Raw genomic sequence first — 69,849 nt, forward strand, 5'->3', positions numbered from 1 at the left:
TCAAAAGCAGACAAGGACACTACAGAAAAAGGAAATTACAGGCCAATATCCCTGATGAACGCAGATGTGAAATCCTCAACAAAATATTAGCAAACCAAATTCAACAGTACATCATACACCATGATGAAGTGGATTTTATTACAAGGATGCAAGGATGGTCTAACATCCACAAATCAGTCAATGTGGTATATACCACATTAACAAAACAAAGGATAAAACCATATGATCATAACAATAGTTGCAGAAAAAGCATTTGATAAAATTCAATATCCATTCATGATAAAAACTCTCAACAAAGTGGGTATAGAGGGAATGTATCCCAACATAATAAAGGACACATATGACAAACACACAGCTAGCATCATACTCAATGGTGAAAAGCTGAAAGCTTTTCTTCTAAGATCAAGAACAAAACAAGGGTGCCCACACTTGCTACTTTTATTCATCATAGTACTGGAAGTCCTAACCAGAGCAATTAGGCAAGAAAAAAAAAAGGCATCCAAATCAGAAAGGAAGAAATAAAATTATCTACTTGCAGATGACATATTATATATAGAAAGAGTTCACCAAAAAACTGTTAGAACTAATAAATGAATTCAATAAGTTGCAGGATCAAAACCAATGTACAAAAATCAGTTGCATTTCTATACACTAATTACAAACTATCAGAAAGAGAAATTAAGAAAACAATCCCATCTACAACTGTATCAAAAATTAAATACACTGAATGCTATAAAATACTGGTGAAGTAAATTGAAGAAGACACAAATAAATGAAAAGATAGTCCATGCTCACATATTGGAACAATTGATAAATTAATATTGTTTAAATGTCCATACTACCCAAAGTTATCTAAAAATTCAACGGAATCCCTATCAAAATTCCAATGATATTTTTCACAAAAATAGGACTAAACAATCTAAAAGTCATATGGAACCACAAAAGATCCTGAATAGCCAATGCAATCTTAAGAAAGAACAAAGATGGAAGCATTACACTTCTTGATTTCGAGCTATATTACTAATTTATAGTAATCTAAACACTATGGTATTGGCATAAAAATAGATCAGTGGAAAAGAATAGCAAGCCCAGAAATAAACCCATGCATATATGGTCGATTAATTTACAACAAACAAACCAAAACTATTCAAACTACGTACCAGACAGTCACATGCAAAAAAATCAGTGTTGAGCATGAAAATCTGCTCAACATCACTAATCATCAGGGAAATTTTAATCAAAACCACAATGAGATACTGCCTCACAACTGTCAGAATGGCTATTATGAAAAAGACCAGAGTTAAGATTTGTCAAGGATATGGAGAAAAGGGAACTCTTTTACCCCAATGTAAATTGGTACAGCCATTCTGGAAAACAGTATGGAGATTCCTCAAGAAATTAAAAATAGAACTACCATATGACGGAGCAATCTGACTTCTGGGTACTTTCTAAGGAAATGAAAACACTAACTTGAAAAGATATCTTCACCCCCATGTTCAATTGCAGCATTACTTATAACAGCCAAGACATGGAAACAAGCTAAATGTTCATCAGTGGATGAGTGGTTAAAGAAGATGTGGTACACACACAGAGACACACACACATACACACACACACAGGAATATTATTGAGCTAGGAGGAAGGAGGAAACCCTGCCACTTTGACAACACGGATGGAACTTGAGGGGATTATGCTAAATGAATAAGCCAGACTAGAAAGACAAATACAGTATGGTATCATTTATTTGTGGAATCTTAAAATAAAGGTCAAACTCATAGAAACAAAGAGTAGGAAAGTGGTTTCCAGAGGCTGGGGGATGGAGGAAACAGGGTGAGGTTGGTAAAAGGGTACAAACTTTCAGCTATAAGATATATAAGGATCTAAACTATAACATGGTGACCAAAGCGGCTAACTCTGTATCATATAACTGAAATTTGCTGAGAGAGTAGAACTTAAATGTTCTCACCCTCTCTAAAAAAAAAACAAAACATATATATATGTGTGTGTGTGTGTGTGCGTGTGTGTGTGTGTGTGTGTGTGTGTGTGTGTATAGAAGTAAATAAGGTGACAGATGTGCTGATTAACTAGTTGGGAGGATTCCTTTCACAATGTATTAGGTCATCACTATGTACACTTTAAATATCTTACAATTTTATTTGTGAATTATACCTCAATAGAGCTAAAAGTAATAAAGCATAATGATAAAAATCATAGACTAGGTGGCTTATAAACAACAGAAATCTATTTCTCTCAGTTCGGGAGACTGGGGAGACCAAGTTGGAGGCACCAACAGATCCGGTGTCTGGTGAGAGTCAGCTTCCTGGTCCACAGACTGCAGTCTTTACCTACAAGTACCATCACCTTGGGGATTAGGTTTCAGTATGTGAATTTGAGGAGGGGGACACAAACATTCAGTCTATGACAGATACATGTGGAAGTGATTTTATAAAAGTCAGGATAGTGGTTACTTGTGGGAGGAGGGGGAGAGAGATAAGGATGGGCACATGAAGGGGATCTCTGGGGAGACAAAAGTTCTATTTCTTTCCCTGATGGTTGTTACAAGGATGTTTGCCTTAGAACAATTCACAAAGCTATATGTTTGTTTTGTGTGGTCTTCTATATCCATGTTTTATTTTACAGTAAAAATACTATTTTTAAAAAGCATCATAAGTACAATTAAAAGGAACTCTGGGAAAGGTATATGTGACAGCAAAAGATTAATATTCTTATTTTAAACTTTTTTAAAGAATAAGGGAAAAAATTAACATCCCAATTAAAAAGCAAGCAAAGGTAATTCATAGGAGACCAACAATGTTCAGTAAACATATTTTTAAAAGGTCAAACTTTCTAATTATAATAAATTCAAAATTCAAGCAAAAATAAGAATGTGATTGATCAAATTGGAAAAGATTAATAAAATGACAAAACCTAATGTTGGGGGTGGAGAGAATTAGCATTCTCCTGCAATGCTTCTGGGAATCTGATATGTCAAAATGTTTCTGGAGAGTAATTGGACACATTTAACTTTTAAAAAAAAACTTTAAAATGCATTCATTTTATTTAAATACCTCCATCTTTCAGAATATATCCAAATGAAACTATCATGTACATCTGAAAATGTATATTTACAAAGACGTTTAGCAAACTATTATTTATATTTAAAAATCTAGAAACAACTAAACATCCAATTATAATGAACCTAATTCATGGAATACTATACAGCAATAAAAAGTAGAAGACTTAATGGCATTGAAAACATTAAGATACTGTTTTGTAAAAAGCAAATTTCAAAGCAATGTCTAGTGCAATACTTTTGTTTCCTTTTAAGAATTTTTATTGTTCAATATAACATAAGAAAGAGTGTACAAAAGAAACAGGTAGATCTGACTTATCACAAAGTGAGTATCTTGTAAGCACCACTGGGTCCAGAAATAGAATGATTCAAGCATCTCAGTGTCCTCCTGCCACCTGCCAGTCTTCACCCCTCCCTTCTCCCCAAATGAACCACATGAGTGTAATTATTCCCTTATTTTTCTTTATAGTTTTACCACTTGTGTGGTAAAACTATAAAGAAAACACTGTAAACACTTTGGCTTACTTTTGTTCGTTTTCAAACTTTACGTAAATGCAATTACATGGTGTGGGCACTTTAGGTCTGGCCTCTGCCACTCCCCGACGTTGTACAGAGTAGCCGTTTTTCATTGTTGTGTACCAGATGGAGAAAGCCTTTCTAAGTCCTTGCGTGAACAGACCATGATGTATTTATTCATTCTGCTCTTGAAGGACATTTGTGGCTGTTATGGATAATGCTCCTATGAACATGCTTCTGTATGCCTTTTATTACATAGGAACACACATTCTGTTGAGTAAATATTTAGGGGTGGGATTGCTAAGACAATGATATGTGAATCTTCAGCTTTATCAGATAATGTCAGTTTTCCTAATTTCCTGCAACAAGTTGACACTCTCACCAGTGGTGCAAGAGTTTCCGTTGTTCCACATCCTTAATAATACTGGGTATTGTTAGCCTTTCTTAATGTTAATAGTTGTATGGTTATAGAGTAGTATCTTGTGATTGTAATTTGTATTTTCCTTATTTCTAATGGATCTATTAGCCACTTACACATTGCCTTATATAATGGGTCTGTTTTAATCTCTTGCCCATTTTTTTCTATTGGATTGTTTATCTTTTTCTTTAAAAGAATAAAATATAAATGGAAAAAATTTGTAATGACTGCATAGATCGTGGTAATATCAGTTATTTCTGAATGATGGAATTACGAGTGATTTATATTTTCTTCCTTGTGCTTTTCTGCACTTTTCTAATTTCTATAGTAATTCTATACTATTTTTAGAACTTTTAGTGTTTCACAATTCTAATGAATAAAAACGATGGATTTTACAAAAGATACTATCTAGGGAATAAATTTTTAATGCTTGACTGTTAAATTTGTGGGATATTTGGATGATTGATGGTAGTGATTCTCAAACTACTCCAAGGTGTTCTACAGTGAAAATTGAATAATAATACCCTCTTCCAATTTGCAATGGTTTCATTTATTTTGTTTAATGCCTACAACCAAATTTAATATATCAAGCTATCAAGCTATATACACATCAATGAATTATTAATATGCCAAATAGGATCCAGTAGAAACAAAAGTTATGAACAAAGTTTGAGCCAAAATTAGGAAATCACACTCCTCTATCAAGAAGAATATCTGCTTTCACTCCCATCAGAACTCCTATTAATATAGGAGCTTCTAAAATAAAAGTATTTGCATCCTGACAAATCACACATTAACAGACCTTAGATTTCTCATGCTCTGAAAAATTAATTATAAAATAGTAATTGAATAAAACTGTTCCCAATAGTGTGTAACATTAAAAAGAATGAAAACATAATGCTTGACCTCAAAGAGATTGCCATCTAATTGGAGAAACAAAGCAAGCCCTTATGAAAATAACAAAATGCATGATGATGTATAAATGATGTAGGGAGTCCAAGGAAAACATTTAAAAGTAGGATGAAGCCTTAAGAGAATGCCTAATACAAGAGGAACACGACTGTGGGTAAGGAGTCTCTCCTCACTGGGACTCTGCCTGAGACCTGCAAAAGATGTTATCGCACAGCAACGTAAGATTTTTCTTTTAATAGATCTTTACTGGAGTATAATTGCTTCACAATACTGTGTTAATTTCTGTTGCACAACAAAGTGAATCAGCCATATGCATACACATGTCCCTATATCCTCTCCCTCTTGAGCCTCCCTCCCATCCTCCCTATCTCACACCTCTAGGTCATTGCAAAGGACCAAGCTGATCTCCCTGTGCTATGCTGCTGCTTCCCACCAGCCAACTATTTTACATTCCATAGTGTATATATGTCAATGCTACTCTCACTTCGCCCCAGCTTCCCCCTCCCACCCCATGTCCTCAGGTCCATTCTCTATGTCTACCTCTTTATTCCTGCCCTGCAGCTAGGTTCATCAGTACCATTTTCTTTTTTATTAGATTCCATATATATGCATTAGCATACAGTATTTGTTTTTCTCTTTCTGACTTACTTCACTCTGTATGACTGACTCTAGGTCCATCCACCTCACCACAAATAATTCAATCTCGTTTCTTTTTATGGCTGAGTAATATTCCATTGTATATATGTGCCACATCTTCTTTATCCATTCATCTGTCGATGGACACTTAGGTTGCTTCCATGACCTGACTACTGTAAACAGTGCTGCAATGAACATTGGGGTACATGCCTCTTTTTGAATTGTGGTTTTCTCAGGGTATATGTCCAGTAGTGGGATTGCTGGGTCATATGGTAGTTCTATTTTTAGTTTTTTGAGGAACCTCCATACTGTTTTCCATAGTGGTTTTATCAATTTACATTCCCACCAACAGTGCAGGAGGGTTCCCTTTTCACCACACCCCTTCCAGCATTTATTGTTTCTAGATTTTTTGATAATGGCCATTCTGACGGGTGTGAGGTGATACCTCATTGTAGTTTTGAGTTGCATTTCTCTAATAATTAGTGATGTTGAGTATCTTTTCACGTGCCTCTTGGTCATCTGTATGTCTTCCTTGGTGAAATGTCTATTTGGGTCTTCCGCCCATTTTTTACCTGGATCGTTTGGGTTTTTTGATACTGAGCTGTTTGTATATTTTGGAGATTAATCCTTTGTTGTTTAGTGTGTAACATTAAAAAGAATGAAAACATAATGCTTGTTTGTATACTTTGGAGATTAATCCTTTGTTGTTTCATTTGCAAATATTTTCTCCCATTCTGAGGGTTGTCTTTTTGTCTTGTTTATGGTTTCCATTGCTGTGCAAAGGCTTTTTGTTTCATTAAGTCCCATTTTTTAATTTCTATTTTTATTTCTGTTACTCTAGGAGGTGGGCCAAAAAAGATCTTGCTGTGGTTTAGGTCAAAGAGTGTTTTTCCTATGTTTTCCTCTAAGAGTTTTATAGTGTCTGGTCTTACATTTAAGCCTTTAACCCATTTGGAGTTTATTTTTGTGTATGGTGTTAAGGAGTGTTCTAATTTCATTCTTTTATATGTAACTGTTCAGTTTTCCCAGCACCACTTATTGAAGAGGCTGTCTTTTCTCCATTGTATGTTCTTGCCTCCTTTGTTGTAAATTAGGTGCCCATAGGTGCGTGGGTTTATCTCTGGGCATTCTACCCTGTACCATTGATCTATATTTTTGTTTTTGTGCCAGTACCATACTATCTTGAGTACTGTAGCTTTGTAGTATAGTTTGAAGTCAGGGAGCCTGATTCCTCCGGCTCCATTTTTCTTTCTCAAGATTGCTTTGGCTATTCAGGGTCTTTTGTGTTTCCATACGAATTGTAAAATTTTTTGTTCTAGTTCTGTGAAGAATGCCATTAGTAGTTTGATAGGGATTACATTGAATCTGTAGATTGCTTTGGGTAGTAAGATTTTTTTTTTTTGCTGTACACGGGCCTCTCACTGTTGTGGCCTCTCCTGTTGCGGAGCACAGGCTCCGGACACACAGGCTCAGCGGCCATGGCTCACAAGCCTAGCCGCTCCGCGGCACGTGGGATCTTCCTGGACCAGGGCACGAACCCGTGTCCCCTGCATCGGCAGGCGGACTCTCAACCACTGTGCCACAAGGGAAGCCCGGTAGTAAGATTTTTGATCTAAATTTATGCCACCTTCTTACTGTTATTACAGTGGCCAAGCAGATGGTTTTAAGATTGTCTCTAAGCTACAATTCCCCAGGATCCCAATCCTTTCTCTACTGCTTTGCTATGCTCTACATATTATTCATACACACAAACGTGCTTTCTTTTGGCCAAGGTACCAAGCATCCTTTGCATAATCTGGAGTATATCTTGAAGAAGGCCTTAAAATGTGTGTATAAATTAATTTAAGCTACCACTCTCAATAATTTTAAATTCCACATAGCAACTTGAAGTCAGTTTTTAAAATTGTTAAATTAGAGAATTGACATGAGAATTTAAAATGCACTGTACCAGAATGTAAGACTAAATAAGCCTGGGATGGCAGGGAAGATGGCAGTGTAGGAAGTGCTAAGAATTTGTCTCTCCACCTGGACAACATGGTATTGGCCAAATCTGTCTTCCATAATTATTTTAAAATTTCTGAGTCTATTCAAAGGCTTGCAGCTTCCAGGCAAGAACAAGGCTGGTAAGTTGCGCTTACTTTTGGTCAATTTCAGCCTAGTGCAGCTATGCATCCTCCCACGCCCCAACCCACAGCAGCCAGCTGTATGAGTGTTCTTAGAGGGGCTTGCAGGATCCAGAGTGGCAATAAGGACTTTGTCCTTCAAATATCAGGGATCTGGGCTCTGATCACCAACAGCTGCCTCTGGTAATGGAGGGGCAGACACAGAGGGGGGCAGTCAGCAGCATTTCTCACCACCATTGTTTCATGCTCCTCCACCTCAAGCACCTTTCAGGGGACTTAAAGAGACAATGGATCTTTTATTCCCTTCATTTTTCCCTTTTGCCCCTTTTGGGAGCAAGATACTTAAAGATTAGTTATACATACAAGGAAATTTAGAAAGGTAACACTCATGTCCAAGATGCAGGCTTTTCTTAGACCTGAGAAGACCTTAAGTGTACACATTTCAGGCTGATCTCTGACACAGACACCTACACACACAAAAAGAAAAGTTTTTAAAGAACAATAAATCCTAAAATTTGCTTGGAACCACAAAAAGACTTTGAATAGCCAAAGCAATCTTGAGAAAGAGAAACAAAGTTGGAGACATCACACTTACTGATTTCAAACTATATTACGAAGTTATAATAATCAAAATACTATGATATTGACATAGAAACAGACACAGAGATCAATGGAACAGAATAGTGAGCTCAGAAATAAACCCATGAGTATATGGTCAAATCAGTGAGGAAAGGACAGTTGCTCCAATAAATGGTGCTGGGGAAAGAGGACAACCACATGCAGAGGAATAAAACTGGACCACCATTTTACACCAAACAGTTACACAAAACTGACGCAAAATGGATTTAAAACTTTACCATAAGATCTGAAACTATAAAACTCCTAGAAGTAAACATAGGCAGTAAGCTCCTTGACATTGGTCTTGGGGATGATTTTTTGGACTTGACACCAAAACAAAGGCAACAAAAGCAAAACTAAACAAGTGGGACTACATCAAACTAAAAAGTTTCCGCACGGCAAAGGAAATCATCAACAAAATGAAAAGGCAACATACTGAATAGGAGAAAATATTTGCAAACATACCTGATAAGGAGTTAATATCCAAAATATATAAGAAACTCAAACAACTCAATCTGATTAAAAATGGGCACAGGAAGTGTATAGATATTTCTCCAAAGAAGACATACAGGTGGCCAATAGGTACATGAAAAGATGCTCAACATCACTAATCATCAGGGAAATACAAATCAAAACCACAATAAGATATCACCTCACACCTGTTAGAATGGCTATTATCAAAAAGACAAGGGATAACAAGTGCTGATGAGGGTGTGGAGAAAAGGGACCCGTTGTGCACTGTTGGTGGGAACGGAAATTGGTGCAGCCACTATGGAAAACAGTAGTTTTTTTCCTCAAAAAATTAAAACTAGAACTACCATGTGCTCAGATATCCCACTTCTGGGTATATATACTAAGGAAACAAAATCACTAACTTGAAAAGATATCTGCAACTCCATGTTCATTGCAGCATAATTCACAATAGCCAAGACATGGAAACAATCTAAGTGTCTACCATTGTTGGAAATGGATAAGGAAAATGTAATATATATAGAATGGAATATTATTTAGCCAAAAAAAGAAGGAATCCTGCCATTTATGGCAACATGCATGGATTTGGAGGGCATCATGCTAAGTGGAATAAGTCAGACAGAGAAAGACAAATACTGTATGATCTCATGTGTGGAGTCTAAAACAAAAATAAGGAAAACCTGAACTCATAGATAGAGAACAAATTGATGGTTGTCAGAGGTGTGTGTGGAGGCAGGCAAAATGGATAAGTGGGTCAAAAGGTACAAACTTCCAGTTATAAAATAAGTAAGTCCTAGGGATGTAACTTACAGCATGGTGACTACAGTTAATGATACTGTGTCATATATTTGAAAGCTGCTGAGAGTAAGCCTTAGAAATTTTCATCACAAGAAAAAAACTGTAGGTATGTGTAGTGATGGATGCTAACCAGACTTATTGGGGTGATCATTTCACAATACATACATGTATCAAATCATTACATTGTACACTGAAACTAATACAGTTGACCCTTAAACAGTACAGGTTTGAACTGCATGGGCCCACTCATACGGGGATTTTTTTCAATAGTAAACATTACAGTACTATGCAATTCTCGGATGGCTGAATCCAAGGATGATATGGAGGAACCACGAGTACGGAGGCGTGACTGTAAGTTATAGGCTGATTTCTGACTGTGCGGAGCGTGGGCATTCCTAACACTACCTTGAGCTGTAAAATGATATCAATTATATCTCAATCTTTTAGAAAGTCAAACAGCAAACCTTGGGGAAGGGGGAAAATCTGATTTCCAAAGTTACCACATTATAAGATTTACTTGTCCAGTTTTCAATTAAAAAAATCACAAGGCATACAGAGAAACAGGGAAGTATGGCTCATCCAAAGGAAAAAATAAATAAAAACTATCCCTGGAGAAGACATGATATAAGAAGAGGGATTTTTTTCAAAGTGAAAAATAATTATTTTAATGATAAAATGGTCATAGTAATTTTCTAAAGTAACTCCTGGTTCTGGCCTTGATGGATTAGTTCAAATTGCATTTATATTCCCACTATAAACAACTAAAAAACTAGAAAGCAACTGTCTTCAAGCACTGGCAGTATACAGCACAGGGCTGTGATCTTGGAAGAAAGGAAGCACACCATAGGTGAGCTCCAAAGCCACCCAGACTTCTTCTCTGGAGGCATTTTCCAAAAATAGTGCAGGAAAATGGAGGCCGAGAAGAGAACTGTCTCACTGGGCAAAAAGCAAACAAACAAAACAAAAAAAAACAGAGATTGGAATTCAGAGCAGCTAAGGCAGGTGAAATTTGGGGAGCAGGTTATCAGAAAGGAAGGAGCTACAGAGAAAGAATCCTAAAGTCTACCTAAGGGTTTCCCTGGCATCCTTTTACAAATCTAAAGCTGTCTGTGAAGATGAGGCTCTGAAAAGCCTAGCAGAGAAAAACTGCTGAGAGACCAAAAGCTAAGAGGAATTAGGGATTTCACAGTGCTGGGGAGACACTGACCCATCCAGAAAGGAGAGACACTGGTCAATGTCCTTGCCATTCAGCTGAGACACCAGAACGCCCATCTTGCAAAGTAAAGATCACACCCTAGAACTGAGGGCAAAATACGCCAACCTTTAAAAAGCCTAGAGCTAAGCCTTAATAAAAATCAAAGTGGTCCACATTAATTTAGGTATCTGCCAAAATAAAATTCAAAATTCTTTTGAAGAAAATAAAACAATCCAGAGCCTCTAATACAAATCATCAAGGGTCTAGTATGCAGTCAAAAATTACTAGAAATGCAAAGAAAAAAATGTAATCTAGAGTAAAAAGTAGAATCTGTCAATAGAAACAGACACACTAAGAGGGTGTGGAGAAAAGGGAACCCTTCTACATTGTTGGTGGGAATGTAAATTTGTACAAGCACTATGGAGAACAGTATGGAGACTCCTTAAAAAACTAAAAATAGAGCTAACATATGATCCAACAAGCCCACTCCTGGGCATATATCCGGAGAAAACCATAATTCATAAGTATACATGCACACCAATGTTCACTGCAGCACTGTTTACAATAGTCAGGACATGGAAGCAACCTAAATGTCCATTAACAGAGGAATGGATAAAGAAGACATGGTACATATATATAATGGAATATTACTCAGCCATAAAAAAGAATGAAACTGTGCCATTTGCAGCAACATGGATGGACCTGGAAACTGTCATACTGAGTGAAGTAAGTCAGACAGAGAAGGACAAATATTGTATGATATAACTTATATGTAAAATCTAAAAAAATGGTACAAATGAACTTATTTACAAAACAGAAATAGAGTTACAGTTGTAGAAAACAATCTTATGGTTATCAGGAGGGAAAGTCAGGGAGGGATAAATTGGGAGATTGGGATTGACATATACACATTATTATATATAAAATAGATAACTAATAAAGACATACTGTATAGCACAGGGAACTCTACTAAATACTCTGTAATGACCTGTATGGGAAAAGAATCTAAAAAAAAGTAGATATGCGTATATGTATAATTGATTCACTGTGCTGTACAGCAGGAAGGAATATAACAGGGCTTCCCTGGTGGCGCAGTGGTTGAGAATCCGCCTGCCAACGAAGGGGATTCGGGTTCGAGCCCTGGTCTGGGAAGATCCCACATGCTGTGGAGCAACTAATCCCGTGTGCCACAACAACTGAGCCTGTGCTCTAGAGCCCGTGAGCCACAAGTCCTTGAGCCCGCGTGCCACAACTACTGAAGCCCATGTGCCTAGAGGCCGTGCTCCACAATAGAAGCCACTGCAATGAGAAGCCCGTGCACCACAACGAAGAGTAGACCCCGCTCACCACAACTACAGAAAGCCCGTGCAAAGCAACGAAGACCCGATGCAGCCAAAAGTAAAATAAATTAAATAAATTCATAAAAAAAAAGAAAGGAACACAATCTTGTAAATCAACTATACTCCAGTAAAAAATAATAATTTTAGAAAAAGAAAAGAAATAGACATAAAACACTATGCCTCAAACACACAAATAATAACATGAAAAAGAATCTAGAAAAAAGGATGGATATAATGGGGAAAGAGATAAGAAATCTTAGGAGAGTTATAAAAATTTACATTATAGTTTCCAAGTGGAAACTCTAACACTGAAAAAAAGCATAAGAACTGGAATCAAATATTCACTGGATGGGATTAACTGGAGATTAAACACAACAGAAGAAAGGATTAGTAAACTTGAAGATACCGCAAAATATACCGCAAAATATTAGGAGAGAAACAAAAACAAAGCCTCAATGACCTGTGGGTCCAACACATGTGTGGTTAGGATCCCAGAAGGAGGGAAGCAGAAAATGAAGTAGGAATAATCTTTGAAGAAATTTTAATCAAAATCCCAAATCTGATCAAAACAGAAACCCACAGACAGAAAAATCAGTGAACCCTAACCAAAAAAGAAAATACACCTAAAAAGAAAATCATACCTACACAGAGCATAGCCAAAGGTAAAGATAAAATCTCAAAGGCAAGCAGATGCAGGGTCTTGAAGAGGTACGGGTTCATAATAGCATTGCATCCATCAAAGGGTGAATTAATAAACAAAACTGGCATATATACACAATGCAATATTATTCAGCCTTAAAAAGCAAGGGAAATTATGATACAACATGGATAAAGCTTGAGGACATTAATCTAAGTGAAATAAGCCAATCACAAAAAGATCAATCCGGTATGATTCTACTTATGGGAGGTACCTAGATGCTCTAGGTACCTCATAAAACTCATAAAAACAGAAAGCAGAAGTTGGCTGCAGGCATGGGATACAGGGAATTGTTTAATGGACACAGAATTTCAGTTTTGCAAGATGAGAAAGTTTTGGAGATTGGCTATATCATGTGCATATGCTTAACACTAACGAACTCCACACTTAAAGACTGTTAAAATGGCAAATCCTACATTATGCATATTTTACCACAATTTTAAAATTTTTGAAATTTTTTTAAAAGAAGCAAACATAAGATAAAAGATACAGTATGTGCAAACAGCAATAATAAAAATAAGGCTAAGTTCTCATTAGAACTAATGGAGGCCAGAAGACAAGAGTATCTTTTTTTTTAGTTTATTTTTTAAATTTAATTTATTTTATTGAAGTAGAGTTGATTTACAATGTTGTGTTAATTTCTGCTGTACAGCAAAGTGATTCAGTTATATATATATATATATATACATCCTTTTTCATATTCTTTTCCATTATGGTCCATCACAGAACACTGACTATAGTTCCCTGTACTATACAGTAGGACCTACGGGTATCTTTAAAGTGTCAAAACCAAATAAGAACTATCAACTGTCAACCTAAAATTCTACATTGAGTGAAAACATCTTGCCAAAATGAAGGCAAAATAGAGATATGTTCAGATCAATGGACATTTAAATAACTGGTTGCCTGCAAACTCACTCTGTAAGAAATGCTACAGAAAATTCTTCAGGCTGAAGGAAAATGGTACCATATAGAAATCAGACTCACAAGAAGGAACAAAGAGCACTGGAAATGCTAAGGATATTGGTAAAAATAAAAGGGTAATTTTTTGGTTTCTTGAATTCTTAAGAAGTTAAACATTTATAGAAAAAATAATAACAATGTATTGTGGCAGAGGTAATATATGTGACGATAACAGCACAAAGGGCAGGAGAAAGAGTAAATGGAGTTTTGCTGTTTTGTCTTCACATTCTTCGAGAAGCGGTGTAATAAACAAAGAAAACACGCAAGGGACCACAGCCAGGTCCTCACAGTGACAGTGAGGGCCCCGGTGCTGCTTGTTTCCCGTTCTGCGCCCTGCCTGCTCTCTCTGCTCCAGAAGGTGGCCCCTGGGGGCTGCATTAACCCGGGGTTAGCATCACCCAACGGAAGGGAAGTACCGCAGGTGCTCAGAGGGCAGGAGAGGGCAGCGGGGCACTTCTTGTCCACTCTCTCTTCCTGTATCGGTGCAAGAGCTTGGCTGAGGCTGGCATTCTACAACAGCAGCCCCTGCCAGGACGCCCCTCAGCTCTCAGCCTCCAGGGCGAGAGGTAATCCTGTTGTCGCTGGTTCCCAGTCCCTCCACATCCCCTGTGGGTCTCTTAACTCTGTCCACACTGCTGTAAATTCGTTAAATCCTTCAGAAATCCACTTGAGTGTATCTTGTTTTTTCCTCTTGGGACCCTGACTGAGAGAGCAAATGGTATGAAGAGTAACCTTGAACAACAGGCTCTCAAGATGTAATTCTGGGGTTCCCATACATGGCTCAGAGCCACTGGAAACCCATAGCACACCCTGGAATCAGGATTACTCAAAATAAGGTCTGCCATGGCATGGACTGGAGTAGAGAGGGGAAAAGACTTGGAAAATCATTTGGTTACTGCGGCAATAAGATGTAGATTGGAAAAAGGTAAGCTGGGTGTCTTGAACTTTCAACTCAGGGCGTTGGTTGAAATCAGAAAACGTCTCTGATGGCCTCCAAGGAATCTGTTATCTCTTTGCTTCCAGGCTGTAACAGCTGCAGATGGGGTGCCTGTTCTGCATTATATCCAGGCATATAACGAGAGGAAAATTCCAGAATGGCAGCGTATTTGCATGGCCTTAAAGTGTCTCCCTCAGTTTGCTTACTGTTGCAAAGAGAAGAAAATACTTACAGTTCAGACAACACTTTGAATGATCAAAATGAGCGTCACCGGTGAGGGGCAGGTGGGCATTGTATGCCTCCAGGTGTGATGCCCAGAGAAGGGTAGATCACATGTGTAGTGTTCCACCTGGCAATGCACAGCTGAATCTAATCAGGAGGAGGGACAGATGAGCTCAGAATGAGGAACTTTCTATGTAAAAGAAAATGGAGAGGAGCTATATTCTTCAAAAATGTCAATGTCATAAAAGGCAAAGAGAGGCTGTGGAAATATTCTAGATTCAAGGAACACGAAGTGGAAAGTGAATGCAATACCTCATCCAAGACTGGCTCCTTTACTAGAAGGGGGATTCTGTGAAAGACATTATTGGGTCAATTTAAAAACTGGAATGTAGATGGTAGAGTGGATGAAACTATTTTATCAAGGTTAAAGGTACTGAAGTTGGACTTCCCTGGTGCCGCGGTGGTTGAGAGTCCGCCTGCCGATGCAGGCGACACGGGTTTGTGCCCCCGTCTGGGAAGATCCCACATACCACGGGGCGGCTGGGCCCGTGAGCCATGGCCGCTGAGCCTGCGCATCCGGAGCATGTGCTCCGCAACGGGAGAGGCCACAGCGGTGAGGGGCCCGCGTACCGCAAAAAAAAAAAGGTATTGAAGTTGACCACTGTCCTTGGCTATGTAAGAGAATATCCTTATGCTTAGAAAACACACGCGGAAATATTTAGGAATAAAGGGCCATGACAAATACAATTTACTCTCAAATTGTTCAGTAATATATATATTATGAATGTATTTATTGAGAGAGAGAGAATCCTCTCTCTCATGCAAATGATAGAGCAAATGAAATAAAATGTTAACAATAAGTAAACCTGAGTAAAGAGTATGCGTTAGCTTGCTAAGGTGGTCAAACAATGTACTACAAACTGGGTGGCTTAAACCTCAGAAATTTACTGTCTCACAGTTCTGGAGGTTGGAAGTCCAAGATCAAGGTGTCAGCAGGGTTGGTTCCTTCTGAGGCTGTGACGGGGAAGTGTTCCAGGCCTCTCTCCTGGCTGCTGGTGGTTTGCTGCAAACCTTTCGTGTTCCTTGCCTTGTAGACAATCACCCCCATCTCTGCCTTCATGTTCACATGGCATTGTCCCTGTGTGTGTGTGTCTCTGTGTCCACATTTCCCCTTTGCATAAGGACACCAGTCATATTGGATTAAGGCCTAAGCTAATGACCTTAAGTTTAATTACCCCTGTAAAGACCCTATTTCCAAATCAGGTTACATTCTGTGGTATCAGGACTAAGACTTCAGCATATCTGTTTTGGGCGGGGGTGGGGGGACACAATTCAACCCCTAACAAGTATATGGATAATTTTTATACAATTTCTATTCTTGTAACTTTTCTGTAAGTTTGAAATTATTTCCAGGTAAAACATTTTTTTTTTAAGGAAAAGAAATTCTTATATGGCCTAAAGAGTGACTTACAAAACCAGGAAGAGAAAAAGTATATCCCAAAGGAACTGCAGGATTCTACCAACTCACATCCACAAGATGCTTGGAATTGACCAAATAGGATAAATCATACAATGAGATAGGACCAAATTTATCAATATGGGTTCACTTACCAAGAATTCTAGTTCAACACGTCCAGTAACAGTCTAGGAACTGCTTGTCAAATGGGCATGTTTTGCTGCATTAGGCCTTGTCAGGGGCTGCATACAGCATCCCTATCCATCACAGCCATTTTGAATTCTGTTGGATCTGTTATAATAGTTGCAGATCCCTCTTTTGGGATCTGCAGCTATTATAGATAGTTGAACAGCTGTTAGGTGCCAAATGGCTCTAACAGTATGCTTGTGAAGACTGGTTCATAGATGGCCTAGATTGAGAGGCTGGAATTTTCCCAGCATATGTTAGAGGAAGGACTATACTGGCTCACTGAGATGGGAATGTTGGAGTTAATTCATTACGTGCAGCCTGCTCAGCCAACCCCTACCGTACAACCCAGAAGGCCCAGAAATGCTTTAGTGAAGGGAGCACCAGAATCCATAAAAGTCCTGGTGCCACTGTCCTCTGTACACCAGAGATGCTGGTGGGAGATGACTGCAGTAGAATTGGGCGCCCTCATTTCAATGGGAATAATGGGATCCCTGTGTGGTAGCAGTGTGGTGGCAGCACTTGACCATCGAGGACAAAGTAGGCACAATTAGCATAATAAAACACGGGGACAGAGTGGCCATCAGAGCATTTTGGCTCTCAAGGTCTGTGGCAGTGGCTAATTGATCATAAAGTTCCCAGGAATAAAACAGATGGACAGCCTCCACCAAAGTACGGCTTGATCTGCAAAATCAGAGAAAGTCTAAGCCAGGTATGCAGAAATCTGAGTTGAATGACTATACAGAAAGTACCCACTTCCCATCAGTTCACAGATTCAGAGTCCTAACTGAAAGAGTGGGAGGTGGAGTCGTTGAGAGCCCAGAGTGATACTAAGACCAGGCATCTCTTACAGCATCAATCTGCACATGCGTGTGTTATTCTCCAGCAGGACTCAGCCTCCTCAATGCTCATTGACTATATAGTTATTGCCCCTATTTCAAGCCAGTCGCAACATCCAGCAAGATGCACCACAGGGTGGATCCAGGGCTGTTCATCTGAAGAGTGGATACAGGTGGGATAAGAAGCAAAGACGCTGATCATGCTGAGTGTCCAAGCAAGGCTACAGCATGAGGAGGCAGATAAACTAGGAGGAAAAGATAGATCTCTTAAGCTAACATCAGGGAGGAAGAAAGTAGGAAATTGCTAAGAAGAACCAAGGAGAGAGTTGAGGGCAGGAAAGTTAAGAGATTGTGTTTATGAGTTTTGAGATTTTTGAAGTGGAAGGTAAAAAGCAATATAGAGTTTAATACGAATCACTGAACTGAGGTCCAGGAGCTTGAGGCTGGATGCTGGATGCTGGAGGCTGGGCATCTTATGTGACTTAGAAGTTGTCAGGGAGAACGGGAGCCAGGCGCCCAGACGCTCAATGAGGCTTCGAGATCAGGACAAGGAGGCCCAAAAGACATAAAAACCCACACGGTGCGGTACCTCTCTTCTGTACTTTAAGATGCCAGCATGATACCCTAGGACAAATATTTATCTGGAGATCTTTCAAAATTAAGAGGTTGGCTAGAAAATATCCACAAGTCTTATCTTGTATTCTGGCAAAAACTCAATTGATTGGCATCTAAATTATAACCAGAGCTCCCTTATTTAGCCCTAGCTTTAAAATGTTTAATTTTCGGTTGTTACCTAATACAACACTAGAGAACTAAAGACTCAGGAACAGGTACACAGTTTTGTTTTGGTTTCTGTTTTGTAATCCCATAACCAAAACATAAAGTTTAAAGATTAAAGTCTAATCAGTCATTTTTGCCAATTTACACATTATACAATTTATACATTAAAATCAATGAAATAATGAAAAAAATATTTAAGCTAGCAATCTGTTTTTTTTTGGTCTACACTTTGTAAGATAAAAATTATCCTGATTTTTATATTTATGAATATATATATACATATATATATGTGTGTATATATATACACATATATATATATATATATATATGTATATATATCCTTTTACTTTTTTTGGCCACACTTGCAGGATCTTAGTTCTCCGACCAGGGATTTAACCCGGGGCCGTGGCAATGAAAGCGCCGAGTCCTAACTACTGGACCAAAGGGAAGTCCCCTGATCTGTTTAAATTCAATTTTCTACCTTCCTTTCTACAAAGCTGAAAGAATTCTATCACTGAGCAATCCATCCCAGCCTACAAAGTGATCGCATAATCACGCTGTTCCAGTGCATAATCAGAGGACATTAAATAGCGTTAGGAACCATAATGCTTCCCAAAGCGCTAATACAATTAACGGATCAGAGTGACTGAGGGTAAAGCAGTGACTTTTACCTAAAGATATCATTGAGGATACTAATGAAACAAAATCGAGTTTTTAAAATCAAGGTTTTAAAATAAGAGGGAAGATACTAAAGTTATCATTTTTAGACTGGTATTATGAGCGAAATAGCAAAAGAGCCTGGACATTGATGGATTTGGTAGCGTTGGCGCTTTACATGGTGTTCCTTAAAGCCTCATCTTCTTGGTACTTTCCTCTAAAACTAACACACTAATTCACCACTAACTTTACGGTTGTTTTTATTTTATTATTTTTTCGGCCGCACCACACCACATGCAGGATCTTACTTCCCCGACCAGGGAGCCAACCCGTACCCCCTGCAGTGGGGTCACAGTCTTAACCACTGGACCCCCAGGGAAGTCCCACGGTTATTTATTTTTAAATTATTATAATTACGAAGTACATATTATACTTTACGTATAACCACAGTGTTGACTGAAGAAAAATGCATAACCTAAAAGTTACTAGTTATGTTTTATTTGGGGACCTTACTGAGGACCATCGCCTGGGAGACAGCCTCTCAGATAGCTCTGCAGGACTGTTCCAAAGAGGTAAGGGGGAGTGAGGATATATAAGAGTTTCTCTGAAAAACACACATGGGAAGATGCAAGAGTCTGGGTCATTAAAGTTACTCCTTAGGTATGCATCTTTATGTAGGGCCACTATCCTGTTTTTCTCCATCTTGAATTCCGCTCATGGGGCACTAATGGGGTGCGGGGGGTGGAGGGGGGGCCAGGCTACAGTGGCTGATAGCTTGCGCTTGCGGGCAGGCAATAGTCATTATTTACTAGGATGGCAGGCAACATTCTTTGCCCTCGATAGTAAGTATATATTCATATTTATTTACCATATTTATAATGTTTCCATGTATGAAGTATATAGTCATTTCTTTTTTTTTTCCAAAAAAATCAGTTTTGAATCCCTAATCTCGGTTTTAAGGCCAAGATATCAGTGGTACTAGAACCTGCTAAAAGTTTTGTATATAGACCTTGGATTGGAGACTCCAACGAACTGTTGGGATCACACATTTTGGCACATGCCTCCTATTAGGCGAATAAATGCTGCTTCCTCCGGTTCCTAAGTGTGGCCTCCCTTCCCGAGATCAGGTAGACTGTTTTGTTTTCATTTGGTGAAAATGACCCTGATTCTGGTTGAAACAGAATTAAAACAGCTATTTTTTGTAGGTCACAGGTCCCTAACACTGTAAACTCAGGTTGGAACAGGATAAACGGCTCGGTAGCTTCCGGCATGCAGCCAAGCACCTGCAAAGTACTAAGACTGCAATTGGCTCAATAAATGCTTTTCGGAGAAACCAAGGAATAAAGAAGCAACGACCATGAGACATGACCGTGCTGCTGAGGACCGAAAGGACCGGTCCAAACGCTGGCTTTACCGCCTGACCGAGAGCAGCGCGAGCCTTTCTGTACATCCGATCCGGAGGTCCCGAGGGGCTCTTCCCGCCGCCTCCGCGCAGCCCCTCGGCGCTCCCCACTCCAGCGTCTTCCCCGCCCGGCCCCCGGCCGCCCAGCCAAGACTGACCACCCGGCTCCCCGGCGCCGCCAGGACCGGGCTCCGCGCATGCTCCCTGGCTGCACCGGGGTCGCTCCCGAGCAGGGTGAGAATCCGCTCCTCCGCGTCTTGGAGGCGACCTGGAAGAGCCGTGACGAACGCACTAGGTCCCCAGAGGAGGAAGCCGCCGGGCAGAAGCGCAGAGTGGCCGGGAGGAGGCTACTCGCAAAGCCCGGAAGCCCTCCCGGATCCACCCTGCGGCGGCTGCGCGACCCCGGACTTGCGCAGTAGCGTCCGCGGCGGCGGCGGCGGCGGAGGCGGCAAGGTCCGCGGCGGCGAGGTTCGCGGCGTCCCCCAGCCGGAAGGTCCGGCAGCCTCAGGCCGCCCGAGGCCTCCCGCGTCATGTCGGCCCAGGGCGACTGCGAGTTCCTGGTGCAGCGAGCCCGCGAGCTGGTGCAGCAGGACCTGTGGGCCGCCAAGGCTTGGCTGATCACGGCCCGCAGCCTCTACCCCGCAGACTTCAACATCCAGGTGAGGCCGGGCGGGGGCGCAGGTGGGGCGCTCCTCCCCGCTTCCCTGAGCCCCCAGCGAGCCCGGCCCAGGGGACCCCGGGCCCCGCTCCGGGTCAGGGCGACGAGAGCGTTACCCTCTTGGCGGTCGGGACAGCGCCTCGCGCCGCCTGGAAAGGCCGCTCGCCGGCTCGTGGGTCCGGACGGCAGCCGCGTGGGCGCGGGTAGTGGCGGGGGCAGGGGCGGGGTGGGGGTGTTCTAGGTCCCCGTGGGAGGGAGCTGGGGTGCAGTGTAGTGAACACAGGCGCCAGCTCCGGGCTGCGGCTCTGTGAGGGGACCGATACCGCGCATCTGCGGGCCCCGCGGTTGATAAAGGCATCCGAGTGACGCGAACGGCATAGACCTGCACCGCGTTGCCGTCCAGGATAGTCAGAAGCCCCGCTGGCCGCCGGAGACGTGCCTGCGCTAATCCAGGGCCCCGGGGCCGCGCGGCGCGAGCCCTGAGGCTCCGTCAGCACGTGATGCCCGACCCTGGGACCTCCGGGGCGGTGGGGTGAGCCGGGCCGGCCGGGCGGAGGGCCTGACGCGGCCCCGGCCCGTGTTGCAGTATGAGATGTACACCATCGAGCGGAACGCGGAGCGGACGGCCACCGCCGGGAGGCTGCTCTACGACATGTGAGTGGGGACGCCGCCCCGCACCTCTCGGGAGGATTCCGTTCTGTCTGTGGCAGAGGGAGTTGGGGGAAGGTCCTCAAGTTCATCTGCGTGTCCGGCACCTAAAGCTTAACTTGGTAGTGGTCTAGGCCTTCTGTTAACTGCAGGGAAGTCTTCTTAGGTTTTATTCTTCTTACAGCTCTTCCATTCAATCATTTATTTTACTTTGGGAATAACGTAATACAGGCTCCTCGCAGAAGTTGCGACGGTACTGTAGTATAAAGAATAATCAGTGGAAGTCCCTCCTAACCTCGGCCCGAATTCAGGAGTGTGTGTGTCTGTGTGCATGTACGGCCCAGGACGCATCAGTAGGTTCTGGGGGAGGAGTTGCAGCGGTGAGCGCCTACTGCTCACCCACTGTGATGGGGCTCTTTCCAGGCCAGCATGTAGGGATCTACTTGGTTCTTTCTCCTGTCTGCATAGCGTTTCAGCCCTCTTTTCTCGGCGGACATTTAGGTAGTTTCCAGTTGTTTGAAATTATATTCAGAGTGTCAGAAAGCAGTTTTGTACTCACACTTGGGTGTTTTTCTGTAGAGTAGATTCTTAGACGTAGGTTTTCCTAGTCGAAGGGTATGCGCATTTTAAACTTCGATGCACTGTCAGATTACTCTCCAAAAAGTGCTGTTCAGTTTACATCTCCACTGACCGTGTGTGAGTGCCTGTTTTCCCACACCTTCGCCAGCACTGGATATTATCCGTCTTTCCCTCAGCTGTCAATTTTTGCCGGTGCTGTAGGAGAAGGCAATCTCTTGCTATTTTTTAAAGATTTGTGTTTGTTGTATTACTAATAAGACTGAGTATCTTTTCAAATATTTGGCTGTTTGTATTTTTTCTGTGATTTACCTTTGCCCATTTTTTGGGGGGGGGAGTTTTTTTTTCTTGTTTGCCGTTTAGTAGTGTTTTGCATATTATGGACACTTGTCTTTTCACTTATTAAAAAAGACTAAAGACTTTTGTGAGTACCCTCATTTTTCTTAGTTTTTCTTTTTATATCTTTATTTCAGTTTGTTTTGGTACATCTGTGTATTCACTTGGAATATAGTAAAATGTGTTTTTCTCTGATGCTAGCGTTTTACTTTCTTTTTTGGATACTATTTAGAATCTGACATTTTAATTTAATGCATTCATTTTAAAAATAGGTTTGTGAATTTCCCAGATCAGCCCGTGGTGTGGAGAGAAATCAGCATTATTACATCAGCATTAAGAAACGATTCACAGGATAAACAAACGCAATTTTTAAGAAGTAAGAATAAAATGTTAACTTACTGGTGTATAAATTACTACTTCTGTAAGTCAGAAAGAGAAATACAAATACCGTATGCTAACGCATGTATATGGAATCTAAAAAAATGTTCTGATGAACCTAGTGGCAGGACAGGAATAAAGACACAGGCGTAGAGAACAGACTTGAGGACACAGGGGGAAAGGGGAAGATGAACAAAGTGAGAGAGTAGCACTGACATATATGCACTACCAAATGTAAAATAGCTAGTGGGAAGCTGCTACACAGCACAGGGAGATCAGCTTTGTGACCACCTAGAGGGGTGGGATAGGGAGGGTGGGAGGGAGAAGCAAGAGGGAGGGGATATGGGGATATATGTATACGTATAGCTGATTCACTTTGTTGTACAGCAGAAACTAGCACAACGTTGTAAAGCAGTTATACTCCAATAAAGATGTAAAAAATAAAATTACCAACATCGATAAATAGCTAAGGTATTAAAGCTATCATTAAGATATCAGAGATAAGATATAATAATGTGTTTTATGCTACATACTCTAGCAATATACATAATTTATAAAATTAGAAGCAAAAATGTAAAAGAAGATAATTCATCTAATTTTTATAAAATGTCTGTATGAGATTAAAAGTAATTATATTTTGGAAGTTTTGCCTACTTGGGTAAAAATACTAGCAATTACTTCACCATAGTAAAAGTGACTCACAACTGTGAACCCAATAAGATGCAGTTTTATTGAGCTGTTAATTTTAAAAATAATAATTTTCTGAAAAACAGAAATATCTAGAAAGTGATCATTCTTTTTACTGTTATTAGAACATAATGATGGTGCTATCTCATATAATACAGTTGTAGATATACCAAAATGTTTCCAAGTAGAATTATATTATAATAAAAAACATATAATTCTTTTAAAAACTTCTGGAATACCAAGTTCTGTGTAGTAATTTCACAAAAAAGTCACATCAGTGGTATTGGTACCCATATGCATGTTTTGTTCTTGGCAACTGAAGCCTGTACAAATGATGTTACTTGATCCCTTGAGCATATGCTTAGAACCCTTTAAACTTCCTTAAAGGATGTGGATTTATCAGTTAGCCTGGGAAACTGAATATATTTTAACAAGTTCTACAGTAATCATAAAACATCTGTAGATTAGACAGATCTCCACAGAACAGGAGAGAAACTTTTAGTAATTTATGACCTTTCTCATTAACCTTCACTCTGTGTTGGTTGCTATAGCCAATCCAGTATTTCAGATTTTGGATAAAAAAGAAAGTAGATTGTTTAGGTCATTTCAACTTAAGTGAGTGTTTTTTATCTCAGTCAGCAGCAAACACTGCTGTGACCCTTCCCAGACATCATTCTTCTCTTCTAGATCCAGTAAGGCCTCCAAAGGTTTTATCGTCCTTCAGCAAATATCTTATGCCCAATAATATCTGACCCCAAAGCCTTCCAGGTTGTAGGTGAACTCCAACAATAGTGATTCTTCACTTAGTATATACCATTCTGTACATGATGATGCCTTATTTCCACTTTTGCTTCCGTATTTTCTTTCTGAAAGAAACTTTTAAAAGTGAAATGTGTTATATACAGGTTTATTTGAAACTCTTCCTGGTCGGGTCCAGTGTGAAATGTTACTAAAGGTTACGGAACAATGCTTCAACACTTTGGAACGATCAGAAATGTTGCTTCTACTTTTGAGACGATTCCCTGAAACGGTGGTACAGCACGGGGTAAGATTTGATCCTTTCCTTTTTCATAAAAGAGTATAAAATTGATCAGTGGACTCACAAGTATGTTTAAGAGCTACAGTGTGTATTATTCTAAAGTAGATTATTCTAATTCTGAGGAGTACCAGATAAGATTGAATTCAAATCAAGGAATCTTTGTCAGTAAAACTAAAAGGATGTCACTGTTACCAAACTCTATGAATATCCAGTAGGAGTTGTGTTACCAGTGTGAGGAAACAATCACCAAGCCTTGACAGTGCAACTTATCTTCAATTTGTGAAGTTCACTAAAGTTTTAAAAAATAATCTGTTTCATTGTATTGAACAGTGTGTTTGAATTTAAAGGAGAGCCATAGTTTGTATTCTTAACGTTTTTCACATGCTTCTGCCATATGGTCACTGTTTTCCCTCTACTCTGCCCTTTCCTCATATCTCTAATTATTATTGAGTGCTACTGGCAGGCATTGGTCGGTGTTCAGTAGGTCCTTCTATACTCCTTAGATCCGTTGAGGTAGACAGCATCCTACTTTACATATATGTTAGTCACTTCCCATAGCCAGTAACGGAGAAGTGGGATTCAAATCTTTAACTTTCTTAATTCAACCTCTTTGGCTTATTCTTTCTGGCTCCACTTTTCTGGCTGTTGGCCCCAGTTAACCTTCTCTGTACGTCCATATATTAGTTTCAAGGACCGCCGTAACAAAATACCAGAAACTGGGTGCCTTAAAACAACAGAAGTTTATTCTTTCACAATTCTGGAAGCTCGATGCCCAAAAGCAAGATATGGGCAGGACCGTGCTCCCCGTGAAGGCTCTGGGGAGGACTCCTGCTCACCTCATCCTGGCTTCTGGGGCACCAGCGATCCTTGTCATTCTTTGGCTTGCAGCCTCATCTCTCAGTTTCTGCCTCTTTTGTCACGTGGCCTTCTTTGTGGTCTGTGTCCCTGTGTCTTTACATGACCTTCTTATAAAGATACCAGTCATTGAGTTTAGGACCCACCCTGATCCAGCATGACTTCTACAAAGACTTTTTTTTTTTTGGCTGCGTTGGGTCTTCGTTGCTGCGCACAGGCTTTCTCTAGTTGCAGCGAGCGGGGGCTACTCTTCGTTGCGGTGTACGGGCTTCTCACTGCTGTGGCTTCTCTTGCCGCGGAGCACAGGCTCTAGGCATACAGGCTTCAGTAGTTGTAGCATGCAGGCTGTGTAGTTGTGGCTCGCGGGCTCTAGAGCACAGGCTCGGTAGTTGTGGCACACGGGCTTAGTTGCTCGGCGGCATGTGGGATCTTCCCAGCCCAGGGCTCAAACCTGTGTCCCCTGAATTGGCAGGCGGATTCTTAACCACTGCACCACCAGGGAAGTCCCACGAAGACCTTTTCTATAAGATAAAAAATATATGAGGTCACATTCTGAGGTTCTGAGTGGACGTGAATTTTGGGGGGATGCTGTTCAACCTGGTGTCCTCCCTCATGATTACTCTTTTAACTTTCTGTCTCATGTAATTGTTTACATGGTTCCCCTCTCCCCCCACCCCATGCATCCCCAGGTGGTTGCAAGGAAGATGATGCAGGTGTTGGTGGATTTGGAGAAGCCAGCTTTCTATTAGGCTAGGGCATCAGTAATGGGAAGGTGGCCTTCTCAAACAGTTGTGTCCGACCTAGTCCAGGCTGTATGACTGACTACTCCCGGCAACTCTTGAAAATGTTAAGTTTTGTCTACATAATACATCTTGATGTAGAGAATAAAGTTAGTTTCTACATTTCTTAGAAAAATCTCTACATCTGTATTATCAAACTAGCCCCAGTGCTTCCATTAAGTTTCTTAGACATTTTAATTTTACTAGTTCAGGGGAGAATAACCAAGACAGAGTGGTCTGTGGTCAGGTGAATGTGGGGTTCCCTTCTGGGTGGTGTTGCTGATGCATTCTTTTGTTTTCTAGTCTTTAAAATGATAATATTTGTTTCTTGGGTAAGTTTGAATATACAAACTATGTGGTAAATCAAATGTGGTGTTTATTCATGTAATTCTGACATCTGAAACTTAACACAAATGATTAATTGTATTTTGAAACAGGTTGGCCTTGGGGAGGCACTATTGGAGGCTGAAACTATTGAAGAGCAAGAATCTCCTGTTAACTGCTTTAGAAAATTATTTGGTAAGAAAAATTACATTTTGTATTCATTCCTTATGCTAAGTAGAATATGCTGGGGGTAAGTGTCATTTCAGAAATAAGGTCATTTGTGGAAAGCAGAGGAACTCTTCATATTATGGGGTTTAAATCCGTGTTTATTTTTTCAGTTCAGAAAGCATTTAAAACAACTCCTAAATTTTTATTATGTAATAGTTGACACCTCTGAAAGAATATGTGTAACCATGTGTTTGAGTATGAAGCATACTAATAAACACCTGAATTTCCACCCAAACATCGCTCATAATGTGGAATCTGCCTGTGTGTTTCCTTCCTGCCTCCATCCACTGGTGTCCCTCTGCACTGCAGTTTTTAAATAAATGTGCCATAAGGGGTTTCTTTTTTGCCTATATATTTTAGGTACTACATTAAGTGAACTCTAAAATAAATTTTGTTTTTGCCAGAACCCTAGAGTAGACAAACAACTTAATCGGTTTTTCCTCATTTTCCCTCTTCAACAGTGTGTGATGTCCTTCCTCTAATAATTAACAACCATGATGTTCGGTTGCCCGCCAATTTGTTGTATAAGTACTTGAACAAAGCAGCTGAATTTTATATCAATTATGTCACTAGGTCTACTCAAATAGAGAGTCAGCATCAAGGTAAGTGGGAATAACCTGCAGTTTATTTTATTGTATTTTTTATTTTGTAAAATTTCAAGCTCAGAAATCCCTCAGCATTCTGATTATTCTCCTCTGGATACAATACCAGTTTGATAGTCTTGCTAAAAGATGGTTCCTAGAAAAAAACACTACAGTTAAGAGATGAGACTTTTCTGGAGCCAGTTTTACCCCTCGATTGAAGCAGTGAACCTGACCTGTAAGGTTAGCTTCATACGTTAACCACAGCTCAAAGGTCCCTTCCTACTCTACCAGGGGCCAGTGGTGGGTCTTTGAATAAAACACACAACATGTTGAAGTTCTGTGTTCTTGCCTCTTGCATGGGGAGTTAGACGTTTTTTCTCTATAAAGTACCGCATAAATAGTAAGTAGTAATGGTAATTGTAAACTACTTTTTTTTTTCACATCTCAGGTACCCAAGAAACGTCTGATTTAATGTCACCAAGCAAACGTAGCTCTCAGAAGTACATAATTGAGGGGCTGACTGAAAAATCATCCCAGATCGTGGACCCTTGGGAGAGGTTGTTTAAGATTTTGAATGTTGTTGGAATGAGATGTGACTGGCAGATGGATAAAGGAAGACGGTACAAAACTGTTCATTTCTAAGATTGCATAACAAATCTTTTGATAGCATACTCTCTGTAAAACAAAATACTTTTTTCTAAAAGCATATAATATATAGGTACACCTCTGTCTGGGCAAATTCTGTAACACTCAGTATTTATGCAAAAGAGTGTGGTTTTTCACTTTATTAAAAGATTCCCAATGGGAATCTTTGAACTCTTAAGATGATATTGAGCTTGAAGAACTCCTTGGTGTTTAGAGGAAAGAGAAGCTACTTGGCATGTTTGTGTCATGAACTCTTGGCCTGTTGCTGCTCTAATTCGGAAGAGGAATTTGCATCCATATGCAGACAATGAAGAATAGTTTTACATGCCTAGAGCCACATTTGGTAGTTGTAATGGTTCTGTTGGGGCTTTTCTCTAGTAGACCTTTTGCTGACAAGCCCAGAGTAATTAAATAATTTTTATTGTCCTTCACCTTTCAGAAGCTATGGTGATATTTTGCATAGAATGAAGGATCTCTGCAGATACATGAACAACTTTGATAACGAAGCTCATGCAAAATATAAAAACCAAGTGGTTTATTCCACTATGTTGGTCTTCTTTAAGAATGCATTTCAGTATGTCAACAGCATACAGCCGTCTCTATTCCAAGGTTGGTTGAAGAATTTTAGAGTGTCTCAAAATACTGGCCTCATTGTGGGTGGTGAGGAAGATGAAAATGTTTACCTTAACATTGTTCTTGGATCCAAGTAATTGCGGGGTGATGCCAGAGCTTTCATCAGTCGTTGGTTTTTATGTAAGAAAGTTTTCATTAAAAACTTATATATCAAAGGATGTAGTGGTACTGTGAAACTACAGATATTGAATGCCTCTTTTAAAAAAGCAGCAGATGTAGCTAAGTCCTGAAGTAGATTTCACAATGACTTCTCAACAAAGATTTTTAAAATAAGATGTATGCATATAAATTCTAGAGAATGTGAAAAACAGGGAACCTATAGGGTGAAATCACCCACAATACCTCCAGTATAACGCAGCTCTCATTTTTGTGTATTGACTATAGTGTTTCATATATTTAGATTTGTTTGGAATTTATAACAATAATGTATGTGTGTATGTGTGACTTGGTAGTTTTTCTTTTTTTGGTAATTTTATGCTTCGTGATCATTGTAAAAAATTGTCCACCACTGAGAAAGAACCTTTATTAACAATTTGGTTTATATCTGTATAGTTTTTCATTTCTGTATATGTATATGTATACTTATTTGTTTACCTAATTGGGATGATACTGAACGTATTTTCACACGATGTTTGAGTAAATTTCCACCTGATATTAAGTACTGTTTTCCCTGCTGCATTTTTAAGTGTTGGTGTTTTCCCTCCATCCACAGGTCCTAATGCCCCTAGCCAAGTTCCACTGGTTCTTCTGGAGGACATATCAAATGTATACGGTGATGTAGAGATTGATCGCAATAAACACATACATAAAAAGAGGAAACTAGCTGAGGGAAGAGAAAAAACCATGGTAATTCTTTCAGATATAATTGTTAACAGATTATATGTTTATGGTTTGCTAGAAATGAATCTTTGTAAAACATGGCTCTGGAGCTAAATTGATAAAGCTTGGGTCTTTTAATTATAAAATATAATTACTATATAAAATCAGTGGTTCTCCACTAGAGGTGATTTTGCCCCCTGGGTTATTTGACAGTGTCCGAGGACATTTTTGATGGTCATGGCTCAGTGGGGAGGGGCTACTGTTAGTATCTAGTGAACGGAGGCCAGGGATGCTGTTAAACGTACTGCTGTGCACAAGGAGAGCCCCGCAGCAAAGAGTTATCCAGCCCCAAAGGCCGCTAGTGCTGAGGCTGAGGAGCCCTGGTGTAAGGCGTCTATACCTGTTTGACTTAGTGCCATCGATTAAATTTAAAAGGCAAAACCAAATAAACTACCCTGGACATATAGAGCGGGGTGCCGAGGGGCACTGGCCGCCGAACGGGGAGTTCTTAGCCATCGGGGTAGGAAGTCATAACCCGAGGGGAGATGTTGGAAAGGTCCCATGAAGGAGGTTGGCATTTGACGCCAGCCTCGTAGGGTTTTGTTGTTTGGAATTGGGAAGTAGATTTTGTTAAGAGGGGGCAGCTTGCACAAAGATGCAGGAAACCAAAGAGAGTGAACCATCAGTCTTCTGATCTGGCCTGCTGGCAAGCCAGTGCCCAGCGCTGATTTTCGAACTCTTTTTAAGCAGAGGAATCCTTTCTTTCAAGGAACACTTTTGTGGAGGCCCGTCATGTAATGTGACAGTGGGGATGCTCTCGGTCAGGTCTCAGCAAACTTTGTCCTGTAAAATGCCGGGTGGTGAATGTTTCAGGCTTTGCAGACCGTGCGTCTCCATTGCAGATACTCAGCTCTGCTCCTAGAGTGCAGAAATAGCCACAGACAGTGGGAGACAGCAGGGTTTGTCCTGCAGGGCGTAGCGTGCCATCCCCTCTTCTGGTGGAAGTGTGAGGGCAGCCAGGAGTCTCGCCCAACTTCTGGCCCCTCTCCTCTCCGCCTTTCAGTTTCTTACATGCTCTTCTTCAGCCCTTGGGTAACATTTAACGAGACCCTGGCTTGATGAGAGACAGGTCTGAAAATCAGTTTAATCTGATGTCTCCAAGGTTCTGGAGTATAAAATGGTTTGGAATGGGAAGACGTGGCCCATTCTGAATGTGCGTGTAAGGGTATTAACTAGTTCTGAAAAACTGGTTTGTTTCCTTCCACAGAAAAATGCTCAACATGCACAATTTTGCTTTGAAGCCCAACCCTGAACCCCAGGCTGAGATCTCTGTGCTAACCAGGCTTTCCCAGATGCCCTCTGTCTGCTCTTTCGTTCTTTCCTGACATTCCCAGGCGGGGTAGCTCTCCCTTCTGCTTTCTGAGGGTGTGTGGTTTCACAGTAAGACCACAGACACCTCTCCCACCCACGTAGGTGGTAGGTTGTGTGTCCCTAGTCTCAATGAAAAGCAGTGGCCTGTCATTCAGTGTATGTAGCGTAGCCGCGCCCTGAGTTTCTCTCCATCCCCTCCCTGTCCAGGCACCGGGGCCTCTGCCCCAGCTCACCCGAGTCATCATCCTGGCTCCCTGCTCTCACTCTTGCCTCCCACAATCTCTCCTCTCCCCAGCAGCCTTAGTGACCTTTTTTACAATGTGAGTCAGACATGGCTTCTGCCTCTGACGGCTCCGCATCACTCTAAGAATAAAATCCAGACTCTTTCCTTTGGCTTCAGAGCATGCACTGAGCCGCCCTCAGTGCTGCAGACACGCTGGCTGCCGCTGCCGCTGCTCCTGCCCGGGCCCCGGCGCAGCTCATAGCCATGCACTGGGGCGGAGTGCCTTTCTGTGCCCATCAGGCAGTGCTCAGCCCAGAGCTGAGCTCTCTCCCGGAGGCTGCCTCCAAATGGCCATCAGTTTTCTCTTTTTATTACTGTATCTTAATTCTGCATAGTCCTTATTGCTATTTATTTTTCATTCTTTCTTGGTTGGTTGGTTTGCTGTCCGTGTCCCTTCACCAGAGTACAAGCTCCACGGGGCCAGTGACAGTGTCTGGGCATCCATTTGAACGGTGCCTGCGCCCCAGCAGGCCTTCGGTGAGCTCTGGTGCGCGAGGGGATTCACACATGCCCTCCCGGGTGTGGGTCCGGGCAGTGGTACAGCTGTCTAGCCTCTGGCCCATCCGTTCCTCCTTCCATCCTTCACTCGTCGTGTGCCGTCTAGCAGGCTCTGCTCTCATGCTCTGGCCCTCCAGGCAGTCTGGGGTCTCCGTCCCACTGCCTGCCCCACCCAGTGCAGGTCCAGCCAGGTCTGTTTGTCCCATTGTGGCAAGGGACATACCTGGTGGCCCATGAGCTCAGCTCGCAGACCTGTCTTGTTTTACTCATAGTGTTTTGTTTTGTTTTGTTTTTACTAACCTAGCACCTAAAACTTGGAAGCTTTCTCTCACTATCCAGATGTCTGACTTCCCTTTAATAATTGGTGTCTCTGATAATGCTGGCCCTTGTGGAGGCCCACCTCTGCAGTGGGGTGGACATCCTCCCCACAGCCTAAGTGCCTGCCAGGCAGCTGGAGCCGGGGACAGTCTTCCCTGTGGGCAGGGTGTTCCCACCACATACACTCATGTGCCTTCCCTGGGGTCAGGACTCCTGCTTCAGAGCATCCCCGCAGAGCCTCAGAGTGCATTTCTGCATTTCGAAATCAATTTCTCTAAATTTTACAGACTGTTTGGAACTCCACACTATCCCCACCACATCTGAGGCCCTTCCAGAAACTCCTGATCTCATTTTGAGGCAGGAATGTGTTCCATGAGTTGCCACGGCGATGAACACACCATTCCTATTGCTGTATCTCACTAGATGGCCCACGTGTGGCCCACATGTGGCCCCGATGAGCTAAGATGCCTGACAGATGGGTTTTGGTTTTGAAAGGAATTGGGGTGTGTGTCATTACTAAGGGGATAAGAATATGAAGCTAACTAGGGTGGGACGGGGAGGGTCCCCAGCTGTCAACAAATGGGGAGAAAGGTGGGTAGTGGGAGGGAGCTGCCAATTTTTTCTGAGTTTAGCTTGAGGATTGGAGCTTTTTTTGTTTGTTTTAACTGTAGTTGTTTTACAATGTTGTGTTAGTTTCAGGTGTACAACTTCAGATTCTTTTCTATTCTACGTTATTACAAGATATTGAATATAGTTCCCTGTGCTGTGCAGTAGGTCCTTGTTGGTTATCTATTTTATATATAGTAGTTTTTAATCTATTAATCCCATACTCCTAGTTTATCTCCCCCCCGCCCCCCCTTTCCCCTTGGTCACCGTAAGTTTGTTTTTTATATCTGTGAGTTTGTTTCTGTTTTGTAAATAAGTTTATTTGTGTCTCTTTTAGATTCTACATACAAGTCATATCATATAATATTTGTCTTTCTCTGACTTACTTCACTTAGTATAACAGGTCCATCCATTGGTCCTGCAAATGGCATTATTTCATTGTTTTTTGTGGCTGAGTAGTGTTCCATTGTACATATGTACCACATCCTCTTTATCCATTCATCTGTTGATGGACACTTGGGTTGCTTCCATGTCTTGACTATTGTGAATAGTGCTGCTATGAAGATTGGGGTGCATGTATCTTTTCCAATTAGACTTTTCGTCTTTTCCACATATATGCCCAGGAGTGGGATTGATTGATCATATGGTAGCTCTACTTTTAGTTTTTTAAGGAACCTCCATACTGTTCTCCAAAGCGGCTGCACCAATTTACATTCCCACCAGCAGTGCAGGAGGGTTCCCTTTGCTACACACCCTCTCCAATGTTTATTATTTGTACACTTTTTAATGATGGCCATCTTGACCGGTGTGAGGTGATACCTCATTGTAGTTTTGATTTGCATTTCTCAAATAATTAGTGTTGTTGAGCATCTTTTCACGTGCCTGTTGCCATCTGTTTGTCCTCTTTGGAAAAATGTCTGTGTAGGTCTTCTGCCCATTTTTTGATTGGGTTGTTTGTTTCTTTGATATTGAGCTGCATGAGCTGTCTGTATATTTTGGAAATTAATCGCTTGTTGGTCTCATTGTTTGCAAATATTTTCTCCCAGTCCATTGGTTGTCTGTTCGTTTTGCTTATGATTTTCTTTTTTTTTTTAAACATCTTTACTGGAGTATAATTGCTTTACAATGGTGTGTTACTTGCTACTGTATAACAAAGTGAATCAGCTGTACATATACATATATCCCCATATCTCCTCCCTCTTGCATCTCTCCCTCCCATCCTCCCTACCCCACTGCTCTAGGTGGTCACAGAGTACGAGCTGATTTCCCTGCACTATGCAGCAGCTTCCCACTAGCTATCTGTTTTACATATGGTAGTGTATATATGTCCATGCCACTCTCTCATTTCGTTCCAGCTTATGCTTCCCCCTCCCCGTGTCTTCAAGTTTGTTCTCTACGTCTGCGTCTTTATTGCTGTCCTGCCCCTATGTTCTTCAGAACCACTTTTTTTTTTTTAGATTCCATATGTATGTGTTACCATATGGTATTTGTTTTTCACTCTGACTTACTTCACTCTGTAGGACAGACTCTAGCTCCATCCACCTCACTACAAATAACTCAATTTCATTTCTTTTTATGGCTGAGTAATATTCCAGTGTATATATGTGCCACATCTTCTTTATCCATTCACCTGTCAATGGACTTTTAGGTTGCTTCCATGTCCTGGCTATTGTAAATAGAGCTGCAATGAACACTGTGGTACATGACTCTTTGAATTATGGTTTTCTCAGGATATATGCCCAGTAGTGGGATTGCTAGGTCATATGGTAGTTCTATTTAAAAATTTTTAAGGAACCTCCATACTGTTCCCCATAGTGGCTGTATCAATTTACATTCCCACCAACAGTGCAAGAGGGATTCCCTTTTCTCCATGCCTCCTCCAGCATTTATTGTTTGTAGATTTTTTGATGATGGCCATTCTAACTGGTGTGAGGTGATGCCTCATTGTAGTTTTGATTTGCATTTCTCTAATGGTTAATGATGTTGAGCATCCTTTCATGTGTTTGTTGGCAATCTGTATATCTTCTTTGGAGAAATGTCTATTTAGGTCTTCTGCCCGTTTTTGGATTGGGTTGTTTGTTTTTTTGATATTGAGCTGCATGAGCTGCTTGTAAATTTTGGAGATTAATCCTTTGTCAGTTGCTTTGTTTACAAATATTTTCTCCCATTATGAGGGTTGTCTTTTTGTCTTGTTTATGGTTTCCTTTGCTGTGCAAAAGCTTTTAAGTTTCATTAGGTCCCATTTGTTTATTTTTGTTTTTATTTCCATTTCTCTAGGAGGTGGGTCAAAAAGGATCTTGCTGTGGTTTATGTTGTAGAGTGTTCTGCCTATGTTTTCCTCTAAGAGTTTTATAGCATCTCGCCTTACATTTAGGTCTTTAATCCATTTTGAGTTTGTTTTTGTTTACGGTGTTAGGGAGTGTTCTAATTTCATTCTTTTACATGTAGCTGTCCAGTTTTCCCAGCACCACTTATTGAAGAGCCTATCTTTCTTCCATTGTATATTCTTGCCGCCTTTATCAAAGATAAGGCGACCATATGTGTATGGGTTTACCTCTGGGCTTTCTGTCCTGTTCCACTGATCTATCTTTCTGTTTTTGTGCCAGTACCATACTGTCTTGATTACTGTAGCTTTGTAGTATAGTCTGAAGTCAGGGAGTCTGATTACTCCAGCTCCATTTTTCTTTCTCAAGATTGCTTTGGCTATTCGGGGTCTTTTGTGTTTCCATACAAATTGTGAAATTTTTTGTTCTACTTCTGTGAAAAATGCCATTGGTAGTTTTATAGGGATTGCATTGAATCTGTAGATCGCTTTGGGTAGTATAGTCATTTTCACAACATTGATTCTTCCAATCCAAGAACATGGTACATCTCTCCATCTGTTTGTATTGTCTTTAATTTCTTTCATCAGTGTCTTATAGTTTTCTGCATGTAGGTCTTTTGTCTCCTTAGGTAGGTTTATTCCTAGGTATTTTATTCTTTTTGTTGCAGTGGTAAATGGGAGTGTTTTCTTGATTTCACTTTCATATTTTTCATCATTAGTGTATAGGAATGCAAGAGATTTCTGTGCATTAATTTTGTATCCTGCTATGCAAATCAAACAACGTGATACACCATATTAAGAAACCAAAGGATAAAAACCATATGATAATCTTAATAGATGCAGAAAAAGCTTTTGACAAAATTCAACACCCATTTATGATAAAAACCCTCCAGAAAGTAGGCATAGAGGGAACCTACCTCAACATAATAAAGGCCATATACAACAAACCCACAGCCAACATTGTTCTCAGTGGTGAAAAACTGAAACCATTTCCTCTAAGATCAGGCACAAGACAAGGTTGCCCACTCTCACCACTATTATTCAACATAGTTTTGGAAGTTTTAGCCACAGCAGTCAAAGAAAAAGAAATAAGAGGAATCCAAATCGTAAAAGAAGAAGTAAAACTGTCACTGTTTGTAGATGACATGACACTATACACAGAGAATCATGAAGATGCTACCAGAGGGCTTCTCTGGTGGCGCAGTGGTTAAGAATACGCCTGCCAATGCAGGGGACACGGGTTCGAGCCCTGGTCTGGGAAGAACCCACATGCTGCGGAGCAGCTAAGCCCATGCGCCACAACTACTGAGCCTGCACTCTAGAGCCTGCCAGCCACAACTGCTGAAGCCCGCACACTTAGGGCCTGTGCTCTGCAACAAGAGAAATCACCGCAGTGAGAAGCCTCCACACCACAATGAAGAGTAGCCCCCGCTCACCTCAACTAGAGAAAGCCTGCATGCAGCAACGAAGACCCAATGCCACCAAAAACAAAATAACAAGAAACAAAACAAAACAAAAAGAAAAGATGCTGCCAGTAAACTACTAGAGCTAATCAATGAATTTGGTAAAGTAGCAGGATGCAAAATTGATGCACAGAAATCTCTTGCATTCCTATGAGTTTCTTTGCTGAGCAAAAGCTTATAAGTTTGATTAGGTGCCATTTGTTTGTTTTTGTTTTTATTTCTTTTGCCTTGGGAGACTGATCTAAGAAAATATTACTATGATTAATGTCTGAGAATGTTTTGCCTATGTTCTCTTATAGGTGTTTTATGGTGTCATGTTTTATATATAAGTCTTTAGGCCATTTTGAGTTTTATTTTTGTGTATGGTTTGAGGGAGTGTTCTAATTTCATTGATTTGCATGCGGCTGTCCAGCTTTCCCAGAACCACTTGCTGAAGAGACTGTCTTTTCTCCATTGTGTATTCTTGCCTCCTCTGTTGAAGATTAATTGACCAGAGGTGTGTGGGTTTATTTCTGGTCTCTATTCTGTTCCATTGATCTGTATGTCTGTTTTTGTGCAAATACCATGCTATTTTGATTACTATAGCTTTGTAGTATTGTCTGAAGTCTGGGAGGGTTATGCCTCCAGCTTTGTTCTTTTTCCTGAGAATTACTTTGGCAATTCTAGTTCTTTTGTGGTTCCATGTAAATTTTAGGATTATTTGTTTTAGCTGTTTGAAAAATGTCATAGGTAATTTGATAAAGGATCACATTAAATCTGTAGATTGCTTTTGGTAGTATGGCCATTTTAACAATATTAATTCTTCCATTTCAAGAGCATGGGATACCTTTCCATTTCTTTGAATCATCTTCAGTTTCCTTTATCAGTGTTTTAGAGTTCTCAGCGTATAGGTCTTTCACCTCCTTGATTAGGTTTATTCCTAGGTTTATTTATTTTTTGACCTGATTTTAAATGGGATTATTATTTTTTTTTACTTTCTGATATTTCATTGTTAACGTGAAGAAATGTAACAGATTTTTGTATATCTATCTTGTATCCTGCTCCCTCGCTGAATTCATTTATTAGTTCTAATAGTTTTTGTGTGGAGTCTTTAGGATTTTCTATATAGAGTATCATTTCTTCTGCATACAATGACAGTTTTACCTCTTCCTTTCCAATTTGGATACATTTTATTTCTTTTTCTTGTCTAATTGCTGGGTTAGGACTTCCAATACTGTGTTGAATAGAAGTGATAAGAGTGGGCATCCTTGTCTTGTTGCAGATTTTAGTGGGAAGGCTTTCAGCTTTTCACCATTGAGTATTATGTTGGCTGTGGGTTTGTCGTAAGTGGTTTTATTATGTTGAGATATGTTCATTCCCACTTTGGTGAGAACTTTCATCATGAATGGATGTTGAGTTTTGTTTTGTTTTGTTTTTTTCTTATTTATTTTTTGCCTGCATTGGGTCTTCATTGCTGCACAAGGGCTTTCTCTAATTGCAGTGAGCAGGGGCTACTCTTTGTTGCGGTGCACAGGCTTCTCATTGCGGTGGCTTCTCTTGTTGTGGAGCATGGGCTCTAGGCGTGTGGGCCTCAGTAGTTGCAGCATGCAGGCTCAGTAGTTGCGGCACGTGGACCCTAGAGTGCACGGGCTTCATAGTCGCAGCGCATGGGCTCAGTATTTGTGGCACACAGGCTCTAAGGTGTGCAGGCTTCAGTAGTTGTGGTGCACAGGCTTAGTTGCTCCATGTGGGATCTTCCCAGACCAGGGATCGAATCTGTGTCCCGTGCATTGGCAGGCGGATTCTTAACCACTGGGCCATCTGGGAAGTCCAGATGTTGAGTTTTATCAAATGCTTTTTCTGCGTCTGTTGAGAAAATCATGTGGTTTTTGTCTTTTCTTTTGTTAATATGGTGTATCACATTGATTGATTAGTGTTATGTTGAACCATCCTTGTGACCCTGGAATGAATCTGACTTGATCATGGGTGTATGATCATTTTTGTGTATTGTTGGATTCAGTTTGCTAATATTTTGTTAAGGACTTTTGCATCTATATTTATCAAAGATATTGACCTGTAATTTTCTTTTTTTGTAGTGTCTTTGTCTGGTTTGGTATCAGGGTGATGGTGGCTTCATAGAATGACTTTGGGAGTGTTCCCTCCTCTTCAGTCTTTTGGAAGAGTTTGAGAAGGATTGGTATGAGTTCTTCTTTGTGTGTTTGGTAGAATTCCCCAGTGAAGCCATCTCATCCTGGACTTTTGTTTACAGGGAGTTTTTTAAATTACAGATTCTGTTTTAGTGATTGGTCTGTTCAGAGTATCTGTTTCTTCTTGATTAAGTTTTGACAGGCTGTATGTTTCTAGAAACTTGTCCATTTCTTCTAGGTTGTCCATTTCATTGGCATATAACTGTTCACAGTACTCTCTTATGATTTTTTTTGTTTCTCCAGTATTGGTTGTTATTTCTCCTCTTTCATTTCTTATTTTATTTAGTTCCTCTCTTTTCTTCTTGGTGAGCCTGGCTAGAGGTTTGTTGGTTTTGTTTATGAGGATTGGAGCTTTTAGCTGAAATATTTTTACATATTTTTAAAAAATTTTATTGAATCTAAAAAATTCAGTTGATTCAGTTGATTTACAGTGTTGTATTAATTTCTTCTGTACAGCAAATTGATTCCGTTATACATATATATTCTTTTTCATATTCTTTTCCATTATGGTTTATTACAGGCTATTGAATACAGTTCCCTGTGCTATACAGTAGAATCTTGTTTTTTATCCATTCTATATATAATAGTTTGCATCTGTTAATCACAAACTCCCAGTTCTTCCCTCCCCCATTCCCACCCTTGGCAACCACAGGTCTCTTCTCTATGTCTGTGAGTCTGTTTCTGTTTCATAGATGTGTTTATTTGTACATAATTTTAGACGGTCTTAGTGGGGTAAAAATCTGCAGGGAAAATTTAATTTAATTAATAAAAATGACATAGGTGGAATAAAAGATTCAAGAAATTTTCAGGAAAATAAAGTGAAATGGAGCTTTTTTGACTTTACTTGTTTTTGGCAAAAAGTCTGACCATACTCCGTGGCATTTACAATAGTTGCCTTTCTCTGAGGCCCTCTCTTTTCTTTGGTTTTATTTGAGATGAAGAGCAAGAAATGTAGGAAAGTTTATTATAAAGTAAAATGGGTAAGTGCAGACAAATGTAATTCCTGGCCAGACACCTTGCATTGGGTGGCCATTGGAGAAGTTATATGCAGTGAACAAAAGATAAGTAACAGTTTCTCTTAATTATTTCTCAGAGGACTCGGGCTTTAATTTTATTGCACTACAGAACAAACTGTTTCTTGGAAGCAAATTAAATGTCACCTGTTGGAAAAAAGTAAACTGTAAAACAGGTGCCACTTAATTAAGCTGTATCCCTAAATGTAAAAATGTAAGTTTTGGCTTTTATAGCATTGGTATATTTTTAAAGTTATTGGAAGTTTTAACTCTATAGCTTTACTCTGAAGCCAACATAAGCTTAGAATTTTTTTTTTTTTTTTTTTTTTTTTTTTTTTGCGGTACTCGGGCCTCTCACTGTTGTGGCCTCTCCCATTGCGGACCACAGGCTCCGGACGCGCAGGCTCAGAGGCCACGGCTCACGAGCCCAGCCGCTCCGTGGCATGTGGGATCTTCCCGGACCGGGGCACGAACCCGTGTCCCCTGCATCGGCAGGCGGACTCTTAACTACTGCACCACCAGGGAAGCCCAAGCTTAGAATTTATCATCAGAAAACCTTAATTTTAAAAGTAACTATCAAACTTGTGAAAGGATGAAAATTTTATGTTACTTTTTAAAGCTAAATTGTTAAATTCAAAAAAATTGTATTATACTCATGATAGTATCCTTTGATATGAAATTCATATAGTAATCAGAATTGGCAGCAATAAATGTGATAATGTTTAAGTAGTGACTATCTTTATAATTTAATCATGTTCTTCACATTCTCTAAGCAGAGTTCAGACGATGAAGACTGTTCAGCAAAAGGAAGGAATCGTCACATCGTTGTCAATAAGGCAGAACTTGCTAACTCCGTCGAGGTGTTAGAAAGCTTTAAGCTGGCCAGAGAGAGCTGGGAGCTCCTCTATTCCCTGGAATTCCTTGACAAGGGTAAGGCGTGCTCATCCTGTTGTGATATTTCGTTTTTTATGGGAAATCATCATGCCGGAAAGGTTCATGATTCTACTTGGAATGTCGTCACTGACGGCTGATGAAATTGATTACAGTAGTTCACACATTTCATAGGATTCTTTTTTGAGCAGGAAATCTAATCAGTTATAAATATTCAAATAACCATTTACCTCTTAGCTCGTGCACTGGGGGTGTATTATAACCAGGGTTGGGGTGGACTTGGAGCGGGGGGTTTGGTCTTTCTGTTAAAATTCATATTGCTGGCCTTTTTCTTGCTGGGTTTGCCTGGCGCTTTTAGTCGCTCTGCCCGCTGCTTTGTGCCCCCTCCGGCCACATGTGACTAAGGCTGCAGAAGGCGGTGCTGTGATGCCTGACTTGACTCCGTTGCTTGAAAGCCCAAATTCCGAACACTGCAGAGAGCCCGCTTTGAGCGAAGACAAATGAGAGGGAGTTTCCTCTGTACAGTGTTTACACTCCTGAGTATTTCAACACTACTCAGAAAGCACTAGCACTCGGCTAACCAGCATATTCTCCTGTACTTTGGGATCAAGGCCGTTACTTTCCTCCTGGCCAGTGGACATTTGTCCCTGGCCTGCTCCTGTCACGTGCCTATACAGGCCCCTTGTTTGATGTGTCATGTCATAGTTTCTAAGTAAACATTGCATCGTCCAGTTCCTCCTTGTCACATCTAGAATGGTGAACAGGTATGTGACTTTTGGAGGGGATGTTTTTCTTTAGGCATAAATCGACTTAAAAAAATGAGTGAAACTCTTAGTGTCATATATTTATTACTTTAACTGGATGAAAGCAAAGCAGTTTAAAAGATAAAGTAATGTGTGAAAAGCATTTTGAGCAGCTGCTAGCACATGATGTGTGCTTAGTAATTGTTGGTGCTTAATAAGGTTATTGCTTGTGTATTACTGGTAAGTATTCTGCCCTAACTTTACTATCTAACTGAAAGTCCAGACCATTGTTTTAGAAATCAAAGTCTAAAATTACATCCATTTTTTCGTAATTTGTTTCTCTCTGACTATTGTTCTGTTGGTGGGTATGTCAGTTTTATTCTCCGCTTCTGTGTTACATATTTCTGGTAAATTAGCTTTTGAATTCTTGCTCAGAATTTACAAGAATTTGTTTGGCGTGGAAGACGGATACTTGGCTTTGGTTGAGAATCTTCCTCAACGATGTGATCATCTATCAGGTAATGTGTGTTTAAGTACCTGTGTCTTGACCACGGTTGCTGTGAGCATCTTCAGCGTGAAGGTGTGTGCGTTTCCTCCTGCTCTGAAGGCAGATGTTCCTTCTTCACTGATGAGGGGATTGTGGTCCACTTTCAGCTGAGAACAGCTCCAGACGGCAGGCCCACATCTGGGTTACTTTTGGGGAGTCCAATCACACCCCTCTGTAAAAGTAAGAGTTTTATTTCTCAGTGAAAGACAAACACTGCTCACCCCTCCTCTCTGCTCTGGGGGAGCCCTGCTGCCTTGCTCTGCTGTCCTCGAGCTACTTATGTCCAGAAGCGAGAGAGGATTCTGTAACGAGAGGGAGAGCTTCCAACCCCCATTGTTGAAATGGGCAGGTTGCAGCTTCCAGCCTTCATGAGGAGAAATGGTATTAGTAGTAAAATATTCATAAAGAAGTGGTATATCCAAAATGTACTCTACCAAAGAGCTTGCGTCATTTTATTTAGTCTCAAGAATTAAGACTAGAAAGAAAAATCTTTGTATTTATGAAGTCCCCCTACAGATCCTCCACGTAGCTTTAGCTAAGTTTGTTTGATTCTGTAGCTGTGCCCATTTCCTCCTCAAATGATTAAGCACAGGTGCCTGATTTGTGGTTGCTTGCTAGGGGCATAATTAGCTCTGGAGATTCTTTAATGGCACTGTGTTTCCCTCCTTGCTGTGACTTTCTAAGGGTCAATATAAAAAGGCCATAGCCAGCCTGCACCACTTGGCAGCTCTCCAGGGACCGCTTCCTCAGCCACAGATCTCGGGACAGGGGACCTTGGAGCATCAGAGGGCGCTCATCCAGCTGGCAACCTGCCACTTTGCCTTGGGGGAGTACAGAGTGAGTACTGGGTGCCTGGCATGGGGACGTGCAGGCGCACTCGGTAACCTTGGGGCTTTCTTTTTTTTTTTCCCAGAGTGGCTTTTTAATTCAGTGCATGTTTACTTGAAGCTTGCTCTTTCTTCCTAGATTTTATTATCTCATCTGCTGGTGAAAAGGTTAGTGATGCTGTTTAATTTCCTCCTTTCTATAGCTTCCCTCAAGTTAGGCTTCCATACTTTTCACATTTCCCGCTCATTATTCCATTTGTCTGAGGATGATTTTTACTTTCTTGCCTGGAATCCCTTTAGAGTGAGTCAGTCCTCTTGTACTTGGACAGAAGAGGCCTTCACCCAGTGGGAGATGGAGATTCACAATAGCATATCTGAACCTCAGGTTCTCTTTTTACGTGGTGGTGACACCTCTTAGGGGTGTTGCAGGAGCAGCTGTATGAACAGACCTGCCTTCTCCATGCCGTGAGACCCTCCTTGCATGGTGGCCGCACAGCTTCGGTCCGCAGTAAACACCTGCATGCGGTGAGCGTGACCAGCGCAGCTTTATACGCACAGTTACTGGATAGATTCAGGTCACACCTTAACACACCAACTCGGATTTCTTCTTGTCTCTCTATAGAGATTAAGTTGATTACTTTGTGATTAAAAACGCTAAATTAAATTTTTTCACTTGAACTTTGAAATATGATTTACAATTTGCCGTGATGAATTTTAGAAAGGAAAAGTTAATAAGTATGTGAAGTATGTGCATTTAAAATTGAAATGCTTTTCTACCATCACCTACGTGGTCAGGTGCCTAATTCTAAGTTTCAGTTGATTCCTTTTGCGAACTTAAGAGAGCACATGGTTGTGCACACAGATACACATGTGTCGTGTGGAATTAGACAGCCGTGCACGGTACTGCTGTTCTGCATTGTACGAGGGAACGTACGATAAACTGGTAGATTCGATTAAGCTACGCAGACTCATTCTCTCTGAGGGCTCCTGTTACCACCTCCGTGCGGGTCGCTCTTAGCCTTTCATCTTTGGTTTCTACCTTACCCGATTCCTGAGTCTCTGACTGCCTGTCTTTGGCTGGGACTCAGCATGTCCAGATGTGCATTTCCTTAGTTCTCTGGACCTTAGACACCACCTGTCAAATCACAGAGACTCTTACTCAAGCTGGTCCTTTTGTCTCTTCCAGGATGGGGCACCAGTGCTTTTGGCATAGTGCCTTTTATTTCCACTGCCACCACCCTAACCCACGGCTTTTAACTGAGTTTGTTGCCTGTAACCATTTTTCCAACCCTATAACTTATGGTCAGCTCTCTACAACATTGCTGTCATCATTCCATTTCATCGAGGTGTTGACTTCCTGGGTGCCCCAGGGTGGGATCCCTGTGTTCAAGGACATCTAATTTGAGTTGGAGAGAGAAGTGCAGGTGTTTATGTAAGACAGTTAAAAATCCAGTACTAGCAGTTTGCCTCAGACCTGTGCACAGCAGTCATTCAGGGAAGGGTGGTTTCGCCCGGGCCCACACCCTCGGGGAAAGAAGGTGGGTATTGAAGGAAGGGTGGCGCCATGTGATTCTGAGTTAACTCCCGGTCTCACTACTCACTAGCGCTGTGACCTGTCTAACTCCAGGGTTCGAGTTCTTAACTCCCCAGCTGCCAATCTCTCAAAGCTGGAGCTTCACGACCCTGTGGCCATGGGTGATTCTGGATGTGCCAGGATACCGACCCCTCAGCCCCAGGCAGTTAGCTGTGGCTTGGGCAGCTAAGCCCCGGATCATTTGCTGCCAGCTCTGAGCAGCCTTACAAATACTATTTTCTGGAAGTGCCAAGACATGAAAAAGGTTGGGAAGATTCCTTCGTCATCTGTAAAATGGGGGTAGTAGGGGGTTGTGCCTGACACACAGGAAATGCTCCCTCAGCTGACTCTGACTGTTACTGCTGGAATTTGATGGGTGGACAGAAGGTGATGCCCTGCTCTCTGTGGCTTGAGACCCCCTGCTCCGTGGGCACCTGGGGCCGCCTCTCATCCAGCAGCACGTCACTGGTCCAGTTTCATGTCTGTTTCCTAAACCACGCCCTCCTTCCCCTCAAGGGAATTGCCAAAACCAGTAGAAAGCCTTCCCCACGTCGTCTTTCTCTCCTCCTTTGAAAACCCATTTTTCTGTTTTCCATATTTCAGATCCTGCCCCCCTTTAAGGCTTAGATCACCTCCCTGCCTGAAATTTTTCCTGCTAGTTTAGTCTGTGGGTGTTTCTACTTAGTTTTAAATTATGCTCTAAACATAACATTTTAGTCCGCCACCATGTGTCCCATTTTGTTAATTTTTCTATTCAGTGAGTTAGTAAATGTCCTTAAGATAGGGACATACTTCTTTTGGATTCCACTGTGCTGTGATACACTTTGGTAGTTTAGTTAATACTTGATTAATTTTTAGGTTTTGTTCTTTTGTTTTTTAACAGTGAAGAATGAGTTAGTGTTCCCTGAATGGTCTAGTACGTGGATTTGATCTCAGTTATTTTTCTACACGGTGTCAAGCAGACAGTACTGGTCACGTGGCGTCCTGGGGCCATGCTCCCGAGCTCTGTGCACAGGTGGCCCCACTTGTGCTGCATAGGTTTTAGTTACGTAGATTTGGTTTCAGTCAGAAACTTTCAGTTAGTTCCTTCTGGTCTTGTCTTCTCTAGATGACGTGTGAAAAAGTCCTTGATTTGATGTGCTACATGGTCCTCCCCATCCAGGACGGAGGCAAGTCACAGGAAGAACCCTCAAAAATAAAGCCCAAGTTTAGAAAAGGTACAGTGACAAATTTTATTTTTATTTTATAGAAATAGCTTTAGGACCTAAGGCTGGGAATTTTTTGTAATTCCTGACAACATAATACCATGTGATCTGCAGAGCTTGACAAATTGTATGAGAAGCGAAGTGCTCGCCAAGCTTTTCGTGGCTCTGATTTCATAAGCAGCCATACATCTGTCCTTCTTCCAAAGCTCTCATCAGTTCCTGAGTTTGTTGGCTCTTTGAAGAATATCAGTGAGCTCCTTTTCCTATCTTTACCAATTCTAGGAAATCTTGTAATACTTAGTTGAGAAGGATCTCTTAGCTTGTCTCTCAGGCTGTTTTGAGCTTTACCTCAAGTTGCTCATTGTTGAAAAACTACGTAAATTGAGCTGTGATGCTTCATAGGAAAGGAAGAGAGCCCCTCTGTCATGATCTAAGTTCCATCTTAGAAGTTGGAAAAAGATAATCTGTCAAACCCAAGCCAAGTAGAAAATGGGGAATAATAAAGACAAGAGCAGAAACTAATGAAATAGAAAAAAAAAACAGAGGAAATTAATAAAGCAAAAAGTCGGTTTTCTGAAAAAAAATAGTGAAATTGATGAACCCCTAACAAGATTAACCAGGAAGGTAGTAAATACAAATAACCAATATCAGGAATGGAAGAGGGAATGTCACTCCAGATCGTGCTGAAACCAGAAGGACAGTAAGAGAATAGTTTGTGAATAACTTTATGCCAATAAATTTAACAATTTAGGTGAAATGGAAAGAATTCCTTGAAAAACACAACTTACCAAAACAGACACAAAATGAAACAGAAAATCTGAATGTTTTATATCTATCAAAGAAATTAAATTTTGTTGTCAAAAACTTTCCCACAAAGAAAACTCCAGGCCCATTTGGCTTCACTGTGAATCTTGTCAAGCATTTAGTAAGAAATAACTCCAATCCTGTACACACTTTTGGAGAAAATAGAGAAAGAGGGAACACTTAACAATTCAGTTTTTAAGACAAACATAACCCTGATAGCAAAACCAAACAAGAGAAGAACATTAAAGGCCAGTGTCTATCATGATCTTAGATGCCAAAATTCTTAACAAAATATAAGCAAATACAGCAATATATAAGAAAGATAATACATAATGGCGAAGTATACCGGAAATGCAAAGGTGGTTTAACACAGGAAAACCAGTTCAGGTGAACTGCAGTTCACCACATTAGCAGATTAAAGGAGAAAAATCATAAGATTATCTTAATAGATGCAGACAGAATTCAATTATGTCTGCATTTATTATTCATGATTTTTAAAAAATCTTAGTAAACTAGAGATTGGAGGAAACTTCCTCAGCATCATTCTTAACTATGAAATATTGAATGCTTTCCCCAAGACCAGCATCAGTACAGGGGTGTCTGCTGTCAGCACCTCAATTCAACATCCTGGAGATTCTAGCAAACACAATAAGCAAGAAAAAGAAAGGTTGAAAAAGAACCGTTTTTATTCACAGCTACATATTTGGCTACGTAGAAAAGTCAAGGAATCTCCAAATAGAATAATATCAAACCCCATAAAATATTTAGGGATAAATTTAATGAAAGATGTGCAAAATCATGTTTGTAGGTTAGAAGACTCAATATTGTTAGGATACCAGTTCTCCCCAAATGTCTCTATAGATTCAATGCCATCCCAGTCAAAATCCCAGCAGACTTTTTTTTTTTAACAGAAGTTGACAAACTGATTCTAAAATTTATATGGAAATACTACAACAGTTTTGAAAAAGACTAACAAAATGACAAGTGACCCTACCTGATAGCAGGGTTTAATATAAAGCTACAGTTATCCAGACAGTATTGGCACAAGATTGGAGAATCCAGAAATGGACCCACATAAGTATGGTCAAATGATTTTCCATGAAGACGCCAAAGTAATTCAATGGAGAAAGGAAAGCCTTTTCAAGAAATGGTGCTGGAACAAAGGGATCTTCATGTAGAGGAAAAAAAGATCCTCACCTCCTACCTCACATTTTTCCCAAAAATTAATTTGAGCTGGAGCAGAGAGACTAAATGGAGAAGCTAAATGATAACATTTTTTTAGAAGAAAATTTCTTTGAGACTGGTAGTAGGTTCCTTAGGACACTAAAAGCTTTCTAGAAGACAAAAGCATGACAGTTTTGATACTTATTGGGAGTGCATTATACTATTCTGTTTACTTTTTATATGTTTGGGATTTTCCACAACAAAAGGTTGAAAAAACTAGACATGGCCCAGACCCCTTCAAAAATTAATATGTCTGTGGAACAGAAACAGATCAGGTGGGTAAGACTTGACCTAGCGGACATCAAGACTAATTTTAAAGTGTAGCATTGGCGTAGAGATTGACCCCAGGAACAGAATAGAGAATGAAGAAACTGGTAGCATTACAGCTCAGGGGAGGAAGAATGAATTTATTCTGTAAGGGGCGCTGTTACAGTTGATGATCCAAATACAAGAACGACAGAAAAGAGATTCCTCCTTCATACGACAAAAGAATCCTTTAAATTTTAAGATTTAAATATTAACTAAAACTTTTAAACAAGAAAATACAGAAGACGATCTTTGTTGCTTTCTAGTTAGAGAAGGATTTAGGCTACAAAGATTTGATCACGTTAAAATCAAAATACCGACAAAAGATATTATGATCAAAGTGAAAAGCTATAGACCATAAGAAAATTGTCCAGCACAATTAATATATTTATATACTTATATATTCAACAAAAAATTAGTATCCAGAATTTCGAAAGAGCTCCTATAAGAAACAAATAACCAACCCCCCACAGAAAAATAGGCAAAAAATATGAACAACAGATTCACAGAAGCCAAATGGCCAAAAACTACTTGGAAAGATTCTCCACCTATTATTAATACAGGAAATTCAGATTAAAACAATAAGCTATCATTTTACATCAGGATGCAGAGAGTAAAGGGTGGCCGTATTGACCATCAGGACGTGAAGATACGCATCGCCCACGTGCTTCTGGAAGGCGCATAGATTCATATGGTCACTTTGGAGAGCAGTTTAGCAGTACCAAGTTGCATATCTCACTACCTGGTTATGTGCCCCTTCCAAGTATAGACTTTAGATCAGTGATCTCCAGACTTGGGCCCTCACCTACTGGGTCATGAATTTCCCATAGAAATTCTCTTTTTTAATGAGATAGACTGTAACAGTATTATTAAAATGAATGTATCTCCACTAAAAAGGGTAAATTTTATTTCATGAACCTTTTGTTTTAGACACGCAGTTGACCCTTGAACAATGCAGGAGTTAACCCAGGGGCTCAGACCCACCCCTCCCCACAACGGTCGAAAATCTGGGTACTGCTCTCTGCCTCAAAAACAGGAACTGACCAGTGACTCAGCCTAGGGCAGGAAGCTGGAACAGTCTGGATAAAATCAGGGCTCAGACCGCAATTCTTTTGATTCCACATGTTGTGATCTCTAATCCAATACAAACTTTTCCCCACAGTTAGTTCATTTAGAGATCTGTAAGATGAACATGCGGACACTGTATATACTGGAAAATCCATGTATAAGTGGACCCGTGCATTTCAGACCTGTGTTGCTCAGAAGCCAGCTGTATGAACATGTGTATGTGTGTGCACAGGGTTGCCACGTGAAAAGCATATTTATTTCTTGCTACTTCTTGCCTCTGGGGTACAGAGGATTTAGGATAGAAAGAGCACACAGCATAAAGGAAAGGACTTTGGTCTTGGTTTGAAAAACAACCATTGCTTAAAGTTTTTTCCACAAGTGCACAAGAAAATATATATAAGAATGTTTATTTCAGCATTGTTGGTAATAGTGAAAAATTGGAATACTCAGTGTTTACCATAAAAGAATGGATAAATCAGGTGTGGTCAGTGTAACCAACAGAACACTACGTAACACAGAAAACCAATGAGCTAGAGCCACAGATATTAGTACCAAAAACAATCTACAGAAAGATACGTACGCTATGACACCATTTATATAGTAGACTGAAAACACACGAAACGTTTCTCTGCAGTGCGTGAATATAGATTCCTTTGTTAAAAGCAGGCAGTATACACAGGAATGATGAACCCCCGTTCAGAATAGCAGTCTTCTCTCAGGAGGGAGGCAGGAGTGGCATCAGAAGAGAAGTGAGCTTGCGATGCTTTATATTAAAATCTAAAACTAAAGCAGATGTCAGCATTTTATACAGCTGAGTGGTGAGCACTCTGCTATTTGTAATAATCTCTTTTATTTTCTATGTATTTGAAATGATTCATAATAATAAGTATTTAAGCAACTTTAGAAATTTAGACTGAGCAATGAAATCCAGAGACGATTGAAAAACCAGTTTCACCTTCACTAAATGTAATTGTGGTTTAACTGTGTTGAGACCATGTGATTGTTGCTTATCCTTTTCCTTTTAAGGAAAGCACTTTAAACATTTGCTTCTCAAAGCTCTTTTCTTTGCTACTAACAAATATATTGTGGACTTTTCTTAGGTTCAGATCTGAAGCTTCTGCCTTGTACCAGCAAGGCTATCATGCCCTATTGCCTGCATTTAATGTTAGCTTGTTTTAAGGTAAGCTTCACATTGATTAGTGTAAAGGAAATTAATTTGCAAGATTGTTCTGATGATCTGGAATGACTTGAATTGAGAGCCTTAGGCACAAATGTTAGTTTAGTCCTTTGAAAACAGGTTGGTGTAGTGAGGAAAGCACATGGGCAAGGAATTAACAAATATTTATTAAATATCGACTGCACTAGGCAAAGATGAGTAGGAAATAATCCCCATCCTCGAGAGGTTTATGGGTAACAGTGGGGCAGATAATTTACAGGTAATAGTGGGGTGGATACACAAATAACCTTGCCTGTGGTAGTGTCCAGTAAATATTTTATGAATTAGCCTACGAGTCAGGATATATTAGCTACAGAAGAAGGGAGCACAAGTGCTGTTGGGCTTATGGAGGGATGTGAGTTCATTATCACAGGGATAGGGCATGAGGCTGGGCACGTGCAGAGGCCCAGCAGAGTCAGGAAAGCCTAAGGACCGGGCTGTGGGGAGTGGAGGCCTGGGGTGGACAGGCTGAATTGTCTACGAAGGCTCATGAGCAGCGGGCAGCAGTGTCGGGTCTCCCCTTCAGGGCGGTAATTCCCAAACCTGACTCTTTTTTTTTTTTTTTGAATGGCTGTGTCCACTTTATTGATGTGTACCACAACGTATTTAATCTTTCTCCTGGTGCTGGACATTTAGGTTATTCATCTCGTCCTATCCCCGCCCCCCCTTTTTTTTTTTTAACATCTTTATTGGGAGGGTGGGAGGGAGGGAGACGCAAGAGGGAAGACATATAGGAACATATGTATATGTATAACTGATTCACTTTGTTATAAAGCAGAAACTAACACACCATTGTAAAGCAATTATACCCCAAACCTGACTCTTGATCTGAAGCATTGAGGCGGCAGAAACAATTTGAAGTGACTTCAGGCACAGCTGCCGGTTTAGAACCAGAAGCCCTTTGACAGCTTCTCACTTCACACCCCTGCGTCCTCCTTCCCGTGGCTCCCGCCGGCCTTTCTCCCCAGTCCCACGGTCTCCTCAGACCCCTCTGTCTAAGGGGGCCTCTTGCCCGCCCTCCATTCCCCCCCGGCCCCTTAAAAGAAGTCCCCAAATTCTCTGTTGCCCAGACCGCTCACCTTCCTCGCACCCTCATCCCCGCGTTCAGAGCCTCGGGCCCATCCTGCGTGTCCCGCTCCCGCCAGGATGCTCATGAGGGTGCCCGGGAGCCGGGTTCTGTGGTGGGGCCCCTCCTCGCCGGCAGCGGTGACATTTGCCAGGCAGGCTTGACTTCTGCTGTCCCTTCTGACTAGTGACCGTAGTCACGCACTTCCCTGCAACAGTGTTTTTTGGGGGAGGTGGTATCGGGCATGTGTGAGGTCACCCCGTGACTCCCTCCCCTCTGTCCTGCAGCTGAGAGCCTTCACGGACAGCAGAGACGACATGGCGCTGGGGCACGTCATCGTGCTGCTTCAGCAGGAGTGGCCGCGGGGAGAGACCCTTTTCTTGAAAGCCGTCAATAAGATTTGCCAGCAAGGAAACTTCCAATATGAGAATTTTTTCAATTATGTTACAAGTATCCTTTTTCTTGTTTGAGCAGAAGAAATGCTTGGTACAAAAATGAACAAACCATTTGGGGTAGAAATAATGGTTTTGGTGATTTGGGGGGAAAGGAGAAGGAATGGTGACTTAAAATGGGATTGTGGCAGCTGGTTTTGTGAAAGTCATGAATGGCTTCAAAGAGGAATCAGGAACATGGACAACCGTGTTGCATTTTCCACTTCAAGTGGCTTCTTAGGAAGGTACCCAGGGTGCCTGAAATAAGAGCCTGCAGGCTCCCTGCAGGCCCAGAGTGACTGCTGGGGCCGTAGACTGTGACTCTCTGTTGGCCTTCCTCTGGGAACGGGGTCCCTGGGGTCTGGGGTTACAACAGCAGCTGGTGGCCCGTGGGGCACCCGAGAGAGAATCTCCTCCACCCAGCACTGGCTTTCGTGAGGGGGAGCATTGTATTTCATACTGTTGGTTAGGGAAAGGTCTGCTTCTCTTAATACATTATTTTTGAGTTGCAAGGCGTCTGACATCCCTCTCCAGGTACCTAGAGCAGCATTTCTTAACCTTTGGGCCAGGGGGAGGGGGGCGGTGTGTATAGCACCTCTACCGCCTCTTTCTTACTAAGAAAACAAAAGATTCTGCTCTTGGGACCCTATAGGCTCTGCTCAGTCAGCTACCTGAGAAACATGTTTCTCTTTGTGAGGGCGTTGGGCTGGCAGAGGAACCGCTGGGTCTGGACTCAGGCAGCGCTGGGTTGTTGGTGCGGTCGCCGTGGGCAGGTCTCTCAGTGGCTGCGAGCCTGTCTGCTCCTCCAGGAGAGCAGGGCTCCATGCTTTCTCACGTGGTTCCCTGAATCTAGCCTCAGATATCGACATGCTGGAGGAGTTCGCCTACCTGAGAACTCAGGAAGGTGGGAAGATCCATCTGGAACTCCTGCCCAATCAAGGGATGCTGATCAAGTAAGGGCACCGCCTCCTGCCCTCCGTGCTGAGCGCCCGCCTTCGTGTGCTCTTGGGAAACGTTTGTAAATGGCCGTGGCTTGCACACAGTCATTAGAAAGGAATACAAACCTGGTCTCTGTTTTGGAGAGTAGATTTGATTCCGGGAATCCTTTTGAAAGACTTGGCATTTCCTTAACTACATTTCTGATAGAACATTGTTTAAATTGGGGTAGTTCTGTCACTTTTGACACTTACTTCACTAGACAAAAGTCTTACTCATGGTATCTTTTCTGTTCCAAAACTTACAGACTGATCCTATAATTTCTGATTAGAAGTAGGGTGCTTTTAATTAAGAAAAGCCATGCTTAACTAAAGTTGAGCTGGACTGGGAAAAACTGCAGACCTAACTTCCACACTGTACTTGGGCCTCAGTGTTGACTGAAGCCCTGCTGAGCACCTGCCCGCTCAGCAGGGTGGGGCTTGGTCTTGGCACTCCCCACTCTTGGATGAAATCAGTGACCATTTATGATTTTTAAATGCCCTTGCTTCTGCCCTTCAGTCCTCATTGCAGTTTGGACAGTACATCCTCTGTGCTGCAGACGCCTCGCGTAGTGTGATGTCCATACCTCCTCCTCTGCGTCCTGCACGTTCAGCGTGTGTGGGTCAGGATCAGAGTCACTGCAGGAGACCGAACCCCGAGTGAGAAGAAAGTGTTGCTGAGGCTGACAGAGTCTCCTTTTTCCCTCGCTTGTGAAAGGGACGAGTTTTCAGTGCAAAGCCAAAATCCGCATCTCGTGCTGTCTTTGGGGAGTGTTGTAGAGAGGGAAGTAAGAAGTGTCCCTCTGGACTCCCGTAGCCTCGGGGCTGGGGCATCCAGGCAGCACGGTGTCCTGTCAGGAATGGGAAGGTGGGGTGCTTGTCCTTCACCTTGCAAACGTTACTAAAGATTCTGAGCATTTGACATGAAAGCGCAAGACCTTTATACGTTAGCTGGCTCAGGCAAGGGGACCAGACACGCTCATCTTCTCACTCTGGTAGCTCCCCTAGAACGTGGGGAAAATAATTGCATGATTCAAAATATTCTTCACCATGCTTGAGAGTAAAGATGGCTTTTTGACACGGAAGCCTAGGTAACCCCTTTTACGTTGTAATTTGCAGGTTTTGAGACTGGACACAAACATACCTTTAATAGCTTTTTCTTTAATTCCCATTAAGGCTCACCATACAAATTGTCATAATACGGAGACAACCTCAATAGAATCAACTCTGTTTACTTAGATTAAACCTGAGTTTAATAATCCTCACACTAGATAATGCTTAGCTGTGAATGTGAGAGAAGAGGCTGTCAGAAGATCAGTGGTTGAGTCTCAGACTTCATCCTACTGAACTGTCTCCAGCCAGTTTTAATGAGCTGCCCAGTGACACGGGAACATGCAGACAAGCCCTCGGACGAGTAGTGAAGGCGAGGGCTGTTGGACACGCAGACGGTGTCCTTAGTTAAAGAAACCCTTAATTTCTTCTAACTCCCTGTAGAAGACCATTAAGTCTCTTCGGAAACCTGCTCCTCCGTCGGTTTGGAAGCAGGACTAGGGGCTGTTGCTTAGTGAGCTGACTGTGAGTCCCAGGGTTCATTTGAAACCTGCCTTCCAAATTTCTGATGAGAAGCTACCGTGGAGAAGCGGGCCGCCTGAGACAGTTGAGGTATGGTCGGGATCTTGAGTAAAACTGTCACATTCCTTTTCCCTTTGGGTCGCAAACAAATTGTCTGAAGCCATTGTGGACCTTTTGGGGGGCCCTCCAGCCGAGCGCAGAGATGCAGGGAGCAGAGTCCAGCCTTCCCCCAGGTGAGGCTGTGAGTCTGTCCTGGTTGTGGCGTCTGGGCTGCAGCAGGTACGGTACCAGCGCCGAGGTCACGGGGGCCTGACTGGCAGGAGGGACGAGCTCTGATTCTTACCTACACTTGCTGCTCTCATGTATTTTGAAGTAGAGAAATGCTTCTGTGCTGATGCTTGCAGTACCCTGGGTGACACAGAAACCCATGTCCTGTGTGTGCCCCGAACTGGGTGCGTGATGACGTTCTCAGAGGTGATCACCCGGCTAATGTACTCATTTCTGTTGTTACAGAATCCCACAAAGCCATGGCCCAGACTCTTGTTTTCCCCCATCTGTTCCTTTTCTCAATACTTTTTGAAATTTAAACTCAACCTTTCTTTATCAAAAACATTGCCAGCCTCTCCAGTCCTCTTGAAAGGGCCTCTTCAGTCTGGGGCTTCAGTCCCATCAAAGATGGTTCTAAAAAGTCACGGGTGTCTTTCTGGGATCGGCATGGACGTGGCAAGCGTGGAGAGCAAAGGCGCTGGATTTGAGATTCTCTCCACGGCCGTTCCATGGCACCTCCCCGTCCTCTCCCCTGGCTCTTGCTTTTCATGCCAGATCTCAGCGGGCTGAGCCGGGGACTGGCAGCCGAGAGGCCTGTGGACCCATGTGGGCCACAGCCGTGCAGTGGGGGGGCTGGTAGCCTCTGTCCTCCCAAAACAGCTGCTCGAGGCCTGAGGCTGGCGGTTCTGTGCAGCCTGCCCCCCGTCTCATGCGTTTTCTCTGGAGTGTTGTTTTTAAGTGCAGGCTGAGTCGGTGTGGGTGTTTGAATGCCGCTGTTTGCTGTTTTTTAAAGGCCTTCTAGCCCTCCCATGGGGTTACTGCAGCAGGAATTCTTACCTGTGCTTCAGCCCAGCATACAGACTGCTGACAGGTACCAAGTGGACACACCTGCTCATAGTGTACTGTTTGTCGACATGTTTTACTGCCCATGGTTTTCAGCTCTTTGTTCCTCAGTGCTCTTTTTCATGCTTTATTTTTTAATTTGTTCTGCATTCCTTGGCAAACCATCTGGTTGTAATATTGTAACATTTCTTATTTTTTTCCATAAGTTGCCAGTGTTTTTGTGTTCAATTTAAAAATCATTATGGATCTGGAAATAAGTGAACGTTATATAAAACTGTGTAAGACTAAGTACACATTAGATTAGGCACTAAATTATGATTCTCTCTTGGTAAAACATAAGGCATTCGGTCCTAAATATTTAAGGATGCTGAAACTTATTCTAAGTAAATTTTTATTCTCAGATTTTTGTATTAGTGTTGAGGTCTTGGTCTAAATGGGCATAAGCACAGTATCTTCCTGCCACTGGTACTGTTTTTTCTGACCTTACCTGTCCGGATTGAAAATATTTGGTAGGCTAGAATGCTACATTTACTAGTTGACTTATCCTGGTCTTAAACCACAAAAGCTAATTCGTCCTCTTCTTCATCCAAACTTGCCAGAGCAATAAAGACTCTGATAGAAATACAGTTGAGTTGTACCACTCTTCATATGTGGAAACAACACCTTTGGCCCGTGACCAGCAGGACACAGCATTTTATTACATTTTTACTAGTATTAAGGGGAGCGTGTGCTTGGAGCCATCCATGCCCTTTAGCTCAGTGTCTGCAAATACCAGTGTCTTTCAGTGGGTCAGAGGGAGGGCTCCCATTTGGGGTTGCAGTCTGGGTCCCCCGAGAGCAGTATCTCAGGGCAGCATAAAGGGGCTGCATGAGCTCCCAGCGGGGCTCACTGACACTGCACTTACTACTGAGTCACCAGCCAGACCTGATTAGAGATGTCCACAGAGAACTGGCTGTGCTGTCTCACTGTGTGGTTCTGTAAACTGTCCATGGGCGTTGTAGGGTGTCCTGTAATACCTTGCCCTTCTAACAAAGCCTGTTTGGGTTTTCTTTTTCCTTCTGTTACATTGCAACTTTCTGACTTCTGTTGTACTTACTTTATATAATTCAAGTTTTAAAAACAGAAACAGTTTAGAGTGGTTTCAACAGTTTAATCTTGGCCAGTACCTAAAAATCTAATTTTAAATCCCCATGACTGTGTCTTAGGGAAGTTAGGCAGTAGGAGTGGAGGATGGAGGTGGCTTCTGTTTGTCTAAATCTACCAAATTACTAACTGGTAGTTAAAACGCCTTTCCTTTTGATTGAACCCATTGAATTTTGCTAGGTTTTTCTTTTGCTTCCTTCATTTTGGTGTTTGGAGTTTCCTGGGGTTTCCTCTGTAATTTCCTTCTCTGAAGCCCACCCTCCAGGGCGTTGTGAAGGACCCACCTGTGCTCCCACCGGCCCAGCCCAGCCCAGCATGCAGGGCTCCCGGGCCCCAGCAGGCCCTCAGGAAGCTTTGCATCAGCGACTCTGCTGCTCTCTCCCTGCCGGTGCCGGACTCTTGTCTTGGGGCCCCAGGTCCTCCTGCTTCTTCGCGAAAAGACCTGGAGGAGCTGTCCCGTCCTGGCATCACAGGGAGAGAGACACGCCTGTGGCCCGCAGCCTGTCACGGGGCACTGGCCGGGGGCTGCGGCCATGGCCACGCTCGCTCAGGCATCCCCCTCCCCGCTGCTGCCTCTGCGCTCAGCTGGCCTGGCTGGACCCGAACTGTGTGGCCAGGGTGGTCTGGACTCCGTCAGCCCCAAGTAACTGAACTGTGCACGAGTCACAGAGGGAGGTACAGCATCAGGGCTGCAGAAGTTAGAAGCCAAGCAGGCAGCATCTCGCCAAACATGCGATGTTTAGAATAGCCTTTTCCTGAGTGGGGAAGACGACTCTCCGGCTTTAAGTCTTTCTGAAGAGGAGCGGGCAGTGGAGGCTGTTTGGTTGGGGCTTTTTGCTTTTTTAAACTCTTCGCTAGATTTGAGGCAGCCTGTTCTCCTGCCCCAGAGTCACTGACCCGTGCTGCCGTGCTAACTGTGGTGTCTGTTTGTTTCCCTGTTGCTGCCCCAGGCACCACACGGTCACCCGGGGCATCACCAAGGGCGTGAAGGAGGACTTCCGCCTGGCCATGGAGCGCCAGGTGTCCCGCTGTGGGGAGAACTTGACGCTGGTGCTGCACAGGTTCTGCGTCAACGAGAAGATCTTGCTGCTCCAGACTCTGGCCTGACCGGCCCTCCCGCCAGAGGCAGCCCACAGCCGCGGGGCTCTGGGGAGACATAAAGCGCAGATGAGCGTTGCCGTCATCGCTCTTCAAAAGAGGAAGACCATCGGGGTTTTAACTCATTGGTCGCTTAGAAGTAGTTCCCAACAGTCCAAGAAGCTATTTCTATTTTTGTCGTATTTTGTAATTTTTGTAAAACAAAAGAACCTGTTTTGTAAATAAAATCATCCTAAATTTGTGGGGGGGGTTTCAATTTTATTTTTAATTCTTAGAGTTTCTGAACAAGAGTGTACTTTACTTAAAAAGGCATTTCCTTCCATGTTCTCGAGATTTTCTTTTCCACAGTCAGGTTTTGGTGAATATCACATATCAACATAATGCTAGACCTTTTCCTTCAGGAAGTTTTAACCCCAGAATCCTTTGTGCCAGGATGAACTTGAGTGAACTTCCACTGAAGCCGCCGTGGGGGGCCGGGGTGGGGGTCCTGCCCAGTGGCCCGTGGAGGGCGCCTCCCCTCCCCGTCGGCTGCTGTCACCTGGGTGCCCTGAGCCAGACAGCCTAGCCTCCAGCCTGGTTCTGCCCAGCCCTTTACTTGCCACGTACCAGGGACAGATTCATGTCCCTCAAGCTTGTCATGGGAAATACAGGCACTGGCCCTTCCCTCCCAGCTGGCTGTAAAGCCAGTGACGTGACACACTTGGGATGGGGCCTCACACTTCTAAGTACAACACTGGGGTCAGGGGTCAGGTTCATTTCTTTTGCTGTTCCTGAAATATATCAGGTAAGCATCACATGAACAGTTGTTTCTGGGGGGATGTAAGAATGAAAGAGCTAAGAAGTTGTTCAGTTACTGTTACCGGACCAGGCCCGTTGGCCCAACATGCAACAAGCCAAATGCTGAGAGGCCAAGGTTTGCAGCTGAGAAAGACTTTATTCCTAAGGCAGCCAAGCGAAGAGACAGGAGAACGAGTCTCAGGTCTGCCTGCCCGAAGGCAAGGGGCTCGGGGTATGTGTGTTGTGAGCAGGGTGGTCTTGGGAGTGGGGACAGGTGAGGTGTTGGGTGTTCTGTGCGGGGGCATCTGGGCTCGTGCGTCTGCACGTTCACAGTGGAGGCACCAAGCGCCATGTGAGGGTGGAGACTTCTGGCGGCAGAGGCTGTTCATGGGAACCCCCAAGGCCCAGTTTCAGGAGCAGTGGTCCCAACCGGTCCTAGCCAGCTCGCATCGGGCAGGAGCTGATTACAAGTTCCTGGGCTACGGGAGGCTGGGAGGCGTGCATTTAAAGAGGAAGAAAAGGAAAATAACCAAAGTGAGCTTGCTCAGTGAAAGCAGGCCACAGGGGTTTTTAAGCTGTTCCCTTTGCTGCTGTTCTGTGAGAAGCTCGGGAACTTCCGTTAGTCACCAGTCTCTGTCAACCCTGTGGGGCGTGGTTTCATTACCGTGCACAAAAATTTTAGAAATCTTTCTATATAAGACCCTTTTATAGATTTATTAAAATCGATGGGAAACTGCAACAAGAGAAGCCACCACTATGAGAAGCACATGCACCACAACGAAGAGTAGCCCCTGCTCGCCACAACCGGAGAAAGCTGCGTGCAGCAACGGAGACCCAATGCTGCAAAAAAAAATATTTTTTAAAAATCAATAGGAAAGAAAAGAAGATGGTGAGGTAGAAGGACTTTGAGCTCACCTCCTCTCATGAGCACACCAAAATCACAACTGCTGAAGAACCATCAAAATAAAAGACTGGAACCTTCCAAAAACATGTTCTACATCCAAAGACATGACGAAACCACAACGAGACAGTAGGAGGGGTTCACTTGCAATATAATCAAATCCCATACCACCCAGGTGGGCGAACCACAAACCGGACAATAATTATATTGCAGAAGTTCTCCCACAGGGGACTTCCCTGGTGGTACAGTGGTTAGGACACCTTGCTCCCAATGCAGGGGGCCCAGGTTTGATCCCTGGTCAGGAAACCAGATCACACATGCATGCCACAACTAAGGGTTCATGTGCCACAACTAAGGAGCCCGCAAGCCACAGCTAAGACCCAATGCAACCAAATAAATATTTTTAAAAAATGTTCTCCCACAGGAGAGCTCTGAATTCCACATCTAGCTCCCCAGCCTGGGGGGTCCAGCATTGGGAGGGGGAGCCCCCAGAGCATTTGGCTTCGAAGGCCAGTTGGGCTTGACTGTAGGAGCTCCACGGGACTAGGGGCAGCAAAGACTCCACTCTTGGCACACACAAGGTCCTGCGTGCACCAGAACTCGGGGCAAAAACAGTGACTTCACAGGAGCCTGGGCCAGACCTACCTGCTGGTCCTGGAGGTTCTCCTGGGGAGGTGGGAGGGGGCGCCTGTGGCTCTCTCTGGGGTCATGAAAACTAGTGGCGAACATATCAGGGAGTGTTCACCTGTGTGAACTCACTAGAGGCAGACATTTTGCTTGGCTCATTAGCACCAAGACCTGACCCTATGCAACAGCCTATGGCTCAGTGCTGGGATGCCTCAGGCCAAGCCAACAGGGGGGGTAAACAGCCCCACCCATCAACAGACAGGCTGCCTAAAGATTTCCTGATCCCACAGCTACCTCTAGACATGGCCCTGCCCACTAGAGGGCCAAGACCAAGCTCCACCCACCAGTGGGCAGGCACCAGCCCTTCCCGCCAGGAAGGCTGCACGAGCTGCTAGACCAGCCTCATCCGCCAGGGGGCAGATACCAGAAGCAAGAAAACTATGATCCCAGAGTCTGCAGAACTGAGTCCACAAACGCAGATCAGAACCTACTCTGGGACCACCTGGTCCCTGGCCCTTGGGTGATGAGAGGGGAGTGTACTGCTGGGACACATAGGACATCTCCTACAGAGGGCCACCTCTCCAAGATCAAGAAAAATAACTAACCTACCACATAAATAAAAATGCAAACAAATGTAAACAAAATGAGACAGCAAAGGAATACATTCCAGATGAAGGAACAACATAAAACACCAGAAGAACAACTAAGTAACGTGGAGACAGGCAATCTAGCTGAGAAAGGGTTCAGGGTAATGGTCCTAAAGATGATCCAAGAACACAGGAAAAGAATGGATGCAGAGAGTGAGAAGTTACAAGAAGTCTTTAACAAAGAAAAGATATAAAGAACAGGCAAACAGAGTTGAAGAATACAATAACTGAAATGAAAAATACACTCGAAGGAATCAATAGAATAAATGAGGCAGAAGAACGGATCAGTAAGCTGGAAAACAGAGTAGTGGAAATCACTGATGCAAAACAAAATAAAGAGAAAAGAATGAAAAGAAAAAAGGACAGTTTAAGAGACCTCTGGGACAACATCAAATGCACCAACATTCGCATTATACAGGAAGGAGAAAAGAGAGGGAAAGGGCATGAAAAATATTTTAAGAGATAATAGCTGAAAATTCCCTAACATGGGAAAGGAAACAGTCACCCAAGGCCAGGAAGCACAGAGTGTCTCATACAAGATTAACCCCAGGAGGAACATGCCAAGACACATAGTAATCAAATTGACAAAAATTAAAGACAAAGAGAAAATATTAATATTAAAAGCAACAAGGGAAAAACAACAGATAACATAAAGGGGAATCCCATAAGACTATAAGCTGATTTTTCAGCAGAAACTGCAGGCCAGAAGGGAGTAGCACACTATATTTAAAGTGATGAAATGGAAAAACCTACAACCAAGAACACTCTACCCAGCAAGGCTGTCCTTCAGATTCGACAGAGAAATCAAAAGCTTTACATACAAGCAAAAGCTAAAAGAATTCAGCACCATGAAGCAGCTTTACAACAGATGCTAAAGGAATTTCTTTAAGCAGGAAAGAAAAGGTCATAACAAGAAAATTATGAAATGGGAATGCTCACCAAAACATACAGTAAAGGTAGGAAGTCATCCACACACTAATATGATATCAAAACCAGCCACCGTGAGAAGAGGAGAGTACAAATGCAGGAAATGGGAATTGCATTTGAAATTAAGAGACAAGCAACTTAAAACAATCTTGTATATATATGGACTGCTGTATCAAAACCTCATGGGAAATGCAAACCAAAAAACTACAATAGATACACAAACAAAAAAGAAAAAGCAACTCAAACACAACACTAAAGATGGTCATCAAACCACAAAAGAAGAGAACAAAAGAGGGAGGGAAGAAAAAAGACCTACAAAACAACCAAAAACAATTAAGAAAATGGCAATAGGAACATACATATCAATAATTACCTTAAATGTAAATGGATTAAATGCTCCAACCAAAAGACATAGACTGGCTGAATCAATATAAAAACAAGAGATGAATATGCTGTCTACAAGAGACCCACTTCAGATCTAGAGACATATACAGACTGAAAGTGAGGGGATAGAAAAAGGTATTCCATGCAAATGGAAATCAAAAGAAAGCAGGAGTACCAATACTTATATCAGATAAAATAGACTTTAAAGATTGTTACAAGAGACAAGGACACTACATAATGATCAAGGGGTCATCCAAGAAGAAGATATAACAATTATAAATATATATGCACCCCAAACAGGAGCATCTCAATATATAAGGCAAATGCTACACTAACACAATAATAGTGGGGGACTTTAACACCCCAGTGGTGTTAATCAATGGACAGATTATCCAGACAGAAAATCAATAAGGAAACACAGGCATTAAATGACACATTAGATCAGATGGACTTAATTGACATTTTTAGAGCATTTTATGTGAAAGCAGCAGAATACACATTCTTTGCAAGTGCACATGGAACATTCGCCAGGATAGATCATATGCTGGTCCAGAAAGCAATTTTTGATAAATTGAAGAAAAAAATCATATCAAGCTTCCTTTCCGACCACAACACTCTAAGATTAGAAATCAACTACCAGAAGAAAAAAAAACTGCAAAAAACACAAACACATGGAGGCTAAACAATACACTACTAAACAACCAATGGACCACTGAAGAAATCAAAGAGGAAATTAAAAACTACCTAGAGATAAAATGAAAACATGATGATCCAAAACCTGTGGGACACAGCAAAAGCAGTTCTAAGATGGAAGTTTATAGCAATACAATCTTACCTCAGGACACAAAAATCTCAAATAAACAACCTAAGTTTACACCTAAAGCAACTAAAGGGGAACAAACAAAACCCAAAGTTAGTAGAAGGAAGGAAATCATAAAGATCAGAGCAGAAGTTAATAAAATAGAGATGAAGAAAACAATAGAAAAGATCAATGAAACTAAAAGCTAGTTCTTTGAGAAGAAAACAAAATTGATAAACCTCTAGCCAGGCTCATCAAGAAAGAAAGGGAGGGCTTCCCTGGTGGCGCAGTGGTTGAGGGTCCGCCTGCCGATGCAGGGGACACGGGTTCGTGCCCCGGTCTGGGAAGATCCCACATGCCGCGGAGCGGCTGGGCCCGTGGGCCATGGCCGCTGAGCCTGCGCGCCCGGAGCCTGTGCTCCGCAACGGGAGAGGCCACAACAGTGAGAGGCCCGCCTAACGCACAAAAAAAAAAAAAAAAAAAAAAAAAAAAAAAAAAAAAAAAAGAAAGAAAGGGAGAGGGCCCAAATCAATAAAATTAGAAATGAAAAAGGAGAAGTTACAACTAATACCACAGGAATACAAAGGATAGTAAGAGACTTCTACGACCAACTATATGCCAATCAAAAGGACAACCTAGAAGAAATGGACAAATTCGTAGAAAGGTACAATCTCCCGAGACTGAACCAGGAAGAAACAGAATATATGAACAGACCAATTACAAGTACTGAAATTGAATCTGTGATTTAAAAACTCCCAACAAACAAAAGTCCAGGACCAGATGACTTCACAGGCAAATTCTATTAAAAATTTAGACAAGAGTTAACACCCATCCTTCTGAAAGTATTCCCAAAAATTGCAGAGGAAAGAACACTTCTGAACTCATTCTATGAGGCCACCATCACCCTGATACCAAAACCAGACAAAGATACCATCAAAAAAGAAAATTACACGCCAATATAACTGATGAACATAGATGCAAAAATCCCCAACACAATACTAGCAAACCAAATCCAAGAATATACTAAAAGGATCATAAACCATGATCAAGTGGGATATAAGCCAAGGATCAAGGATTTTTTCAATATCTGCAAATCAATCAGTATGATACACCACATTAACAAATTGAAGAATAAAAACCATATGATCATCTCAATAGATGCAGAAAAAGCTTTTGACAAAATTCAACATTCATTTATGATTAAAACTCTCCAGAAGGAAGGCACAGAGGGAACATACCTCAACATAATAAAGGCCATATATGACAAACCCACAGCTAACGTCATTCTCAATGAGGAAAAACTGAAAGCATTTCCTCTAAGATCAGGAACAAGACAAGGATGGTCACTCTCACCACTTTATTTTTTTTGAATTTTATTTTGTATATTTTTTTATACAGCAGGTTCTTATTAGTCATCCATTTTATACACGTCAGTGTATACAGGTCAATCCCAATCTCCCAATTCATCACATCACCACACCCACCCCCCCACCACTTTCCCCCCTCCTTGGTGTCCATATGTTTGTTCTCTACATCTGTGTCTCAATTTCTGCCCTGGAAACCAGTTCATCTGTACCATTTTTCTAGGACCCACATATATGCGTTAATATACAATATTTGTTTTTCTCTTTCTGACTTACTTCACTCTATGACAGTCTCTAGATCCATCCACATCTCTACAAATGACCCAATTTCATTCCTTTTTATGGCTGAGTACTATTCCATTGTATATATGTACCATATCTTCTTTATGCATTTGTCTGTTGATGGGCATTTAGGTTGCTTCCATGCCATGGCTATTGTAAATAGTGCTGGAATGAACATTGGGGTGCATGTGTCTTTTTGAATTATGGTTTTCTCTGGGTATATGCCCAGCAATGGGATTGCTGGGTCATATGGTAATTCTATTTTTAGTTTTTTAAGGAACCTCCATACAGTTCGCCATAGTGGCTGAATCAATTTCAATTCCCACCAACAGTGCAGGAGGGTTCCCTTTGCTCCATACCCTCTCAGCATTTGTTGTTTGTAGATTTTCTGATGATGCCCATTCTAACTGGTGTGAGGTGATACCTCATTGTAGTTCTGATTTGCATTTCTCTAATAATTAGTGATGTTGAGCAGCTTTTCATGTGCTTCTTGGCCATATGTATGTCGTCTTTGGGGAAATGTCTATTTAGGTCTTCTGCCCGCTTTTGGATGGGGTTGTTTGTTTTTTTAGTATTGAGCTGCATGAGCTGTTTATATATTTTGGAGATTAATCCTTTGTCCATTGATTCATTTGCAAATATTTTTTCCCATTCTGAGAGTTGTCTTTTCATCTTGTTTGTAGTTTCCTTTGCTTTGCAAAGGGTCTTAAGTTTCATTTAGGTCCCATTTGTTTATTTTTGTTTTCATTTCCATTACTGTAGGAGGTGGATCAAAAAAGATCTTGCTGTGATTTATGTCATAGAGTGTTCTTCCTATGTTTTCCTCGAAGAGTTTTATAGTGTCTGGTCTTACATTTAGGTCTCTAATCCATTTTGAGTTTATTTTTGTGTATGGTGTTAGGGATTGTTCTAATTTCATTCTTTTACATGTAGCTGTCCAGTTTTCCCAGCACCACTTATTGAAGAGACTGTCTTTTCTCCACTGTATATCCTTGCCTCCTTTGTCATAGATTAGTTGACCATAGATGCGTGGGTTTATCTCTGGGCTTTCTATCCTGTTCCATTGATCTATATTTCTGTTTTTGTGCCAGTACCATATTATCTTGATTACTGTAGCTTTGTAGTATAGTCTGAAGTCAGGGAGTCTGATTCTTCCAGCTCTGGTTTTTTTCCCTCAAGACTGCTTTGACTATTCGGGGTCATTTGTGCCTCCATACAAATTTTAAGATTTTTTTGTTCTAGTTCTGTAAAAAATGCCATTGGTAATTTGATAGAGATTGCATTGAACCTATAGATTGCTTTGGGTAGTACAGTCATTTTCACAATATTGATTCTTCCAATCCAAGATAATGGTATATCTCTCCATCTGTTGGTATCATCTTTAATTTCTTTCAACAGTGTCTTATAATTTTCTGCATACAGGTCTTTTGTCTCCTTAGGTAGGTTTATTCCTAGGTATTTTATTCTTTTTGTTGCAATGGTAAATGGGAGTGTTTCCTTAATTTCTCTTTCAGATTTTTCATCATTAGTGTATAGGAATGCAAGAGATTTCTGTGCATTAATTTTGTTTCCTGCAACTTGACCAAATTCATTTATTATCTCTAGTAGTTTTCTGGTGGCATCTTTAGGATTCTCTCTGTATAGTATCATGACATCTGCAAACAGTGACAGTTTTACTTTTTCTTTTCCGATTTGGATTCCTTTTATTTCTTTTTCTTCTCTGATTGCTGTGGCTAAAACTTCCAAAACTATGTTGAATAATAGTGGTGAGAGTGGGCAACCTTGTCTTGTTCCTGATCTTAGAGGAAATGCTTTCAGTTTTTCACCATTGAGAATGATGTTTGCTGTGGGTTTGTCATATATGGCCTTTATTATGTTGAGGTAGTTTCCCTCTATGCCCACTTTCTGAAGAGATTTTATCATAAATTGGTGTTGAATTTTGTCAAAAGCTTTTTCTGCATCTATTGAGATGATCATATGGTTTTTCTCCTTCAATTTGTTAATATGGTGTATCACATTGATTGATTTGCGTATATTGAAGAATCCTTGCATCCCTGGGATAAATCCCACTTGATGGTATATGATCCTTTTAATGTGTTGTTGGATTCTGTTTGCTAGTATTTTGTTGAGGACTTTTGCATCTATATTCATCAGTGATATTGGTCTGTAATTTTCTTTTTTGTAGTATCTTTGTCTGGTTTTGGTATCAGGGCAATGGTGGCCTCATAGAATGAGTTTCGGAGTGTTCCTTCCTCTGCAATTTTTTGGAAGAGTTTGAAAAGGATGGGTGTTAGCTCTTTTCTAAATGTTTGATAGAATTCACCTGTGAAGCCATCTGGTCCTGGACGTTTGTTTGTTGGAAGATTTTAAATCACAGTTTCAATTTCATTACTTGTGATCCATCTGTTCATATTTTCTATTTCTTCCTGGTTCAGTCTTGGAAGGTTATACCTTTCTAAGAATCTGTCCATTTCTTCCAGGTTGTCCATTTTATTGGCATAGGGTTGCTTGTAGTAGTCTCTTAGGATGCTTTGTATATCTGCATTGTCTGTTGTAACTTCTTTTTCATTTCTAATTTTATTGATTTGTGTCCTCTCCCTCTTTTTCTTGATGAGTCTGGCTAATGGTTTATCAATTTTGTTTATCTTCTCAAAGAACCAGCTATTAGTTTTATTGATCTCTGCTATTCTTTTCTTTGTTTCTATTTCATTTATTTCTGCTTTGGTCTTTATGATTTCTTTCCTTCTGATAACTTTGGCTTTTGTTTGTTCTTCTTTCTCTAGTTCCTTTAGGTGTAAGGTTAGATTCTTTGAGATTTTTCTTGTTTCTTGAGGTAGGTTTGTATAGCTATAAACTTCCCTCTTAGAACTGCTTTTGCTGCATCCCATAGGTTTTGGATCCTCGTGTTTTCATTATCATTTGTCTCTAGGTATTTTTTGATTTCCTCTTTGATTTCTTCACTGATCTCTTGATATTTAGTAATGTATTGTTTACCCTCCATGTGTTTGTGCTTTTTACGTTTTTTTCCCTGTAATTGATTTCTAATCTTATAGTGTTGTGGTCAGAAAAGATGCCTGATATGATTTCAATTTTCTTAAGTTTACTGAGGCTTGATTTGTGACCCAAGATGTGATCTATCCTGGAGAATGTTCCATGTGTACTTGAGAAGAAAGTGTAATCTGCTGTTTTGGGATGGAATGTCCTATAAATATCAATTAAATCTGGTCTATTGTGTCATTTAAAGCTTGTGTTTCCTTATTAATTTTCTGTTTAGATGATCTGTCCACTGGTGTAAGTGAGGTGTTAAAGTCCCCCACTATTATTGTGTTACTGTTGATTTCCTCTTCTATAGCTGTTAGCAGTTGCCTTATGTATTGAGGTGCTCCTATGTTGGGTACATATATATTTATAATTGTTCTATCATCTTCTTGGTTTGATCCCTTGATCATTATGTAGTGTCCTTCCTTGTCTCTTGTAACAGTCTTTATTTTAAAGTCTATTTTATCTGATATGAGTATTGCTACTCCAGCTTTCTTTTGATTTCCATTTGCATGGAATATCTTTTTCCATCCCCTCACTTTCAGTCTGAATGTGTCCCTAGGTCTGAAGTGGGTCTCTCTGAAGTGGGTGGATGAGGCTATCTAAGAGGCTTGTGCAAGTTTCCTGGTGGGAGGGACTGCCCATGCTTCTCAGTCTTGGCTCTATGCTCAGGGAGCTGCTCTGTGTCCTCAAGGCCTTGGGGGCATCCTGGCTCCACCCACCGGGACTCTGGGCTTCTTCCTTACAGAGCAGAAGGTCCTCCTCGATCCAGGTCTTGATCCAGGTCTGTAGGCACGACACAGCCCACCTTCTCTGTTCACTGAGTTCTGAAGGCTGGGAAGTCCAAGATCAAGATGCCGGCTGATTGGTCTCTAGTGAGAGCACCCTTCCTAGCTTGCAGACAGCTGCCTCCTTGCTGTGTTCTTCCCATAATTTTTTTTTTTTTTTTTTTTTTTTTGGCCATGCCACACCGCTTGCAAGATCTTAGTTTCCTGACCAGGGACTGAACCCAGGGCCACAGCAGTGAAAGTGCCAAGTCCTAACCACTGGACTGCCAGGGAATTCCTTACCACTTTTATCCAACATAATTTTGGAAGTCCTAGCCACAGCCATCAGAGAAGAAAAACAAATTAAAGGAATTCAAATTGGAAAGGAAGAAGTAAAACTGTCACTGTTTGCAGATGACATGATAATATACATAGAAAATCCTAAAGATGCCAACAGAAAACTACTAGAGCTCATAATGAATTCAGTAAAGTTGCAGGATACAAAATTAATACACCAAAATCCACTGCATTTCTATACACTAACAGTGAAAGATCAGAAAGAGAAATTAAGGAAAGAATCCCATTTACTATCACATCAAAAAGAATAAAATACCTAGGAGTAAATCTGCCTAAGGAGGCAGAAGACCTGTACGTTGAAAACTATAAGATGCTGATAAAAGAACCTGAAGATGAAAAAACAGATGGTTAGATATGCCATGTTCTTGGATTGAAAGAATTAATATTGTTAAAATGACCACACTGCCCAAGGCAATCTACAGATTCAATACAATCCCTACCATATTACCAATGGCATTTTACACAGAACTAGAACAACAAAAATTAATTTGTATGGAAACAAAAAAGACCACGAATAAGCCAAAGCAATCATGAGAAAGAAAAACATAGCTGGAGGAATCAGGCTCCCTGACTTCACACTACTACAAAGCTACAGTCATGAAAACAGTATGGTACTGGCACAAAAACAGACACATAGTTCAGTGGAACAGGATAGGAAGCCGAGAAATAAGTCCATGCACCTATGGTCAATTAATCACGACAAAGGAGGCAAGAACATGCAATGGAGAAAAGACAGTCTCTTCAATAAGTGGTGCTGGGAAAACTGGACAGCTACATGTAAAAGAAAGAAATTAGAACATTCTGTAACATCATATACAAAAATAAACTCAAATGGATTAAAGACCTAAATGTAAGACTGGATAGTATAAAACTGCTAGAGGAAAATGTAGGCAGAACACTATTTGACATAAATCACAGCAATATCTTTTTGGATCCATCTCCTAGAGTAATGGAAATAAAAACAAAAATAAATGAATGAGACCTAATTAAACTTAAAAGCTTTTGCACAGCAAAGGAAACCACAGACAAGATGAAGACAACCCAAAAAATGGGAGAAAATATTTGCAAACAATACAACTGACAAGGGATTAATGTCCAAAAGGTACAGACAGCTCAAACAACTCAATATCAAAAAACCAAATGACCCAGTCCAAAAAATGCATAGAAGACCGAAATAGACATTTCTCTGAAGAAGACATACCGATGGCCAAAAGGCACATGAAGAAACGCTCAATATTACTAATTATTAGAGAATGCAAATCAAAACTACACGGAGGTATCACCTCACACCAGTCAGAATGGCCATCATCGAAAAGTCTACAAATAATAAATGCTGGAAAGGGTGTGAAGAAAAGGGAACCCTCTTGCACTGTTGGTGGGAATGTAAATTGGTGCAGCTACTGTGGAGAACAGTATGGAGGTTCCTTACAAAACTAAAAATAGAACAACCATATGATCCAGCAATCCCATTACTGGGCATATATCCGGAGAAAACCATAATTCGAAAAGTTATATGCACCCCAAATTTCATAGCAGCACTATTCACAACAGTCAAGACCTAGAAGCAACCTAAGTATGCATCGAGAGAGGAATGGATAAAGAAGATGTGGTACATATATAAAATGTACCAGCCATAAAAAAGAATGAAATAATGCCATTTTCAGCAAGAAGACCTAGAGATTATCATACTA

General features: G+C 41.5%; 1 protein-coding gene across 1 annotated transcript; it reads left to right on the forward strand.

Moving 5' to 3' along the window:
- The first annotated feature begins 20,702 nt into the window (after window positions 1-20,702).
- Window positions 20,703-57,514, forward strand: INTS10 (integrator complex subunit 10). The gene is made up of 18 exons (XM_065899769.1): window positions 20,703-20,898; window positions 21,484-21,551; window positions 22,730-22,833; window positions 24,428-24,567; window positions 26,633-26,714; window positions 27,209-27,349; window positions 27,780-27,951; window positions 28,416-28,585; window positions 29,322-29,455; window positions 40,263-40,419; window positions 41,559-41,641; window positions 42,355-42,507; window positions 45,179-45,287; window positions 49,778-49,857; window positions 51,247-51,409; window positions 52,250-52,343; window positions 57,140-57,314; window positions 57,393-57,514. Exons 1-17 carry the CDS (start codon window positions 20,770-20,772, stop codon window positions 57,294-57,296), a joined length of 2,136 nt encoding a protein of 711 aa, XP_065755841.1. The 5' UTR covers window positions 20,703-20,769; the 3' UTR covers window positions 57,297-57,314; window positions 57,393-57,514.
- Window positions 57,515-69,849: the final 12,335 nt, after the last annotated feature.

The sequence above is a fragment of the Phocoena phocoena genome, chromosome 21 (genome assembly GCF_963924675.1).
Source record: "Phocoena phocoena chromosome 21, mPhoPho1.1, whole genome shotgun sequence".
In the NCBI taxonomy this organism is placed as follows: Eukaryota; Metazoa; Chordata; class Mammalia; order Artiodactyla; family Phocoenidae; genus Phocoena; species Phocoena phocoena.

Coding starts and splice junctions, on each gene's coding strand:
- INTS10 (XM_065899769.1), top strand. CDS start 20,770: ATGTCGGCCCAGGGCGACTGCGAGTTCCTGGTGCAGCGAGCCCGCGAG. Junction 20,899..21,483: donor CCGCAGACTTCAACATCCAG/GTGAGGCCGGGC, acceptor CCCGTGTTGCAG/TATGAGATGTACACCATCGA. Junction 22,834..24,427: donor ACAAACGCAATTTTTAAGAA/GTAAGAATAAAA, acceptor TGTTATATACAG/GTTTATTTGAAACTCTTCCT.